The sequence below is a fragment of the Elaeis guineensis genome, chromosome 7 (genome assembly GCF_000442705.2).
Source record: "Elaeis guineensis isolate ETL-2024a chromosome 7, EG11, whole genome shotgun sequence".
In the NCBI taxonomy this organism is placed as follows: Eukaryota; Viridiplantae; Streptophyta; class Magnoliopsida; order Arecales; family Arecaceae; genus Elaeis; species Elaeis guineensis.
Window position 1 is genome coordinate 2,118,453 of NC_025999.2, and position 72,089 is coordinate 2,190,541.

Sequence of the window (72,089 nt, forward strand, 5' to 3'; positions counted from 1 at the left end):
GCTTACGCCACAGCAATTCAATATATTGAATTCATAATTAAAATCCTCTTCAAATATCCAAGTTTACCGAATTTACATTGAAATCTACTGATACAAACTAGAATGAGATTTTAAAAAGGCAAATTATGTAAAAGGTCGAAGTTGTAACGATGTTATCACCAGATATACAAGGTACTGAGGGATGGGAATGATGGTTTAAGAGATAAGGTAATGGATGAAAGCATGATTGTACAAATAGAGGTTCTGTCTAGGGATTTTGACATAAGGAATGTCTGGCGAATTGCTTCATCAAGGCACCTTGATTGACAGATGTGGCTAACTGAGCATGTTGACTGAAAAATGAAAGAAGGTTCATGACATATTTCATGAAATGTAGATTAAGATAGAAGGAATGAAGATATGAAACACTATTCCAAATAACTATTAATTTCTATCCTGCTCAAATTATAACAGCTGAACATCTCCCATAGCAGTGTAGTAGGACAGAAGCCTAGAACATGTTCCTTGGACCTTGATCCATTTTTGCACATGCTTAAACTACTTAAATGTGTCCACACACTAACCATACCAGTTGTTTCCAAGAATTTCTGTGACATTTGGCCTTGAACTTTAGTTCCACAACTGGAAGACATGAAGGAAGGAGTTACTATGGGGTACGTCTTCTCTGGAAATGTACCAGTTGGAGTATTTACTCTCTCCGACACCTGCCGGACAGGATCTGCAGAAGCTATCAAGGAGTTAAAGTTGCTAGGTATAAAAACTGCAATGCTTACTGGAGACAGCACTGCAGCAGCCATGCATGCCCAGAATCAGGTATGTCAACTGTATGTTTAGGTGGAAAAAATAGACATGTAACTACAGGTTGTATAGTTTACTCGTAGTATCTGCTAACCAGAAGACACAAGAATCTGAAGGAAGGTTCAAGCTATCATCCTCATATAAGTTGCTCATTTTTGGCATACGTCACATATAGATTTCTATGTACTTGCATAATGTTGCAGTCCTCCAGTCCTTGTCATAATATTGTTGCTGTTTGATAGCTAGGGCATGCCATAGAAGAGCTTCATGCGGAACTTCTACCAGAAGACAAAGTGCGTATCATCAATGAGCTCAAGAGCAGTGAAGGATACATAGCAATGGTTGGAGATGGGATGAATGATGCACCTGCATTGGCCATGGCTGATGTGGGGATCTCAATGGGCATATCGGGTTCTGCAGTTGCAATGGAGACCAGCCACATAACCCTCATGTCAAATGATATCAAGAAGATCCCAAAAGCCATCCGACTAGCAAGGAAGACACATTTCAAGATCATTGGGAACATTTTCTTCTCCATAATCACCAAAATCGCCATCCTTGCACTGGCTTTTGCTGGCCATCCACTTCTCTGGGCAGCTGTCCTCGCTGATGTTGGCACATGCCTACTTGTAATCTTGAACAGCATGATGTTGTTACCAACAAGAACCCCAAAGGAGAAGAAATGCTGTGGTTCTTCGCACAAATCGCTTGTGCAAAGGCCTACATGTGTAGACCACTGTGCCAAAGGTGCATGCAGATCCACAAGCACTTGTGGACAATTAAACAGTTCGAGTTGCCTAGATGAACATAGTTGCCATGACAGCAATGAGGCAGAGGAATTAAGGATGCACAGCAATTGCGAGAAAGAAGACTGTCACAAGGAATCACTAAGTCCTTATTGTTGTGAGGAATCAGTTAAACACACAATCAATGCAAGCCAAGAGCACCTGATTTCAATCACTCCAGCATTGGAGCATCAACATGATCACTTGCAGAAAAAGCACTGTAGGAGGCATGCTGCATGCAACCGCAAACCCAATATAAGAGAGGACTGTAGAAGCCATGTCACATGTGGGGATCGGCCATTGGACAACAACTCCTCAAGGGCATCAGCAAACATTTGCAGCAACACAAACAAGAATGACACAGGTAAGTGCTGCAAAAGTGATAGGGAAGAATGCAAGAGGAGAGATGGTTGCTTATCTTCACAAGAGATCGTGAGAGACACTGGTGGGTGTTGTAGGAGCTACATGAAGAAATGCGGAAAGAAAGACAGTTGCTGCAGTGGCAGCATGATACCGGAGATCATTACAGAGTAGCAGCCAAAGCATCAAGTAGTTACCTCAGTAGCCCAACAGAAGAAAGAAAACTAAGTGTTACATGCACCAAATAGCCACCAAACAATTTTGGGTATTTGTAAGCAATTAAATTAAGTACAGTCATTGACCAACACCTGCCCATGAAAATTAGAAGGTTGGTAACCTGTTGTTTCCTCTGGATATAAAAAGGATCACATGCTTAAAGGTAAAAATTGTGGGAGAGTTGGTTGGAAGTTTTTGATTGTTAACATGATGTATCAAACTCTAGTCTTCTACTTGCAATAAATGCAAGGAAACAAGTCATTGATTGGTGGTGATAGGTCAGATGGAGCACAAAACCACAAACTACAGCATGAATTTGCAGTATAATCATTCTGTTAAATAAAAGGACATAGGACATTTGAGGAAAGAAGAAAAGACCAGCTTTTCAGATGAAGATTTAATATGAGATAGTGTTGGGAAATTAAACAATGAAGAACTTATTTTTGAGAGAAACACCGAAGAACCATATTCACCCAATGAACAAAGAAAATGGTTGCATGAAATGAGGATCCGGTTAACAGGAAAATATACACTTAGGATGCTTTATGGGGCTTCAATTTGGGCTCTTAAAGCATGCTCTTATTGCTAACACATAATAAAAACCAAACCCAGTTTGAGAACTCAGAAAACACAAGCCAACCAATTGTAACTAAAAAGAAATATGGAGCTAAACTCTTGCATGTTTTAACAGATAGCATTGACCACCACATATTAATTGAAATAACCTTGTCTGTGTGGAGACTTATTTGGAATGTTTCTCTGAAATTCAACTTTTTGTCTGGGTTAATTGATAGTCTTTGTGCTGAAAAGGTCAAGAAAAATGTTTTCTACAGTATTCTGTAGAATATGAAAAGGTTCTCCACTGCTAACATCTCTCATAGAGCACCAAGAAATGCTCCTCCATCAAAAATCTATTTAGGAAGATGAACAATCATCACTCCATTAAAGCAAAAGGAATCACCAAAAAACTAACTATTTAAAACAATGGGAAGATGAAAAAGAAAAGAAAAATCTTTACATTTTGATCCTTGTTCCATTTTTCCCCACATCCCATGGGCGTACATGGATCAGATGTAGGCTGGGTTATACAAAAACCAATATTCAACTTGATAAGTCCTTCAGGTCCAAGATTTGGGCCTAGACCCAAAATTACTTGCAGAATGTGTTGCATTCAAGTTGGGTGAAGTTCTGTATACATCGAAATATGTTCATTACTTGTGCCAAATGTATTCTAGTCAGTTTCAGGGGAAGTCTTTTTTTTTTTTCTAGACTCTGACTAAAGTTGATGAAGGATTCACTTGTTCTATTAAACCTAAATCCAAAGCAGTCCAGAATCAGTAAGCATTTGGTGCAATTCAAGTCACTTTGTCTCTTACTTCCAATAACTTGGTGATCTTTAGCCTTCTTTGCAGCTGTCCTGAGTTCTCAAGAGCACCATCACTCTGGACATCCCTATCACCCATGACTTTCGACAATTTCATGAAGTCATAGCTTACTTCTAAATATGTCAGAGTCTCAGCCATTTTTCCTCTGCAGTTGTCATAGTGTCATTTTCACCTTCAACTATATTTGTCTCACAATACAGAATTTTCAAAAAGCTTTGCAACAAATGAGGCCATGAGCTCACATCAGAACTAGAAATATGTTTAACCTTTTTTTTCCACCAATTCTGATGTCCAAGCACAGTCTGTCTTCTAAAAATTTCACTTTGCATTGATATCCTGAATCCACAGTTGAAACATCGATATCTTAATATACTGTCATGTCTCAAATGATCCTGTAATTTATATAAAATTCAGAACTTCAGATATTAAAAATTAAAAACAGTTCATGTTAACAATTACACTGTGATATTTTCTCAAAAAAAATATATATTATAGGAAATTTCCTTTGTTTACATCAAGGGTAGAATATGGCTGTTTCAATTACCAAAAACAAGGAAAAGAAAACAAGAGATAAATTTTTCATTACATGGTTGCATGGAGAAGATTTAGAATATTAAAGGCTTTCAGAGATATCTTATCCAAAAAAATACAGAGAAAACATTCAATTAAACTTCCCAATAATTATTCATGAAAAGGTTTAAACTATAGAAAGGAGCAACTAAGGCTCCATTTTTCCACCAACACTGCTCAATCTTTCGCCAAGAATGCTAACATGATTACCATTATGATCATGGGAAAAATATGGATGGTTCCATGACCACCACTACCATCACAACATCACCAATTTTGCTGCTACATTTTGCCATTACTGTCATTGATAACTTTCCTGCATACTTCGATTGACGTTACCAAATGACTAAAATTCGATATTCTTCTTTGTTTTTTATCCCTTTACAAGTTCCTCCATTTTTTTATCAGAACAACCTAAAAGTTTTGTCAGATTTCTGGAACCCATAAACTAGCCCAGTATTTTAAAGAAGGAAATGCCTCATGTGCTTTGAGCCTTTTTTTTATTTCAACAAAACTTGTGGTCTAAACCATAAGGCTAATGGCTACCACCTATATGCAGAAAGGGATTGTTCGCACAAAAAGGGCATTCTAGAAATCACAACCAAATATGTACACAAATGCCATGCAAGTTGCAACCTTTTGTTAAGTAATCAGCGAACTTTTGGCTGTTTATCAATGTGCAAATGGTTAAAGATTGACCACTGGTTTTGAGATATGCAGTCAAGACTTCTTGGTAGCGGTCAAAATATTTTTTAAAGTTTATATATAAATACCATCCTGCCTTTATTCTTTTAAAATAGACAAACTCACGACCAGAACCACTTGACCAAAAGAAGACAATGTGACAAAAGCTGACCATTAGACATGACCCAAAGTTCTGAACTTGATCATACTTGAGCCTGCAGTAAAATTTTCTGGATAGAAGGCCAAGAACTAGGGCATTCTATTGATCTTGTCCATCATCAGAATCAGTTCATGACTTCAGCTAGGTGGCAGATTGGAGTGGGTGGCCACAGTTTCATCCAAAGTTTTAAATCCCGTGGGATGGTGCTGTCTTGGTTTTCCCATGGAACGGAGCATACAGCCATCCTAACATTTGGGATAAGGGATGTCTCAAGACATCCCGATCAGGATACTGGAACGCTGATGGGACAATCTTATCTCGACACATGGGCCAGGACCTGAATCCTTGGTTTCATCACAATAGTTTGAGATAGAAATCTTTCTACAATAATAAATGGAAAAAAAATGTTCTCTTAGGAAAGAAATAAGATTAATTCTTAGAAAACCAGTGATCTTCCATTATGACATTTCCTAGATTTGGTTGCCCATGGAAAAGGGGAAGGTGTAGCACACGTAGTGTGATCAGTTGCCAACTCTTTTTATGTGATAAGATACTCCACAATATAAGGGTGTAAATGCTTGACAAGTTCTATGGATATCATAAACAAAATGGATCAACTTGGGTTGATGGAGGTCAAAATGTCACATGAGACTGCTGGGTGCAACTTGGTTCGACAGAATCACATTCCTTCCTAAAAGGCTAAGGAATTCTGAGGCCACTGTGCCCACTATGTCTTTATGGAAAGAACTGCATCTTTCTTAAAAAAAGAAAGGATCTGTCTTCTCCATCTAGCTAACATGTCAAGCTCCATACAAAAGGTATGCATCTCACTGACCCTCCCAATGTCAAAGGCCACTAAATTTCCTCAAAAAAAAAAAATAAAAAAAAATGTCAAAGGCCACTAAGGCAAGATGGCATGGCAAATGGGTGGTAGATATTCCAGAAGTCCCATTAGTCCACCTAAACCCAAATGTCCAATGGCATTCAACAATTTGGGCAAGATCATCATCAATAACCCAAAGCTCATAATCACAGTGAGACAAAAGAATCACTTGGTCTGTTGGCCAAAAGCAGGTTCGCTGCCACCAAGATAGGAATGATGGCTAATTGTGACCTAAAGCATATTCAACCAGCAGAATGTCAACAGGAGTCACATTTGATTAGCCTTGATATGGGAAAATGTTGAACATTCCCATGACAACCATAGCATTCTGCCCCTTGGTTAAACCAATGAAACCATGGCAAGACATGAGTTAGTCCAGCAGAACCCCACCTGAGGCACTCAGAAGAGGATGAGCAACTGTGACTGCCTAAAGTTATAGGCACCACAGCCCAATCACCTGAGCTTACATGGCAAGAGAGGACAGCTAATCAGATCATGATGAAAAGGGAATCTCATAAATGCATTTAGGTGGAATATTAGGGATAGCAGCCACCCCTTTTTCTAGTTGGCTGGATGCATCTGGTAAGAGTCAAAAATTATATGGTGAGCTTATCCAAAGATCATTTAGCAAGCATGAACCCTATGCCTCAACCTACTAGGAGGATTACATTCCCACACCAGCATAATGAGCATCTCAATACCTGGGTACACCATAGAAGTTGCCAAGTGTAATAGATCTTCCCAGTGGTTTTCCACAGCCAACCAAAAAGGAGCAGAATAGAATATGATTACCAATACATCGACATATCAGTTAGCCCTGTATATATATATACCAAAACTAAACATCAAGGAAGACAAAGCCAAAACAAATGAGAGAACAAAGAAGAAGGAAGGGTAGTGTACTTGCTCAGAGTGCTCTTGCGAATGGGACTGCGAAGATCACTGAATGTTCATAGCCAGGGCCTTACTTGAAGAGGCAGAGAGTGGAATGCAGCCAAGGATGACTTGCCGACATGGGCCAGAGAGAAGAATATCTCAACAGCAAGCTGTCGGCAGGTTGTCCAAGGCTACATTTGGCTCTTTTCTTCTCATGCAAGGCTATTGCATGTCCCAAACAATGCTGGAAGCTGTCAACTGAGAATCCTATAAGATCAGCAGCAGAGAGAGTTTCCAAGAATGCATATCAAGGGGTATAAACATTTAGCTTTAAATTTCTATAACCAAAAGATACCGTTATTTTCTTGTAAATCTAGCAACAAAAAAGGATTTGCATTTAGCAAAAACCATTTTCATTAGGTATAACTTCTAACTTCATACTTGACCACATTGCCATTTCTTTCAGGTTTATTTAGTTATTCCATGCTAGTGATTATTCAGGTGATCTTTTTCATCTTTAGATACAAAAAAGCTTCTGTGCATCCACAATAATCTAAAAATTTTACAAAGGTTTTATAGAGAAAAGAAACAAATAGGAAACGAATGCTGAAAATAGGAGCAAAGCAGATTTAAAGTTATCACTGACAGCCATAGACTTCTGTGCAAGCACAAAAGTTGAAAGCTACTGAGCTGTGCCCAGTAACAAATGTTGAAAATGGCAATGAATACAAAAGGTGATGAAAAATAAACATGAAGCAGTACTAGGCTAGAAAAAATACAGCAGCCTGTCATAGTCTTAGTATTAAAATGATAATCAGATGCATAACATATTAGGCATATCAGGTTTTATCAGAGAATATATTTTGTCACGTCATGATGTATATTTAGATGGAAATTTCTTACTGGTTCAAATGAAATATTGTAATATTCATTCACTGATTTAAGAATGGTTTGTCAATGATGACTGTATGAAGTGAAAGACCCCACCTTTTAGCATTCCATTAGTTTGCTAACAACAATAAAGAGCAAAATGCAAAACTAAGATCAAATAGGTCATTTATATTCAAAGAGACAATAATTTGATGTGATGCAATAGGCATTAACACCAACCTAAAAAATATTAAGAAACCTACCAAACTAGAGTGCTATGTTCACAGAAAGCAGCCTGATGATGAGAGACTATCCATAGTGGACAGGCTTATTTCTAACAAAATCAACAGAGTAGAAAATGATAATAAAGTTTGTAAGACTATGAATTGTTAAATGCACTACTTCCAAGTAATGAGGTATTAAGATCACATTTAGAAAAATAATAGTAACGCAAGAGAATAATAGCAAGCATGGTAAGGTGTTGAACGGAATGGTACGATAAATAGTTCCATTATTTTTAAGTATTATTTTCACATCTTCCATGAGCTAACGATGTACATATATACATATGCATACACAGGAGTACAGGACTGCAGCACAACTGAGACAAAAATTAATTTTGGTGTGCATGCAGCACCATTTAACCTTACTACAGGCCATTAAACTAGATCGATGCTAGACCATTAAGAAACAAGCATAATTTTCTAACCCCAATGGCACTGCATGTAGATACTGGATGCTGGTGGAACAATGGAAGCTGTTCCTATAGCAGTTATGCTTATTGAAATGTTTACCATTAAAAAAAGGGGTGCAAAAAGGAAGATATATATATATATATATATATATATATATATATCAGCACATAGAAATCAGCATGTACTGAGGCCTTCCTGCTCATCATGCATTTTCAATCTAAATATTCACAAAATATTTGTTGATGTCAGGATCATGATGAACAAAGATGGAGCACAATGACTGCTAAAATGTTTGTATATGTCCTCCTCATTTGTACAATTTTCTTTTGCCTGTTTTGCCTTGCATAAAGATGCCAGCCTGCAACTTTAGATGTCATATGACCCCATTAATATGCACGATTCTAGGTAACCACCATAAAACTCAACAATGATAATTATAGTCTACCAAAGTTGGAATTGATTTCTACTGTCCCCAGAACAATTTAACAGAATAGTATCTAGAGTCTAGACTTGCTTTCTGCCTGGCTATAAGAGTATCAGGTTAGTAGAGATGCTCAACATGTGGGTGATGAGCAAATTTTCAACTTTTTTTTTTTTTAAAACTATTTTCTCAGGCATGAAGCTAGCACTCAGAGCCAAGAATGCAGCATTGTCAACTTCTACAAGTATAAAACTGGCAGTTCAGAAAAAGGAAAAGATATTGGGTTTTTGCAGCAGTTTTCATGCCTCAACTCATTTATGAAGTTAAATGTTCTCCATCCACAACATAGAAAGGCAAGATTTTACTGGTATTTTGGTTTTCACTGCATGTACTTTATTCAACAACCCTGAACAACAATAAGAGAAGGACCTCAAATTAAAGGCAAACTTTTACTGGTATGTTGGTTTTCACTTCATGTTCCTTATCCAACAACCCTGACCAACAATAAGAGAAGGACCTCAAATTCCTTTTTTTTTTCACACACTGATTTGCTCCTGTGTGCATCTCCATCCTTCAGCTGAAATGATATGCCAATAATATTTTTTTATTCATTTGAACAGAGCATAACTAACCAGTAATTTCTGTATCCATAAATTCAGATGATCAAAGTTCAGATACACCCCAAAAACAAAATTCAGTTGCTGGCCATTCTCTATCTACATTCTCATAAAGGAACATTGAACAAACTAGACATTGAGTACACTGTAAACGAAATCAGAAGTTACAGACACAAGGTCAAGTTGCTTATTCGAATAGCACTGGATATAAATTCTTCATTACATTTACTTCCACTATCTCTTTAAGCACTAAATCTTTTTCATATTACCAACCAGGTTATGTAAGAATTATGTTTTCAGATAGTTCCTTCCCTTGTGATGTTTGAGGGCCGAAAACCTAATCCTATTTCCAGCCAGCACTCTGAGCATTTGGAGAGAAGTTCCAACGGCAAGGTTAAGATGAATTAGTAACCCATTGAGAGAGGACTACATCTGGCTGCTTTTGTAATGATTTTTTTTAGGAATGGATATAAACATAAAGTTGTAGAAAAGGTACTTTTAAAATCTGAAATGGATATCAGCATAAAGCATCTAGGTCATTGCAGAAGAATTTGGCTCTAGCATGCATTAAATTTCATTTCCATGGAACAATATTAATTATATACAAATAAGCAAAAAATATATCATATAACTTCCAAGCTAATGGCTCTGTGACACATGCACTTCCACACAGGAAACCTTTTTATATAAAAAATCATTTTAACTATGATTTTGCAATCAAGACACAGTTGAGCAACAGGTTCTATCGACTTGATCTTCTTGAGTGCAAAGCTTTTAGCATGAGTCCCAGGTGAAGTATCTTTTAATTTTTTTTCTATGTCAAGATCAGACACTGTCTGCAGCTTCCTTTATTTGAGTCCATCCTTCTTGTTCTGTGACCAGATCCCAGAACTGGTTGATGCCATTCTCCAAACTTTAGATGCTACAACATTCAATTATTTATGTCCATCAGCTTAAGAAGTTGCCATTAATCTTCATGATGCTCAGTTACTTGCAACTGACATCGTACTCCCTTTTTACCAATCACCGAAGTAACAAAGTTGGAATTGAACATTAATTTGCCAATGGTGAACCTGTAATTCAATAAATAACTAAATAAAAACAATCAAAGGACCACATTTTTCGAGGTCAGAAAGTCTATCAGAGAAACTAATGATTTTTTGTTTTTGATGATGATGAAAGGGGATACTTGGCCACCCAAATTTATAGAAACTGAATTATTTACAATGACAAAGCCGAAAGGGGTGAGGAAGGGAAAATACAGGGATGTTGATAGGATTCCAAAACAAAAGAAAAGTAGGTATTTATGGAGCTGAAATAAAGATTTGAAAATATGGGAAACATGCTAAAATTTAGACAAGTCACAAGACATACATGTGATTAAAAAAAAAAAAAAAAGAAAAGAGTTGCCCAAATACCTTGTTAAATAAATATACAAATGAGCATTCTTCTTTCAAGTCAGGAAAAACTTGAGGAGAGAAAGCTTGACAGAATATGAGATAAATTGAAGATCTTTATGCAAGAACAACTGAAGATTTTCCAATTGTCAAGAGAGTTGTAATTTAGTGGATCCTTCCTTGCCTCCTCCTCATATTGGAACCTCCTTTTCCCCACGATGGCATCCTCTATCCCCATACTGCTTCTCGAATGCGATGAACTCTTTGTACAAGTCCTCAGCGCGGCTCCACCTCCTCGCACCTGGCTCAGATGAGGGCGGAAGAAAAACCAGCGGAGCAGGCTGAATCGCCGGACCGATCACGGGCAGCGAGGAGGAGGTGGAGAGGGCGAGGGGTGCTGTGCTTCTCAGGGGACCGTGGGGGAGATTAAATAGCCGGCGGAGGCTAGGTTTCCTCGCCCCCGTCGGTGATCGGGGAGGAGGAGTCGTCCGCACGCTGTGGATCGGGGTTGTATCTTTCGCGCGAAAGAAGGATTCACCTTCCTTCGCGCGAATCCACCGTTGGATCACCCATCACACATCTCTCAAAGCGATCTCAGGAGAAATCCCATAATTGGATTTGGGCACGGAGACTTAATTAGCTGATTAGAGCGAGGTTTCAGATTCCCATCTCGTGGGACATCTGGATGGCACATCATCCTATGCACCGAAGCAGGATCATCCCGTGATTATCCCAGCATTTTGATTAAAATATTTTAAAATATCTTTTATTTCAAATATCAAGATAAAGTAGGATGGTGATGCATCCAGTTCCATAAAAAAAATGGAACAGCCTCAAATTTAAATTTTTAAATTTAAATAAAAATTAAATATTTATATTTTATCGGATCACCGATCATATAGCTCTCAAAACAATCTCAAATTTGATTGGCTGATTTGGGCTCGAACCGGTATCTCGAAAATAATAATTTATTTTGATCAAATTTGATGTAACAATAAACAAAAGACTGCTGGATATAATTAGATCAAACAATAACAATTTTGTGTGCTATAATTACAGTTATTTGTATCAAATTAATCCAATTGATGAGCCTTGCTGCAACGATAATATTGCTCTACTGTAATTTGGACATTATGAATTTGAAACACAAAAATAGCATATCCATATGTGGAGATAAGACCGTACATATCTAATCCAACTAACAAGGTCCAACCCATAAGCACCCATAAAAAGGACTACTAGTTTCAACAGAGAATACATCACCATTCGTTTGTTCAAGCTCAGATCAGATAGCATTGTGTAAGGTGGGATTCAATTCCAATGTAACAGTGAGCATTTGAGAGGCAACCGCCCCACATAAATTCATATGCAAAAGAGCACCACCACATGGTCTCTTTTTCCAAGCCTAAACATTTTTAACAATAGAATAGCTCGCGCATTTATTATCTAAATCCATGAGAGACCCACGCTACAAGGAAAACTTGCAATTTGAAAACGACAATATACAATAGCGTACTGTCAAACCACTGTGGCACCAAAGTCCAACAAAGTCTAGAGAACATCTAATTTACTCCCCCTAGCCAAAGAATCATATTTAGAATAATATAGCTAATTTAATAACTAGCTTGATCTATAGTTATGAACTATAATCAAATGAGACATCACAAAAAAAAAAAAAAAACTATGGGAATATAAAGTGATAGGGTGAGAGAGGTGTACATCTAAATGTTCTGATATCATCTTTCATAGGGCCATACATGAAGAGGCAGAAAGTGAGGTGTAGCCAAGGATGATTTGCTGGCATTAATCTAAAAGAAGAGACCTTTTCTGCTAATTGCTAGCAGGTTGTCCTTGGCTACATTTGGCTTTCTTCTTCTCATGCAGGGATCTCACATGATTCATAGTATACTATAATATGAGCTTAAAAAATCAAAGTAACAAGGTTCCACTAAGTGCATGATGATGCTACACATATGAAGAATGAGCCTACCAAAAGGATCGGCAAGAAACTTGATTTCAATAATTAGTTCTGTTTTGTATTGTCCACGTACATATTCTTCAACTTCCCTGAGATGGTGGAGGAGTTGGATCAACTATTTGTCATAACAATAATCAACTTTGCTGATGTTATCATATATATGACATTGATGAGATAATTCACTTTCCCATCTTTCTAAATATTTGAAGATAAAATTCAACAAGAATTTCACAAGCTTGGTGCAAGACACCTACCACCAAAAAGGAAAAAAATTGAAATCATTTTTAGCACAAAGTACAGTTGTTTTGTCATGCACCACCATAAATTAACGATGAATTTAAATAGGGGTAATGGCTGGATATCCAGTATTTTGCTAAGAAAAAAAAAGAAAGGAAAATGAATATGAGCAATTGTGTTTGTTACAAGAGGGATTTTATTTATTTATTTCTTTTGGGAACAGGAGCATATGCAAATGTAGGATCATGGTGATGTGATAAGGATAGATTCTAACCTATAGATTACATCTACTAAAAAAAATTGCTGCTTATGATGCACAAATGGATTCAAAATCTTCTACATTATTTGACAAGTATTTTGTCCAGTCATCATAGAGAAAAGCCATCTCAATCGAAAGGGGAGCATTGAGTGAATGGTTGGAATATAAATTTGATTTGGGCCTATAGCTTCCTCCATTTTAAATTTTCATTATAATTAAGATATATTATTTATGTGACTTAACAAATAATCTTTTTTTATTTTTGCAATGTACGCTTTCTTTGAAGCAAGAAACAAATTAATCGAAATATATTCATCAAAAGCTAAAATTAATTGTAGACGTAGGAGAGCGGGGATGTTTCATGAATAAAAAATTATTTTTTAAATTTTACCAAAAAATAATAATCGTTGGAGGGTCTTCCAAATTATAACATACAATATATATCAAAAAAGATATAACTAATTTTTTTTATAGAGTCAACCCCCAAAATGGCATGAATACATGATAGGAAGATGGACACCAACCCTTCTTAATCTTAAAAAAGTATTATAAATAATAATTACCTCTTAGTGCTCTCCATCACATGTTTTCCATTTATATCTTATATTTATCAAATAGAATAGGTAAAGAATAATGGTTAAGTTGATTTTGGGAAGGAAAAAAAAAAAAAAGGCAGCTTGGTTGTCCCACGTCACAAGGATCATTCTTTGTACCACAATTTTGCCATGTATGGCATTGATTAGTCAACTGCTCGCAACTTTGCTTATGTCAATTTGTAGCCAAGCATTGTTGAATTTTTATTTTTATTTTTTAAATTTAATAGCCATACCAAGAGGACTAGTAGGTCCAAAATCTGCCGGTTGGAAATTGTACCATTACTCACATTTCCTAAAAGATAGTAAAAAAAAAAAAAGGGGGTGGGGGAGAACAAGTGGTGCAGTAGGTGAGCCGAGTCAAATTTGGAAGCCGAGTGCCGGTGTACTTCAGGATGCCGATTTCCACCAACCACAACTACCACGAGGGTCAACAAGAAGGACAGCATTTATTGGCCGTTCATCAAACCTGAAGGAATCCAACATACCCTCCAACTGTCGTTCCGAAGTCCATCCGGAATCCGTGGTTGGGGTAGCTCACCGTAAGGTCACCAGATCCACCCCGCTGGGTCGCTGGTTATCCTCCTGCGCGGTATTTTGCCCTTCCTCTCCTGCGCCACGGTTCCCGCGAGTCCTGTCGGCTCTCACCGTCCAGCTACCAAACCCCATCGCGGCTGTTATTTCCCTGACGGTAACCCGATCTCGGCATCGATCTTAACTGATCGGCCGACCATAACCAGCCATTCCAGCGGGCCCATGAGAGTCGCTGATACCAACGGCCAGCAGGGCCTATCATCTGTTAAATGGTCGCATAAGAATATCCAAGCGGAACACTATTTGCCGTCCACAGCGCACACGAGGCTAGGTTCGACGGCCGATCATAAGCCATCAGTTGCTTTTGCGACGAATCAGAGGGTTTGTCGCGCGGTGACCGGAGCTTCCGGTTCGGGAAGGCAACCGGCCGGTCCCCGAAGGCGGTTCCTCGCCACGTGTCGGTTCCCCAGCGGGACAATTTTCTGGCTTTCGGCTGAAACGTGGCGGTCACAGCGAATCACAACTGGATAATAAAAATCTAATCAAACGGAGCCGTCCTGTCTTTAAAGCCCTACTCTCCCTGTCACCGGCTCGCCGCTTTGCCTTGCCCACACGTTGTGAGAGGCATGTACTGAGGAAAAGAAGGAAAAGATTAGGAAAAGAAAGAAAGAAGGGGAAGAGAAAGGGAGGTTTTTTGGGTAGAAGTTTTTTGATGGGGGCCGCGAAACTTGTGATATCTTTGATTATTTTCTCGTTTGTGGTAGTGGGAGTGTTGGCAGACGTGGGGATCGAGGACGAGATCGCCGGAACCGAGGCCTCGCATGCGGCGCTGAGGCTGGAATTGGAGCAGCTGAGGACCAAGATCTCGGCCCTAGGTCAGTCCCGATTCGATCTTTAGACGGTTTCTCGTCTGTCTAGGGTTTACGATTCGGTTGTCTTGTTATTCGGGTCACAGAGATTAAGGAGAGAGATCCGCTGTTGTTAGTCTTATCTCAAATGTCGAAGACATTACGACCACTTAATTTTCTGGTTTGTCAGGGCTTGCAATCTTGCTTCGATGTTTTTGTTCTTTTTTTGATTCCTATTTCTCGTTGTCTTTAATGCAAATCCTATATCAAAAAACGCTTCTTGGCTTATTGGTTGCCATTTTTGACCAAGAAACATGTTTTTTCTTAAAAAAAAGGTTGAATAAATACAAAAGCAATCACGGGATGTTTAATTGCCAATTCCTGCTGGTCTTTATGGGTTTATTCAGAAACTTTAGATGAAGATAGGTTGTCAAGTCAACCTGTATAAACAAACTGCGATTCCTGGAAATCATCAAGGACTTGTAGCCAAGTAATTTTGTCTGGATAGCTATAAATTTTAATATTAGTTTTGGTTTTATTAACCCAAGAAATTCTGACGTTGCAAGTTTTTCCTCTTTAAGTGTATGACGTTCGTTGCATTGTTTTTGTCTTGATTGTAGAATCTAGTATTTCAGATAGGACCCAGGAACTGAAAAGCAAAGATGAGATCATTGCGCAGGTGGAAAAGACTGTTCAAGAAAAGTCAGCAAGAATTGCCTCATTGAAGAGTGAGATAGAATCACTTCAGGTGAGCCTATATCAACACAATCTTTGCTTTGAAAAAAATAAAGACTGCAGTTAAAATATCATGTTTTGTTTTTGCTTGTCTAGAAAAAGGGCTCTGTTGATGCGGAGGAGCTAGTGGGGAAGGCCTCTGCTCGAGCTGTTGAACTTGAGAAGCAGGTATGCAAAGCAAGAACTTTATTAATACTTCTAATGACTCAGTATGATTGTGATGTATGTTCTCTGCACAGGTTGAGAAACTTAGAAATGAGATTGAATTGCAAACTAGCAAGAGAAATGCATTAGAGGCTCAGGCTAGTGGAGCAGAGAAGAAGGTTCAAGAATTGAATTTGAAACTGGAAAGCGTGAGTGTATATATTTTTCTGACTAAATTACTGCATCTTGTGAATAGCATTATCTATTTTTATCTAGCTTGTAGGGTTTGTGCTGTGAGTGGATCTTTTAACATCTTTATATGTTTGTTTGCCATCCTAACATATCTTTCATTGTTTTTGCCAGCCTTTCTCAGAATTTGCTGGAAAATATGAGTTCTTTGTTGCTTTTATTTGGTTGATGCTGGTGTCAGTGATCAGCTCTTAGTATGAAGATGCTGTCACCATTAAGGACCCTAAAGAATTTCAATTGTCGCATTATTAGGGCAGTGTTAATGTTATTAAAATTTTGTGCAGCTATAACTTTGTTGAGTTTATGTTGATTGTTATTTATTACTTTTGTTTGGAAAACTGTTTGTATAATTCTAGTTCTATAAAACAAATAGCAAAAATACTTCATGCATATCTTATTCCACACTCAAGTAACTAATGCATCGGGATTACATTTGCTGTACAGACTCGCCTTTGTAATCTTGGAGATGGTTGAATTGCATTGAGTTTACATGAGATTTGTAATTGGGCCTCCAGTAAGGAATTTGTATTGAGTTTGTAGCTAGGTGCATAAAGGATTTCCTGATATCAAGTATTCCTATAAAGAACAATTAGCGTCTGGATTGACCTGCAGGTTTCTTATTTATGGACCTGGTAGTTGAGTTGGGGTTTATTTAGGGATTTTCTTCAAATATTGGTAGATCTCCAAATGTTGAAGGAATTCTAGGAATCAAGAATCCAATAGAATCAATGAGTGCAGACTCACGAGTAAAACTTGAAGCAGGGGATCGAAAGATAGTAAAGGATTTCAGGTGCAGATAGTTTGGATGTTCTTGTTGCTTTGATCCCTTGAAACTTTGATGCATTTGAACATCAATGTAAGGTTATATTGAGTGTGGAAGATTGTAAGTGAATTTTTTTTTTCTAGGTACAGGTTAAATTGTCAGCTCTTTATAACCATGTCTTATCTTAGTAGTCATAGTTCTTGAAGTTGATTCTGGCTTGTTTTCCATAAATTTGTTGTTACTATAAATTGTTTTCTGTAAATTTGTTGTTATTATAATCTCTCTCAAATGATGGGTGCTAGGTAGTTTGCATTGTTAATGGAGTTCTCTAATTTCATCACAAATTTGATGTCAGGGACCTTGCTGGCCGTGAAGCAATATTGGACCATGTGAAGCATTTAGCAGGAGAGCAAAAACTTGAATATATAAAGATATTTATGAGGAGACTTCAAAATATTATAGAACCCCTTACTCTCCATGTCTATATCCTGCTTTTTTTGAATTAACTTTTTCTTTTACATACCAAAAGAAATTATCTCTTTTTTTTTTTTCCTTTTGAATTGTCGTCACTCGTCAGTTTATTTTATTCTGGTAGTTCCTGTTGGACACCTGTAGCAACTTGATTTCTTATCTTCCCTTACATATATTGTAAAACTGTAACTCTGTTGAGTAATATGCTAACCTAGTAATTTGTTTCCAATCATTCATATGAAGTTATCCAAGTATTTAATCACACCAAAGAAAAATGATCTGATTAAGAAGTTTTGCTCTCACAAAAAAATTGATGCTTTCCAAAATGTAATGACTAGAAGAGTGATTCATAATAATGATCCACATAAAAGATTTGTGTCAGTCATTTTCCATGGGTCAAATTCATTGCCTTCATCTTGATGCATAAACTTATGCTTTAATGCCCTTGTTGATTTGCAAGTCTGATGACTCAATAAGAAATAAAATTCTTACATCCAAAGTTTGCACCAGCTTAATGGTTATCTTCTCCTGGGCAACCTACTCTGTATAATATGACTGCATAATTTAATACAGTTATCTAGAGTTTTGCATGGTTGACATCACAATCTTTCCTTCTTGTTTCTTATAGCTTCAAAAGGCCAATGATGAGCAAAAACACAGAATTCAGAAAACTGAACGTGCTCTTCAAGTGGCGGAGGTGTGTGGCAGCTACCATAATTTTCACATTATGTCCATTCATGATAAGTCGCTCGTGTTTATTTCTTAAAAAAATTATTGCTAGGAAGAGTTGCTGAGGGCACAGTTAGAAGCAACAGCAAAATCAAAACAGCTGACAGAGGTGAGAATATGAAATTTTGCTGCTTTTAGCTGAATATCACTTCCTTTCATGTACCAGTTGTAGTATTTAGCTTTAAACTTTCAAGATAAAACCTTGTACTTAGTCACTAACATCTTAAATTTTTGCCCTAATAATTAATTTTGGATATTGTGCAATTAGAAAGGTCAACAAAAGTGTTGAATGTGATCCAACAACTTTATTGAAGGAGTTGTTTTAAGTAGTTCAAGCCGGCTGCAAATAGTTGGGAGATGGCTAGATGATTATGTTTATGATTAGTTATGAGTAGTTTGGATTATGGGGGGGACATCAATTCTAGAGCAATGTTTTAAAGACCTGGCCAGGTCGAGTAGGATGACCCACCCAACTTGCGACTCGCAACCTTCCATGGGTTGGGTCAATCCCAGACCCTAGTTTTCAAAAAACTGGAGCAACCTGCTGATTCTGGCTATTGACGTACTCAATCTATACAGTTCAACCCGGTGGTCGATCTGTCTGGGCCAACTCACGAAAGGGGCAGTGGGAACAAGGGCATGTTGGAGGATGAAGGTGAGGGCGGGGAGGCCGAGGGGAGACATTAATATGGTTTTGGGGGTGCAGTTGATCTCAATCTAAAGCACTGGTGGTCTTCAAGGAGGGATGGGATGTGGATGGAGGGGAGGAGCCACCACCTTTGGGTTGATCTCGACCTAAAGTGTGGGTGCTCATTGAGGAGGAAAAGTACGTGGATGGAGGCAAGGACCCACCACCAGAGGGTAGATCTCTTTCCAAAGTGCTGGTGGTTGTCGCGGAGGAAAGGGATATGGATGGAGGCAAGGAAGCCACCTCTAGAGGGTACATGCGCCCGACTTCTTGCAGCGGTGGCCATGGTGCCTTCAATCTCTAGTGTGTGTGTGAGAGAGAGAGAGAGAGAGCCTTTTTTTTTTCCCCGGTTTTGTTGGGGCGGGGGGGGGGGTGTGTGGGTGGGGCAAGGATGTTTCTAGGGTTGCAAGGTTCTTCACCAAAAGAAGGGGCATGAGGGGTCGTGAAGTTTCTATAAGGGTCGGCCCATGGTTGACCTGGGTCAGCCCATTAACCCAAACACCGAAATGGGTTGGCGTTCGGTCCGGGTTTCCGGACACGATTTTGGAATGGGATTTCAAAGAGAAATAAAGCAATCAAATCAGGACCGTGTCTGATTTCCTATATGTTATTAAAGTGTAGTTGTAAGTTCTTTAATGGGTTTGTGTCTTTGTGATCCAAGCTTGTGCTTATAACCAGTGTTATTGTATCCCTGCATTTGGAATCTTATTCATTGGTGTACTTGCAATTCTATACATGTAATATCTCATTGCCCCCTTTATGTCGCAATGCTTTAAAATAGCTCATCCTTACTTTAGGGTAGCAATGGTTGAATCAGAGATGAGACAAGTACCACTATTGTTTCAGGTCCATGGAGCATGGCTGCCACCTTGGCTTGCATACCATATAAGTCATTTTCAGGTACATGTCTTGTTTGACATGGTAAGTGTACACATGCATATGTAGTATATGCTTCTAATGGTAGTTCTGATGGTCCATATTTAGGAGCTTGCTGCAACTCATTGGAACGAGCATGCGAAACCAGCACTGGATGTTTTCCTGCAAAAGGTACTTGTTCATGGCATATGTGAAGCAAAAATAGCAGTTTTAAGAGACTTTTTATCTTGTATGATGGTTGTCATTATCTCTAACATTCTTGGTCAAACTGATGTTTTTGATCTATTTATGGATTTCATTCTTGGATTTCAAAATCATTTCAGGCATCAGAGAAATCAGCACAAGCACAGAAATGGGCTGAACCCCACCTGGAAACAGCTAAGACAGTAAGTTGCTGCTATATGTTATATGAAATTCAGGATGTTTCTGATAAATTGGTTATACTAGCATTCGGGCATGTGTAATGCACAATTGAAGAAGAAAGAAAAGAGAGAAAGTGATAGAGTCCAATCTGATAGTTAACATAGAGTACATTGAGTCCAAATTGTTCGAGAGTTTTATAAAGGGTTTCGATTTGGTTGAGGAAGAGGAGAGCGAGTGCATATGATAGTTAACATAGGCAAGAAAGTTACTAAAGTAATTTATGTATTTTTAAGATAAACAAGAGGGCTATCTTCAATAAAAAATGATAGACAGAATCAATAGAGAATATTCCCTAATTTAAAACTGCCATTTTTATATATGGTGTAAACTAGATGGCTGTCTTTCTTGTTGGACTATCATGCATGGTCTAGAGATTTTCCTGAATAAAAAATATATGCATTTTTAATGGCTAATATTGAACTGTGATCCCAAGTGATCTTATATGATAATTGTCATGTTAAATGCTAGAGTTTCTATGGCATATCCATCATATCAGTTTCATCTCTGATATAGAAAATATTATTGTGGTTGGCAAAGCCTGCCCTAGTTTTTGATATAAAGCTCCATGTATTCTTGAGTTTTATATGTTCTATATGGCAAATTGATTAACTTGATTGGTTGAGTTTCAACTAATTTTGTTGTTCTATCCCTTGAAGAAATGGATCCCTGCCATTAAAGAACGGTGGATGATCTTTCTAACCCATGCTGAACCCTACATGCGAACGGTATCTACTAAAACAGTTGAGGTTTATGAGGCATCCAAGACTACCATTACGCTGTATATTGTCAAAGTACAAGAGCTGGCAGATCCCTATTATCAGGTAAATTTGGATGATGTTACTTCATAGAGATTATGGGCAAGATGGCTTCATGGAGGTCCTTGTGTATTTTCTACCATCTTATTGTTGTTGTCGTTGTTGTTGCTATTGTTAATTTTACCATCATGATACGCTGTACCAGTTGGTACTGGTGCGTATCGGGTGTATCATACTGTACTAGTACCAAAACTTTATATAGTATGAGGGGGGCGTATTGAGCATCTGTATGCCGAACCAACCTCTCATACAGGGTATATACTGACATTATACTAGGATGGTATTAGTTGGGGTCCGGCATGGAGACAGTAGCCTTGGTTACAGTTATTAGTAGTTCTGCTACTGCTGTTGCTGCTACTACTACTACACTACTATTTGTGTGTGGACTTGCAACTTCACTCTTATAATCTGGTACCAGGAAGTTACTGTTATTAGTACTTCTGGTACTGCTGTTGCTACTACTATTGCATTACTATTTGTGTGTGGACTTGCAAATTCACTCTTTTAAACTGGTACCAGGAAGCCAAGAAGTTCTCTAAACCCTACATTGATCAAGTTGCTACTGTCACCAAACCACATGTTGAAAAGGTGCGAGTTGCTCTGAGTCCCCATACAGAGCGTGTTGTTCGCGCATATGGAAAATTTCTTAAATCAGCAACAACATATCACCGCCAGGTAGTTCTTGTCCTTTTCTTTTTCCATTGTTTCCTGCTGTTCTTTCATTATGATCTGCTTCCCCATTCTGTACATCCTTATATTTTATATTGAGTGTTGATCATCTCTTCCTCGCTTCTCATATATCTACAATGGTTAAGAAACTCTAAAAAAGGAAACAAAATGTGGATATTCCTTATTGTTTTTATCAAAGTTAGTAGTCTCCAAGAAAGTCCAACAAACCACATTTTTATATGCAGAGTAAGGAGAGTCAAATAGTAATTTCCAAGCATGAGAATCACAAAGAATTGCCATAGAAATTATGGTTATAGAACATTTTCAGATGATTTCCTTATCAGGTTATGAATTATACCTGTCCTTCCATTCTTTCAAAACTGTTTTTCGTAATGCCTTGTCATCAACATATTTGTCATCATGTACTCTAAAGGTCACAGTCATCTACGCTTCGTGCCTTCAATTATACATTGCAATTTTTTGTATAAGATGTCGAATCCCACCAATCAACAATCCCTTTGTAGAGATCTATAATGTTTTTATAAAGGAAAAAGGACCTCCTTACCCATCAGCTATCCAAAACTGAAAATGGTATTGAGTTATCAAGCGTTCTAGCAAGCCTGGAGGTTGACCATATAAACATTCAGCAACAGCAACCAAACCTTATGCCAGGGAATAGATATGGAAAAAACATTTTCAAGTTATTGAATGAATACTAATTTGATGTAATTAAGTCGAAGGAATATCTGTTATAACACCTTTCTAGGTTTTGCCGCATTTCCAAGGATGGTTCATGCCCTGCTGCTGGGACTATGTTTTAGTGATTTAGTTCTATATATTACACATGGACCTTTGAGATATCCAAATCTAGCTCTATGACAAGTACCTTACAGATATATTGTTAATTTTTTTCTTTTCTATTTTTTACCTCTCCCTGTAGAAGTACTGTCTTGATTTCTTCACTGGAATGCCATTCATCGATGCTTTTACCCAGTATCCTTGATGAATTTACCACTGGTTACCACTCCTTGAATTTGTTTGATTCTTTGGTAGGCTCAAGCTGCTGTCCATGAACATCTTAAGAAGCATGAATTAACAAAACCTCTTGCAACTAAGGAGTTGGTGTGGTTTATGGTATTTATCATTAAAACTTTATCCTGAACCAACTTCAATCATACATTTTATTTAAAAATTGTTAATTGCTGCTGTTATTACTCATTTGTTTCTACAGGCTTCTGCTTTGCTGGCATTGCCAATCTTCTTCTTATACAGACTGTTATCAGATATTTTCAGGTATGCTGTGTCCATGATCATATAATCCATTTTACTTGTCCACACATTCTATCACTCCCCCACCTTTCCTTTTCATGGTTATTATATTGTTTTTTGTTAACTGGAGCCGTGTTTCATCATGTATGGCAGTAAGAAGACAAGGAAGCCTGCACGAAAGGCCCATGCAAACCCTTCTCACCGCAGGCCTAAGCGCAGACATGATGACAAGAAAGTAGCAGAAAATCTATAAAAAATATAACATGGAGCTTTCTGATGTTTATACACAAGGTGTGATTCTGGCCTCTATTTTTATCCATAATATATCAGTTGCGAAGAAATACAAAATTTGTCCAATAGCATCATAATTATTTCTAAATTTCTTGATATCAAACTTTCTGGATTTATTATCTGAAATTAAGAATAAATTGGGAATATTTTCATAGTTTTAGAGTGTTCCAGTGCATTTCTGTGAATCTTTGTGCAGTTGATATGCCGTATATGCCCATTTCTTTATGAAAAAGTTCGATGTTATAAGCCTTGTTGCTAGGCAGTTGCTCATATAAGTATGACTCATGTTGCTCTAATCCTGTCCTAATGGTGCAAAACTTGATAAGCTTAGTGCATGTTTTCTGCATAAAAAATGAATCGAGAGAGGACAATATGATAAAAGATTTTCAATTTTTTTAAGGCTATGACTTAAATAAAGCTTTTCAAAATGGTAATAGAATTATGCTTATGTGTTGTGCTTGGGGGATATTACTATTTATGTTTCCTTTTAGTTGTTTACTGTAACCTGCGTTGGAAGAATTTCATTTTTAATCATGTTCATTATATCAATGTGCGAATTGCAAAAATTGTCTTGTGCATGTCTGACTTAAAATCTTCAGCACACTGTGCACGGTCCACAAAATGTAGTTCATGGGCTGCTTTGTCGGAGGAAAGCTAAGCATTGGCAATGACGACATTTTTCTTTCATAGCAATAATGATGAATAGACCACTGGTTTCTAAGCATTTGCAGTACAATTGTACTACTAGAACAAGTCATCACAAGTGTTGTCAGGTGAACATGCTCTTGCTATAAATTTTACTATGATCACCATATGTGCAAAAAATGAACCTTATGTAATAGCCGTATGTCCACCGAAATACTGCTTGGCTAATTTAATTGATGGAGAAGATATCCGTAGAAGTTCAAAAAGTGAATAGGTCATCACCATGCATTTCGATCTTTGTCTTAGTTGTTGTATGTTGGTGACATGCGCAGCACCTTGCTCAGCAAACTGTCTGACCTAGTTACAATGCCTTCATGTAATTCCTGACCTGAGGCCTTTGTTGCCCTGACTGCTTCATACAGAGCCTGAAGTTTGCAAGTCTGATTTTTCTTGAATTGATCCTAGCTGAATCCTTGCTTGGGCAGGGCCAAGCCCAGTGTGGTCTCATTCCATTCTGTGCTCAAAGTTGCAGTCTCACGTGTTCATGTACATATATGTATATAGTTTGAAGTACATATATCATATTATTTGGGATCACAAAAAGCTCACTTGAGTCCTCCCAAATTTAAGTTGGCTGAAGGAGGTCGGAAATATTAGCCCTTCAACACATGCAGAAGCGAGGGAGAACACTTGTTGACTTGAATGCTGTTTATGTGCATTCCTGGGCTCACCAAATTTATCATTGAATCTAAGGTCCCTCATGAACCAAAATGAAGATCCATAAACTAAATACTTGGGCAAGTATGATTCCAGGTTGTATGCCTCTTCTCTCTGTGTGAAAAGAAAAAGCTTTCATAGGGTTGGTGCAGAAATAAAACAAGTTAGACCCTGACTAGGAAGTTGCTTAAATTGGGCAGTGATGAAGACGGCCTATGGGAAATGGTGATGAGAAATAGATATTTTAGAGGAAGGGTGGTGAGAAGAGGCTGTGATTAGGTCTGTGTGTAATGGTTCAAAGGAAAATTTTGATTTGCTTATTTCATGGCTGGTGTCAGCTAATGGTGCTATGGAATTGGAAGGGTGGTAGAGTGTGTTTGGATAAGTGATGCAAAGAGAGCATGGTGAGAGATTATCTGAGAGGAAAGTCATCAACATGATTTCAGAAAATGAAATTTGGATGTGCAAATTGTGGAATAGAAAAACTCTTAAGACATGCTTACCATGTTGAAAATTTCAAGCACGTTTTTGCACAATTTTTGCCTTGGGGGGTTTCAGATGGAGGAGGCAGTTGTGGAATCCTATAAGTACCTTTTCTGATTTAATAATTCCTCTGTGCAGTAGTTTACATACATCTTTAATATCAAAATTATTGGGGTGAGTGATATTCATGTCGAAAGAAATGGCGATAAATGTTATAAGGAATGAATCGTAGTTCATCTTCTTGTGCATTCTGATTTTTGGCAGAGTTTATGACTCCCTTTCCGATGCTAGCTCAATTATCATACCCTTGAGGAAGGCTCTGTATCATGGCCATTTGTGTTGTTGGAGGCCACTGCTTCATGTATTATGTTGAATGTTTGGGGGAAAAATATTGCTTGGACTTGGATGGTTGCTGGAGGAGAAACCTCTTGAATCGGGTTTTGAATTTATCCTTCCATGTAAGGATTAAGATTTGTGTTTGCCTCATTTTGATTTTCCCTTCTTTTGTGTTCTTGTTTTCAGTTCTCATCATCTTGTGGCTATAATTATCTTCCTTTATTCAAGAACATGTTGCTTCACCCCTTAAGTAGGGATTTCACAGGAGGGAGATGAGATTTGCCTTGTCAGCTTTTTCAGAATGTGACTTTGCTTAGCTTGCCATCAATTTGATTAAAAAACTGCTGCTTTTGTAGAAGATAAGAAGGGAAACAGGTCCTTTTCTTGGAAAGGGCTTTGGTTTTAGGGGGCTCATTTTTCTCTTTTCCTTTCTCTTTTTTTTTTTTTTCCCTTCTCAATTTGGTGGGGTGGGGGGTGCAAGCTTATGAGGGAGGGAGACGGTAAAGCATTTTCTGATGGTGTCTTAGTCGAAGCATCACTTTGGTATACTTGTTTTATGATGTTTGCTTGCAAGTCATCCCTGTACTGGCAAGAAATCCAGGCTAAATTGTTTGATTGCGTGGCATGGTTGAGCAATAGAACAGCTGGTGTCCCATCCTTTTGGAAGTCTTTATAAAGAACAAATTTGGTATTACGCTGCTCCTTTTTTCTACAAAAAAAATAATTGAAGCTTTCAATAACATTAGTGTTAGCACTAAATATTAGTAATTGGTAAATGGGGTTTGTAAAGCTTATCCCTAGTAGTTGGGACAAACAAGTGTTGGTGATTATTGCAACAGCCTAGTCTTATGATAATGTCAAATCCAATACTGTAAAGAAATGATACTTTGTGGTTTGTTATTCTCGGATATGAACCAAAGGGACTTTTATGATCATATCAATTCTTGCTTGATTACAGCTGTCCAAAGTCCATATTCTTTTGGATGTTTTACACAAAAAAAAAAAGAAAAAAAGAAAAAGAAAACCAAGATTCCCTGCTCTGTTCCTGTCTGTGAAGGCACTAGCTAGGACTTGATTAAATGAATCAACTGTTTCCAGAGTAGCTTCTGAATCATTGTTTCACTTTTTAGATTTGCTACTCCTTTTTCATGGGATGCAGGGATAGTTGAGCGGATCTGGTTTTAGGTGTAAGAACTTACATAATGATCCGTATCACTTAAATAATGATTCAGATATGGATCTTTTAGGATTGCTTTTATGTGGAGGCTTTTGCATGGAAGGCCATAAAAAATCTGTTGACGATGAAGATGATAAAATGGTAAAGAACTAAAGATGGAAGCGAGATAAAACGTTGTTTTCTAGCACAAGGAGTTTTTCATATCCATGTTGGAGATAAAGATGCTGACAAGCAGTGTATCTGCAGCCATTTGCTCTATAGATGTCTTTGTTCTTGCCAATCAAAGGCTCTTTGGCATTCTGGAAGCCTATCCTGTTTAATATGATTCTTTGATTTCCTCTGTACTATTGCAGAGTTATACATCTAATTTATCACTTTTCACCGATTGATAGGTTATTGGAGTCTGATAAACTTAGTTGAAGTCATGCCAGACTTCCTCACAAAATCTATGCTGGTGCACAGTTGGACAATTTTGTTTTCGAGAAAGGGTGGGAACCTGGTATACAGATATTTGGGTTTAAACTTGGGGATGCACCGCCTAAGATTGACATATGGAAACTCTTCTTAGGAGGGTGTGACTATTGAAGCAAAAGATAGTTAAATGTGGTTGTCTTCTGAATAAAACATTAGCGATTATTCTGCAGTGAGCGTGAGGATTCTGTTGCTTTTTCAAGTAACAATGTTTGATGCTGGCCTTCTTGCTGGAACCTTTGATGCTCAGTTCAATAATTTATTCCATCCATTAAACTACAAGTTATAAAAGTATTGCTTCTGGGATCCAGTGTCTCTTGAGCTCATATCCTTTGAGGGGAAAGAATATTAAGCTGACTCATGGACGAGTTTATTCACCAACTGCTTGAACATCTAAAGCAAGGAGTTTGTAATTCTTGTTATTGCTGTCTAAGCATTCTTGCTTCATTCCAATTGTTATACAAGTTATTACTGTTTTATTTCTTCCTACATGCAGATGATTATACGTGCATGCATATGTACAAATAAACAAACAAAGTTAGGTTGGATGCTTCAGAGAGTATGAAACCAAAAATCTAGAGACGAAAAGTTGTTTCCTTGCCAAAAACAAGAGTCTTCTCAAAACGGAAATCAGCACCATTGACCATCATCAATGACATTTAACTGGGCTAAAAACTAAAAATCTAATCTTTTGGAGGTTTTTTACTCATGCAGGAAATACAAAAATAAATTGACCATTTCAACAATATGCTATCATCTTTTACTTTGATCTATAATTTAGACATACCCAATTTAGCTGAAATTTGACATGCATTTGTTTTAAAATATTTAGATCAAGATCCATGGTGTAGAATCGCAAGTTGTATGGTTTATGCTATATTTTTGTTCACTAGCTATATTGTTATTGTACATTTGTTGTCGTCTTGATGCATAGGCGAGGGACCTCCAAATGTGTGATTTTTGAATTTTAGACAATTTAAATATCATAGTTCAGGATCAGTGGTTCTGATTTTTATCTTGAGAGCTCCCTCATTGTTTTTGACTAGAAAGTATTTGGAGCCAAATGTTCTCAGAAGCATCCCCGCCTCTCTCTCTCTCTCTCTCTCTCTCTATATATATATATATATATATATATATATATGTATGTATGTATACACACACACATACATACACATCTGCATGTATGTGTAGAGAATGAACATTACATTTATGCGTAACCAAAACCATGTTGGATTATTTTTTTAAAAAAATAATTGACAACTTCAGACATCAGTGATAATTGAGGGAACAGAAGAGTGGCTTTATAAAATTGTGCACAAGTCATTCGGTCATAAGGGTGATATATGTTGATATACAGTTTGCTTTCTTATAATGATTGTCTTGGTGGCAATCCTTTTGACATGTTTCTTTTCTTTAATAGTGGTGCAGATATGTCGATTCTCTTTTTAATATTAGTACTGTATTCTGAGTTCATAAAATAAATTTATGTAATAAATTCTAAAGATTCATTCATTTGATCGCAAATTCAGAATTACAAAGCATATCCATTTTAGTAACCTAATAAACTTTCAGAAGTAATATCTTGACATGCATTAGTCTCATAGGAGTTTGGTTGTTTGCAGGCTTCATCGGTGTTTGTGACCTCCTGGAGCTCCAGAGCGTTGCTGTCAGTGGAAGATAGTTTGGGGGTTTGAAGGACCCTTATATGAAATTTTTAGAACAACCTACACGAACAATACGTTTCTTTGTTGTAGAATGGCGTCTGCATTTCTTCTGGCAGCACTTGTTTATGTTTGTAAAGATGTATTCTTTCTTCTCACGCTGATTCTTGTGTTTGGATCTGTCTAACGTACTGTCAAAAGCTATGTTGCTTCTGGAGGATTGATTGCTGCCGAATGCTGCCTCGAGTTGAATTGTCTATTTATGCTTGGAAAGACACTACATGGATCCTTTATATTATTGTTGTTGTTGGAATGTATGTTGATCTGCATTACCATTTGCAACTGAGTCTGACGGCCTGTGTTCCTGTTATCATATTTGAGCGGACTTGGCATGCAGCAGAGATATTGGGTATAAGATATCATTTGACAGCATCTATCGTGATATGGTCGAATCACAGAGAACATTGCGGTTTGGTGTTTTATAGGAAGCATCTGAAAGCAAATTGAAAAACATTTGGCCTTTGGTGACTGGCTCTGTTCAGCAGAACCAGGTTCTATGGTAGAACTGCTTCGGAGACTGGAGGTTATCTTTGGTGGGGGGTGCAGAGTGCAAATCGGGCGTCGCAAAGGATCCAAAAGTGAATCACATCCCTAACCATTTTCTTTATGGAACTGCAGAACTCTCCGTGAGGCAATAACCTACCATCAGAAAAAAAAGGGGGAAAAAACTTTAAGTTATTCATTTCTCCTCTAGACAACCAAAAGCCAGAGGCATTGTCCTGATTTATTCTACGCTAAATATGAAATTGGTCGGATTGACCACGCTCCAAACTCTTAACAATCTTTATTCCGCCTCGGTGCGGTTCTGTCAATAAAAAAATGTTGCAATCTTCTATGACTTACTAATCCCCGAAAGATCTATAGGAAATGAGCTACAATAGAAGCAACCAGGACCCAAATTCTGGCCCTCGACGCATTCGCGAGTTTTGCCAACAGCCTCAGTAGGTCCTCCTATGCCAATCATCTTTTTGCTACTATTTTGCTTTAGACGAAAAAAAAAGGAAAGGGTTTGCTCTGGTGCATGAAACTCCCGTCGCTGTAGGGTCTGAGACGGGTTAGATATTTGCAATCCTATGCTACATTCTGTAAAACTGCTTCCATGTTTCAAACCTATATACCCAAATCACAATGGAACAATCTTACTTTTGCTTCTATTTCACATGTCAGGTGGCCTCATTTTCGCTTTAATCATCTTTCTAATCTCTCCATCTTATACATGGCTCCTTGACCCGAATCATTTTCTTTGCCGAAGACTGAAATTGATGTACACAAGAAGGAACCCATAAGCGTATTTTAACTTAGATCAGCCATGGACAACCATATCGATCACTGAACCGAACAGAAAGGTTTCCATTCAACACAATAAGCCATCATACTTGCAAGAAACTAAATGTATAAGAGCAAGAAAGAAAATAACATAAAGCAAAGGCTCCAGTACTGCGACCAACGATCATGCAAACCAGAAAAGAAGCTTACATTAAGAAGTACAACTTATGTATCAGAAGAGGCTTCGATCCTCGCACTAATAAAATTATTCAGTAAGGGGGCCAGTAGACTTGATCGAACACGACGGAGGGGTCCATTTGCTGGTGATAGCTTCCGCCGGCCCCGGTACAACTCACCACCACGTCCGCATTAAACCCCCCGTCCGTGGCCATGACGCAGTTGCTGTTATTGGTCAGCAGCGAGGAGAGCGGCAGGGACTGGTGGGATAGAGCTGGGACGGGTGAGGGGCCGCCAAGGTTGAGGTTGAGGCCCGAGAGCGTGAAGGGGGGGCAGCTCGGGGGCTGGGGTTGGATGGGGAGGAGGTTGGGTCCGGGTCCCGAGCCCGGGGCGGTGCCCCTCGCGAACCTGGAGAGCTCCGCGAGGTCGGCGCCCGCCATGAGGTAGCTCCGGGCATGCGCCCCGTAGTCGGGCGGGACCGTCATCATGTCCAGGTGGTGGTGGTGATGGTGGTGGTGGTAAGGGTTGACGCGGGGTTGGCTCGAGGGATACTTCTTCCCGCCGGGGCTCTTCGCGAACACGCGGCAGACCACCCACTCGTCCTGCTGCTGTCAACGTTCCAAATATCAAATATCATACATGCTCGGATACCATCATCATCATCATCATCAAGTGCATCTCGAACTCAGAACATGATAACATGAAGCATGAGTTTTTTTTTTTTTTTTTGCTTCTATTTCTTTCTGACAGTGATACTTCTGATGAAGACTATCATTTTGTTCCAATTTATCTGTATGTTCTTCAGCTATCAACTATTATCAGCTGTTAAAACAAGGACTAATTCCTCATGGTGAAATAACAATGTTTCATTGTGTAATATTTAGATAGAATTAATTGTTTAATAATATAATTATTGCAAATAGTAGTGACATATATATATATATATATATGGGAAACTATATGCTGGCCCTTGTAAGCATTGCTTTGGATACCTCTAAATGTCATCTAATATTAAAAATAAAGCAATATTATTTGGCTACTGAACATACGTTGCAAAGTTGGGTTTTATAATAGCAAATAATGGACGATCGCAGAAAAATAACAATTCTATCAGACAACCACTAATTGTGGAATGTAAGAAAATAGCAATATGTTTATAAAATATTAGCTAGTTAATGTATCAATATATATTTTTCCTCTTGGAAGAGATACCATCATCATCATCAAGTGCATCTGGAACTCAGAACATGATAACATGAAGCATGAGTTTTTTTTCTTCTATTTCTTTCCGACACTTCTGGTAATTAAAGACTATCATTTTGTTGCAACTTATCTGTATACATGTTCTTCAGCTATTAACTATTATATCTCGGCCATACTTAGCTTGTTAAAACAAGGAGTAATACCTCATGGTGAAGTAACAATGTTTGATTATGTGATATTTAGATAGAATTGTTTAATAATATAATTATTGCAAATAGGAGTGACACACACACACATATATATATAGGAAACTCTATGCTGGCCCTTGTAAGCATTACTCTGAATACCTCTACATGTTGTGTAATATTAAAAATAAAGTAATATCGGTTGGCTACTGTATACGTTGCGAAGTTGAGTTTTATTGTAGCAAATAATGGCCAATCACAGCAAAATAACAATTCTGTCAAACAACCACTAATTGTGGAATGTAATAAAAGAGCAATATGTTTATAAAATATTAGTTAATATATTAATGTATATTTTCCCTCTTGGAAGAGATCTGGTTGAACAAATGACTACTAATGGTTGTTATACATATATATACTGCTATGGTTGTTCTGTATATATCATCAAAATTATAAAAGTATTTATAATGACCATCATCTGATTTGGCTATTATAGCTATTACAACATTTTCGCAAGGTGCCTCAAAACTGAAAAAATGATTATCCAAAGATACGATGGCAGTTATAGCATATAATGGCTGTAATTCGAATTCATGCAAAACTATAATTAGGAAATCTGAACTAATAAGAAGCGCAGCCAACTTCAATAATCCTATGTGTTTCTATAGTTTGTTTTCCCATAATTTTCCTTGATTGTATGAGTTTGAGAAGACTCTTTCAATAAAAGTGAGTTACCTTGTTGGCTTTGACGGCAGATTTGGATTGCAGGCGGTACTCATGCATAACCCAGTTGGTCTTCTCCCCTCTAGGAGCTCTCCCTTTGTAGAAGACCAGCGTCTTCTTCATCCCTAGGAGCTCTGAGGTCTGGCTGCTAAAGATCTCCTTGTCTTTGCCAGTTGTCTTCCAGTAGCCAGCATTCGTAGCTCGGTTCGTCCGGACTCCGGTTGGGTACTTGCGGTCTCGGAGGCTGAAGAAATACCATTCCTTTTCTCCCATCTTCGCTTTAGCTAATAACAAAAGTTAAGTGTTTAATTTATTATGGGATGTTCAATCGTGAGTACAAACTAGCGTAGGCTATTTTCTGGTAAGAAAATACTTCAAGGAGAGGAGAAAACAAGAAAGAAGAAAGGAAAACAATTTGGAAAAACTTGCGAGGTTGGAGAGACATAGCATATGTGCTTCCTTAATTAAACTAACATAGCTTGTGATCATGTTATTTTCCGGTCACCAACTTCATAGAAGATAAGAGACCAATCTTTGGACAAACGTAGAACAAAACAAAACATCAAGAAATCTCTCCGTCATATTAACCTTAGAACAAAACAAGACGCCAAGATCTCTCTCTCTCTCTCTCTCTGCGTGTGCGCGCGCAGAAACGGGGCAAGGAAAAACAAAAAAAAACCTAAATCAAGAAATCTCTCCGTCATATTAACCTTAGAACAAAACGAGACACCAAGATCTCTCTCCCTCTGTGTGTGTGCGCGCGCGCGCGCGCAGAAACGGGGCAAGGAAAAAAAAAAAAAAACTTGAGATGGCATAAGATCATGTTTTATGATTTACAATTGAGGTCTTATGTCCATTTAGTTTAGAATGTAAAAATGACTCATCTTTTGCATTACATCAAATTGGCTATGAAATTCTTTCAAGATATAAAGGGACACCAAGACAGAATGTTTAGAAATTGAGTTCAAAATAGTCATGTATACGATCCAGCGGCAAATTGGTGTTTGATTTATATAGATCCAAATAGACGATCTAGTATTCGTTGGTACACGGAATCAAACTAAAATATAACCAGGCCATCAGATTATTAAGGAGATGAAGTGTTTGACTACCAGGCCAAGCCTTATTTTAACTATCCCTTTATTTCTTCTAAAGATCTAGCGATATTCAGAATTCAACATGGCTCGTAATTTTATGAAACATATAATGTTTTCAAAATATTGTCTAACCATGCTCAGTAGCAGTTCACATGGAGCGCATCGTGCATGCTATACCCAATATATACATCTAGGCGCTGTTCTCAGGTTAAAAGAAAAAAAAAAAAAAGAAGAGATGAAATCATGACATCGGTGGAGCAGCTAGCCAAAATACCCGTTCAGTATTAATCATATGTATATCCCAAAAGAAGAGGGGGAGAAGGAGTCCCTGGTGCAAGCTAAGGACTATAAAACCATGTATTCAGAATTCTACCTGGGAGATCCCATGGCTCACACTTGTTGAGGTCGACCTCAGTGATTGCTCTTGCACTGAAATTGGCCTCAGATATCTTCTGGGTCAGGTAGTAGGCGATGAGCTCTTCATCTGTGGGGTGAAACCTAAATCCGGGAGGCAACTGCTCCTCCTTAGCCCCTCCTTCCATATCTTGTCCCCCTCTGTCGTCAGGAAACCTAAAACCTTACACAAAATTATCAAGACACTCAACGTGCAAAAATTGTATGCTACTCAAAACTTTGAATCTCGTATGAACAAGCTCAAGCTGTGAATAAAAGAAACATTAACTCTTGAGCTGGTTGAGGACAGAGTCCTTGACCTACTTGAGGACTATCTCTGAGTGCAGATAGAGAATTAGGATTTGGAAGAGAAACCAACATCAAAACCAGAGCCTAATTTCGGAAAATAGTGTTGTTATTGGCTTGTCTGCGCAACAAAAGGACGGAAGAAAAGAAGGGAAAGGGGAGTGGAGGTTTCTGGTCAAGGAAAAACACATGGCAGCTCTATCCTTTAGCCCTTTGTCTCTTGGATTATTCTTCAGCGAAGCCACAACCCTATCTTCTCACCATGCCAAGAAGTGTAAGATTTAAAATTTTGGTATGGAGAGTGTGTTGAAGAAGCTCTTACCAACTAAGGGTCTTCACTCTCAAGATGATGAATGGATTAATATCCTCCAATTAATATGTCATTAAAACTAGGTAAGCGTGTGGTCGCCTGTTCTCCCCCATTGCTACTGCAATTTTACTATTTTACCCACGCCCGATGAGCATAGTAATGAACTTGTGATCACACTAGCATATTTCATTTCTATCACTAATACAAAAGAATGATTATTATAAGGTTTATTTCATGGATGCTTTCTTAATAGCTTTTGCAATGCGCAGACACCAAGCTTATGTCTATTCTAATTTTGAGTACTAAACTATTTCTAGAATTTTATGTGATAGGACACAAAGCTTTGATGTCTGTGAAACTTTTCACTCAATCTTGATTATATTAGGCCACAAGATAAGTTATTCTTAGTGAATCAAATATTTAAAATGATTTTTGCAGTTTTTTGTGAAATAAATGTAAGTAATCAATGTATAACCAAAAAATTAGTGATTATTTAGCTAAATCTACACAGCAAGTTATTCTTAATTGACTATGCCCGAAGTAATAAATTATTTGCAATGTTAGAAAATTATACACATCCTTGAGCAATTGATGCAAATGATCATTACCTTCCAATAATTGTGGTTTTCTTCTTAAAATATTATTTATTAATTGTCTAACTTTATTTTTCCAGAACTCTGATCATGATATATATGATGTTTGATTATACAAGTTCCCAATATCTTCCCTAAATATCCAATTTTGTCCCACCCCTTGATTAAATTAGTAATCAATATTCTATCATGCAACAGTTTTGTTTTAGTAGCTTTTTTTTTTTTTTTTTTTGAGGATAGTATTAATAGCTAATCTATAGCATTGTAAGCATTTTGAAGGTATACTAGAAACTCTAGAAACGCATTATTGTAAGCTTATGTAATCTTATTCAACACCAACTTTTTCTTCTAAAAAAAATAGAAAGATAAACTCATTAATGCTTATTCATGTTATGAGTCTCTTACATGTCAAATTAGAAAATAATAATAAAAATAATATGTTTAAATTTAGAAAATCTATCTTTCATGGGAGTTCTTCATGAGTACTTGAAATAATAGTTCGGGATAAAATTGGCATAAAATGCCAAGTAAGACAATAGAAGACGAATACGACGCTGACCGCGTCACGTAACATATCGCGCTCTCCTCCTTAGATTCCGAGTTTCTGACCAAACGCCCAAGCGGTCGGCAATACGCCACGTGCGGGTGGGTCCCACTCTCGCAGCGGATCCTGGCCATTCGATCCCTCCACGTCACCCTTGGCCCCACATGTCGTCCCAATCAACCCCTTTGACCCGGGGAGCAGTCGGTCAGGCGAGCCGGGTCCGGGTCCCCTCACGAGCAAACCACCCCCCAATTAAATATTCAAAGAAAAAGCATATATCAAAGAGATCTCCATTTGGATTCTCTGCTGCTTAAAACTAGGGTTTTGTGGGGTACGCTTAGGTATTCCCTTTGTTGCTTCATTCCTTTCAAAGGTTTTTATGTGATGAAGCCCTTTTGTGCTTGTATGGCAAATTCCAGTTAGTGGGAATGCTTGGAATTGACTAGTACTTTTATTGGGGTACTGGAAGACATTGATAGTTGGATGCTTTTGTGTTTTAGCTCACAAATTTATAAGAGATCTCTTAAGGAATAAAAAGTAGAGTTCTCATTATTCACAAAATTAAATCATTGTTTCACTGGATTCTTGCATAATTTTTTTTTTTCCCCCTTTCGAGAGTGGGTAGGAAACATGGTCTCCCTCTGTCTCTCTTCTACACAACGCAACAAGATCTAGCTATAATTTGTCTATCGGGAAAGCAAGACTAGGGTTTCTATTGTATTGGATCTGATATGTTTAAAATAATCCTTTATGTGGTTTAGCCTAGTTGCACTCCAGTCTCAATTGTAGAAGAGCATGTTTTGGAGTTTTATGTTAAGCAGTGGTGTACGAGTGATATCTCTTATCCGGTTCCTATGTTAATAAGATGAACGGGTGACCAATCTGGCACTGAATACATGGATAGTTATATGGCATGGTACCAGATGCGTATATTTATCTATCTATATGTACACACACTTTAGTCTACTCATCAATTATCTCTATATGGTTTTGTTTTCGAGAATCTCTCATGCACGTATCTACTATCTACTAGACGCTATATATCATGGTTGGGGATTATTCTTCTGTGCTTGATCTTAATCTATCTCCTATTCTTCTGATCTGAAGACCTCGTGGGGAGTATCAAACAATTGATCTCGTTCGCTTATTTGAAGTTTCATATCTGTGGTTTTGTACCATGGTCCGCCAAAATTATTGTACCTGAACAGGGCATTCCAGGAAAGATTTAGATAAAAGTAAGAAGTTTTGTCTTGAAGTTTGATATTGCATGTCATTAGTAGAAATGCAAAACCAATTACTCATTCACTCTAGCTTCTTATTTAACTAGATCAGTACAGAAGCTAACTATGTTCAGTGCCAGTTTCGCCCTCTGCCAGCATCTTTCAATGCTTCCTTGGTGATGGCTATGGGAAGACTCACGGATGGTACCTTTGTATATAGTGATGAACAAGCTTTTCTAAAGTCTGCTGGCTTTACTTATCAAACACTTAATTACCTGGAAAGAAGTAAATTTTGAACTCATTCTCCTGTTCTCCACCCACCATCTGGCCTCTTTCTATGAATCACATCTTAGAAAAATATGTGGGCAGTGTCTCTATCAACCCCTCAACCATATATAACTGTGTGTTTAGCAATTGCATACCTAGAAGATATTAAGATGATATATTTAAGTTTGACTAACATCATTAACAGATATCTTTTTAAAGCTGTTTCAAAATAATGCGAGCTTAGAATTAATATTTTTACGTTGTTAGGTTGTTTGCATCTGTCAATGCATCTAACCATCATAAATGTTTGGAATAAACTTCAACATTAATATCTTTAATGATGATATACAGGATCATGCTGGCATGGTGACAGACATCAAGCAAGAAATATCCTTCTTCCCCTTAGTGGTTAGGCTTATGGTTGGTACTTTCGGAGTGGTATGACCATCAGATAATAAAATGTTCAATTTATGGTGTTACATAAACCGTATTTATAGGGAATTCCATCATAATAAAAAAGGTCACGATTCAGGCTTGCTTCCGAATAATTCAAAATCCTTTTTCATGATATTTTTTCCTCTTTTTGTGCAGTGAATGCACGCAAAATTCTGCAATAACTTGCCCTCCCTTTCCTAATTGTATATTTAGGTTGAAAATGGAATTCATCCTCTATATTCCTTCTAATAAAAGATACATGTACATGCCCTCTGCAAGCAGCAAAAAAATGCAAGAAACATTAATAAGAAAACTTTCAGACATAAAATGGTTTCATGAACTGAAAATGAACACTTTGATTTTACTTCAAAATTTCCTGATAGTTACACAGACATGTGTTAGAGATCACTTCATCCAGGCATATCATGTGGATTTACATGCGATCATGCTTACATCCTGCTTCTGTAATTCAGTTGAATGACCGATGGTGGCCTGGTAGATTCATGGGGTATGGCAATGAGGATTCTCTAGAAGCAAATTAACAACTGACTGCGAAATCTTAGATTTTTGTTTGTCATTTGCTTGTCAAATACTTCAACATAAAAAACTTTGTTGCGGCTTCGACCTCGTCAACATTGCGTTCTCGAGTGGGACTCTCAGCTTGATACACTGAATCTATGAAGGCAAGAATTTTTTTTGGTACCGTTACAAAGTTGTTTAAAGCTTTAAAAAGTGGAATGCATTGATATATTTCTTCATTGGGGGTTGGAAGTTATTAGTGGTTGAATGCAAGAAAGAAATTATAACTAATCAAGTATTGTTGAACTGATAACTAGGGTCTCATAAAAATGAGTTACATCATAAAAGTGACTCACCAGAAAGCAAAAGTAAATTAAAGAGTTGTGAATGCCTGATTGATGGTTTTCACTTATAATTTAGAAATTTTCTGTGTTTCTGATTTTTTGTAGACTTCAACTAAATTGTTCACACTGATATAGCATTTCAGATTCTTATTCTTTAAGAGCCATTTTCTTGCAACCGTTCTTCCTTTTAAAACAAGATGTTCAAACACGCATACATAATTAACATGATATTAACGTCACAAGAGAGTGAACGCTATAACATTTTATTGGCATGTATAATTCAATTGTCATGGTTTTCAATTTCTATGTGCTCTTCCTTTTACTGGGAAGATTCTCATCTAACCTCTATGCGTTGTTACAATCTTCGTGACAAGAACTATATATTCAGGAATGTTAAGTGTTTTTTGGTGATAGGAAAGAAATCATGCAATTAACTTTATGGATGGCATCAAAATTCTAAAACATGTGATCATGAGCCGAGACCAACTTGTTTTGGGATTAAATTACAGATGAGTTGAATTGAGTTAGAAGGATGATAGCTGCACTAGTGAAGGAAGGCTTTGTAAACTTGTATATTACAGTCTCATCCATTCAGCAGTCTCTGATGATTAACCAATCATGCAGAAATATAATATGCTCTTGCTCCCTTAAAAACCTAAATAACAGATAAAAGCTCTATATATGTTAATACCATTCTAAGAATTCTTATCAAATATCAACAAATTCACAGATAACAAAGCTTGATCGAGACCACTGATATAGACATTACTTATAATTTTTATGTATATATGTTAACAGAAATAAGCTCTTATAGTTGAATTATCTTTAAATAATTCTATGTCATGTTGCAAGGAATTCATAGTAGTCAGTTTATATAGAAAATTAACTTAAATGGTCATGTTGAGATTCACACGGTGGAAAGCACTTTTTACAATAATGTCAGCAAAGAAATGGAAGACTAGAACATGGTTCTCTTGAATTACTTGTCAAGCACTTCAAAATAGGAAATTTCGTGTGAGTTTTGATCAATATCATGACATTATCAGATAGAACAAATGGGTGGATTAAATAATTCATCGCTGATCAGTGGATTAGTTTTGTTACCTTTTTATGACTACTGCATATAAAAGCAAGATTATAGTTGTTGGGATTGAGATAGAACCAAGATTGACCTCTGAAAATTTTGATGAGTTACTGAACCATTTTCAGAGGGCATCAATTAATTATAAGAGTGGTTATATGACATGCTGATAGCTTTTTCAAAGCTGCTCAAATCATGACTGTAAACAACGACTGGCTTCAAGATTTTCGTTCACATCAAAGTTGTTTGTTGGAAAGATAAACACGCTACCGTTTGTCGCAGACATCTCAACACCATTGCTGCAATTTGTCTACTAAGCATTCTTTATATCAAGATTGAAACATTCAGCAGACGCGTGTAGCATTATTAAACTGAAAGTCTATGTAATATCCATCAACTTAATTAAACGCTGAGCTATAGCATGACCTCAAATCTTCAAGCGCAATGTGATTCTGATATTCAACAAGAATTAATTATTTTTCGATGATTTATTGATGAAGACAGGTTCATACATTTGTATCTGAATCTTCTATTTGAAGCTCTCTATCTCTCTCTCTCTATCACACACGCACACACCACGCTTGCTGCTGGATTCAGTCAGAAATTTTGATAATACTGGTAGCTCAATAATGATATCTTCCACTCAAGGTGTACTCCAAACTTTCGAGTATAAAGTTTGATAACTTTCTTGAAATTGTTAATCTTCACCCATAATACGGCAATGAAAAAGTTTCGGACACCACCAAACCAATTTGCAATGAAAAAGTTTCGTACACCACCAAATTGTCCTTCGGCGTGACAAAACTACTTGTGAGGGGAGTGAGTGATAGGTAGTTCACAGAGAGAGGCATAACGTGGAGAATGCTCTAAGGTCGTTTCCCCACTTCACTATTTTTTGGGTTAAAATGGTCGGCCAAAACGTCAGTAGAGTGATCAGTAAGACTAGGTAGGAATGTTGCTTTCAGCCATCCCTGTCAGTAGATTTACTTATCAAACACTACAATAATTTTATATTGATCTCATATCTGGATAACGTCCATTACACTAAGTGGTTGCTCACCCCACCCCTGGCAATTTAATCATTCATGAGACATCAAGTAGCAACACGAAAGATTAAAGCTGTTTGTTAAAATCATAAGCGTTGTTCTGAATTCAGATGTCCATCCATGAGATTTTCATTGGTGAGGAACGCATTAAATGAACCTTTTAAGCTGCTAGTTTCAAGTATTTTTAGTCCTTCAGCAAAATCTAACCCTTCTGGGTGTCGCATTTATTTGAGCCATGTAGAATTCAGAATATGACCCTTATTTTTTTGATAGGATCCCTTTGTTTTGGTTTTAGTATTAATTTGTAATCCACCATCCAGCCTTCTCACATGTGATATCAGTTTTGCTCTCTCTCTCTCTCTATCCTTGTGAAGATCTATCAACCTAGCCTTAAAAGAAAACAAATGAGGGACTTCCGGCAATATATGGAATTAGACAGTCCTAGTATCTTTTCCCCACTCGTAGTTTTTTTTTTTTGGAAGAAAATTATGCTCATCCCCACTCGCAGCTTTGGACTGTTCCTCTCATACCAGTTCTCTCTCTCTCTCTCTCTCTCTCTCTCTCGGGATAATGCCTCAGACGCTAAATCTCATTAACTGGTAAGCTCTAAGATGCTTGTGAACTGTTGCTTTGATTCTGATATGGAAACAAATAAATGGCATACATGCGAAAGCACAATAATATTTGTAAGCTTTTATTGACGCAAATGACTAATTACCGTACTAGTGTCCGAGTTTTCTTTGGGTTGGATTTAGACAAAACTTACGAGGCTCTTCAGGTTAGGGCCTTGTGCAACCAGTGTTTTGTGGATGATGGACTTGGCGGAGCTGATCTGGGGAGCATAGCATTGTAATTCATAGAGATGACGCAAAGAGGCTCTAGAATTGCAACACAAGAAGATAAGAAATACATGCTGTCTGCAATAAAATCTGATCAATTTTTGAAATAATATCTAACTTAGATGTTTTGATAATGAAATAATGTTTAGTGATTGAATCCTGTTGGAGCTAAATAAATGCTAATAGTATGTAAATGGCATCACATAAATAATAGAAGATAAAGCCAATTAATGGAATACAAGTTGGGCTCAAATCCACTTCAAAAAATCTTCATTTCAACTACCAAAAATCTAAAAACATCACTTACAAAATATGCAGAAAATCAACAATTAGGAAATAAATTTTCTTGTTGTAATCTTTCTTCTTTTTGCATTAAAAAATATGCACTTTGGGGCTTCTCCTACCAATCTTTCACCATGCTCTTCTTCTTTTCAGAAAAAATCAAAAGACACCCTCTTCTCGTTATAACCCATGGGTTGATTTTTCTATCCTCTTTTACATAAAATGGGAGCCAACTAAAAGACTATTAAGTACATAGACAAAATAGAAATTACATAAAATGCCATAAATAAAAGGGCAAAAGAGGAACCTTTTAAATCATGTTTATATTTCCAATATCCCCCTTAACCCAATATTCAAAAGTTTTCATACCCAACATGCCCTTCAATCTTCTAAACACACCATGCTTTAATGGCTTGGCAAAAATTTACGCTACTAAAGACTTGTAATATATTAATTTTACTATTTTCTCCTTTATATGCTCCTAGATAAAATGACAACAAGTGACAATATACTTCTCTCATGAAACACTAAATTTTTAGCCAAACCAATTACCGATCGATTATCAACAAAAATCTCCATGGTACTTTTTTGAGTAAAATTCAAATATTTCAATAATTTTTTTAACCAAATAACATGACAAATGGTAGAATTTGCCACCATGTACTCTACCTCATAAATTTACAAGGTCACAATTAGTTGCTTTTTGGAGGACCAAGTGAATGCATTGTTTCCCATAAAGAAAACATAACTGGAGATGCTCTTTCTTTCATCCAAATCTCTATCCTAATCACTATCGGAGTAACTAGAAGGCTATAATCATATGAATGAGAGTAAAGTAAGCCATCATTGAGTATACTTTTGATATAGCATAGGATCCACTTAGTGGTTATTAAGATGTGAATGATCCAATGCTTCCATATATGATGCAGGATTTTTTTATATATGGAAGATGTTTGATGCAGAATCTTTTACATATAAAAAGATGTTAATTAGGGATTGACTAAATTATTTGATCAATATTTAATTTTTATACATAGATTTTTTTTCTTTAAGTAAAAGCAAGCTAAGAATTTCTTTATTTGTTGTTTCTTTTTTCTACTGATATAAGTCATTGTGCTTATAAATTGTAACTCCTTGAGTGTCCTTGGCATCAATGAATTGAATTTCTTTTTTTACTCTCAATTATCTTGAAGGTTTTCATGGCTTCTACATTCACTTTTTTTCTTCTCGAGTTATTCGAGAATCCTAAATGGTGCTTCGGATTTATCTTTTCCGTACTTTGAGCTATGTCAATATATCTACTAATCAATCCAACACTGCATAAAGAATATTCCATCTTATGCAAGTGAGATATCTATGACTTCCAATTAAGCTTTTGAAGTAAGTAGGATCAACATTACCACTTCCAATACTCTTTCTCAACTCCAAACCACTTTCAAGGGGGATATATATTAACCAGATTGCAAGACTTCATTCTAAACCTCTTGAGAATCTCTTTTATATAGCCACTTGAGAAGAGAAAATCTCATCTTATATTTGCACCACTCCAATACCAAGAAAGTGAGCCATCAAGCCAATTTCCATCATTTCAAGTTCTTGGATCATGCTTTTGTTGAATTCATCAAACAAAGTTGGATTTTGTCTGTGAAGATCAAGTCATTAACATAAAGATATACAATCAATACATGTCCATTAGTAGTTACAGCATATATATATAAAGCATGCTCACAAGGATATTTCTAAAAGCCATTGTTATTAAAATACTTATCAATCCTTATATTCCATGCTCTTGGTGCTTGCTATAATCCATAAAGGATCTTCTTCAACTTATATACTTCATCTTTGTGATCTACTCTAGCATACCTCAAAGGTCACATAAATCCCTTCTTCAAAAAGACCATTTAAAAAAGCTGATTTTACATTAAATTGATAGATCTTCCACTTGTGTTGAGCCACTAAAAAAAAGACTAATCTAATTATTTTTAATCGAGTAACAGGATCAAATATTTCATCAAAATGAACTCCAGATTGTTGCTTATAACCCTTTCTACCAACCTTGCTTTATATCTTTGAACTTCTTTCTCTATATCTTTCCTTATCTTATATACCCACTTCACACCAATAGCCTTTTAGCCTTATGGTAAGCATGTCAAAGTCTAAGTGTCATTCTTCTCCATTGCTTTGATCTCTTCATGCATTACTTTATTCCACTTGTCTTCTTGCATAACCTCTTCAAAGTATATAGGATCATAATCTATGAAGAAATAATATAAATTTAAATTGTCATCTTAATTCTCCATAGTTTCATAGACGTCTTCAAGCTTCTTATTTTAAGTGATCTTTCATTAGAATTTTCTCCTGATGATGAGGAAGGAGATCCTTGAGGAGGTGAATGTGGCTCATCCTCAACTTATGTTGGCAATTTCTTTTGTTCAAGTTGTAGCTTAACTAGAGTAGTGTCAGTTTGGTTCCAATCTCACATGCCTTATTCTTCAAATACAATATCTCTACTCATGATGAACATCTTTTTGATAATTGGATTGTACAACTTGTAGCCATTACTTTGTTAGATGTATACTTTAGAAGTCAATCGAACTGACACATTAATTATTTTTAGGATATAATTTCATACTTGATTTAATTATTTAGGATAATTAGTTTTCATTCATATAGTGCATATGTCCATGAATCATCCAGAAAATTAATTAGATGATGGCATATATTCTCAAAAGTTAAAAATTTAAGGCATGTGTCATTGATAGTTAATTTTTAAATTAATCCTGATCGATGGATCATTATAGAAACGGTGATTGATCTGGTTAGATTGATGCATGAATCGCTTTTCTTAGAATAGACGAGTCTTGAGTCTACAGTGTGTAGATATTAGAACAAGAGTGCAGATATTTGTTAGAAAATAAAAGTATCGAATATGACCAATATGAGAAACCACTTGGATGTCTACTCACTCGTCAGTATTGAAAAATATGTCTCAAAGTCAATTGTCAGCCTGTTGACGATCGTGCTCATACTTGTAAATGCATATGAATTTTTATTAATAAAATTATTTGGCTTTTTTATCATAAATTTTATCCATTTTATTTGAACTCCTATATTGTGATGAAGTTCTTACGACTATATTTAATTGACAAAGGAGGATTTATCGTTTAGTCCTTAAAAGTATTCATGATTGAATGATATGCTGTTAATAGGATGATAGCAATATCAAGTATAACTTGTTGTATGCTATATGAGTTAGTTGTCCTCTTAACCAAAAATTGGAGATACTGGTATGGCATATAAGTGGAATGTAAGAATACATTCACATCGAACGTGATCAATTGTCCAGCACTCTGCTGTCAAGAGTAGCTCGTGAAGGGTATGGATATAAGTATCCCTTAGACCTGAGATCACCATGGTGACTTGTAAGCAACTCACCATACTTTAATGTCGAACCATTTGAGTTTCTAATTTAGTAATGAAAAGATACTGGATGCAGTCAAGTACTTATCAAGTCGGTGTGTGAGTCAAGATGAAATTAATCTCTCTAAATTAGTAGGAGATATGCATCAGTATATTTCAAATTAGTAAAATCTTGATCAGGATAATTCATGTGATAGATTTAAAAAGTTGAAATACAATGTGGTCGACTATATAAGGGCTGATAGTCAAACCCTAGGTCACCTTGAGCATTCACTACAATAAAACAGGTTATTAGTGACAAAAAAATTTATCGCTAATAAACGATTTTTATCTCTAATAATATTAATGATAAAACTTTGGTCGCTAATATTTCATCGAAAATAATCTCGTCATTGATAATATTTTATGATGAAAAAAAATATCGTCGCTAATAGAAGATGTTTGCGATGAATATTTTTCATCGTAAAAAAAATTGATGAAAAAATTTAATCTAAAAAAATATATTTATGATGAAAATTTTTCATCACTGTTATTTGTTAAACTTTTAGCGATGAAAATTTTCATTGCAAAAAACTATTTTTGCAAAGAAAATAATTCATCATTATTAATTTAATAAAATAATTATTTTAAAAAAAATAAATAATATTAACAGTGAAATAAATTCATCATAAATAAAATTATTTACGATGAATATTTTTTCATCACTGTTATTTATATATTTATTGATAAATTAAATTATGTTAGTAAAATATTTTTAGCGATGAATATTTTATCGAAAATAATTTCATCATTAATAATTTAGTCATATTTTTTAAAAAAAATTATGAATATATATTTTAAATTTATAAGTATAATATTTTTTATAAATAAAAAAAATAAAATAAAAAATTTACATAATAAACCGATAAATAAATTTTATTATTTTATTATATTAAATTAAAATTATAAGATATTTAAAATAAAAAAAATACATCAGTAAGCCATCAAATATCGACATCTGGAGAATGAACTGGAGATAGGGAGCGCTCAACGGAGCTCAGACCGACGATAGAGCTTGGATCGACCTACTGCTGCCTCATCAGCTGTATTGTTTGCTCCATCTGTGCCATCCGCTCGATTATCTAGATCTGAAAGTACTGATAGTTGTCGACGCGTGCAGGCAACTCTTGAGCTCACTGTCGATCCTCGACAGCCTGCTGTCGATCCTCGACAGTCTGTCTCTGTACCTCCGTCAGCCGAGCCTCACATGCAGAATGGATGTCCGTCATAGATGTGTGTGAGGATGTGAGAGCAGTGATCCCATACCTTAGATCTCTAACATAATAGAGTCTCGTACCGAGCATCCGATCACAGATCTCATCATCTGTGGGTGCGGTCTAGCCCTTAGGGATAGACTGGGATCTAATCTCGATCATACGATCTTGAAAATTAAAATTATAGTTATTTTAATTTTATAATAAAAATCAGATTGTGAATAAAAAATAATTAAAAAAACTTACAAAGAACTCCTGACTCTCCATCATCCACTCCCCCGATCATCGCTGGTGGGTCTGCTGGTAGATCACTACAAGAGAAGATATTTTTAGCGATGAAATTATTTACGACGGATATAATTTCTGTCACAAATAACAATGTCAACGATGGTAAAAATTTTTTATCGATAATAAAAAAATATTTATGATGAATAAATTTTTTTATCATAAATAAAAATAATTAGTGATGAAAACATTGCTTGCATCGTAATAAATAGAATATTTATGATGAAAATTTTCATCGTAAATAAAAAAATATTTTTTAAATAAAAATATAGACATATTATCGATGAAATTATTTTCATCAAAAATACTAAATTTTTTTTTGATGAAATCAGGTTTTGCGTCATCAATAATATTATTTACGATAATTTTTTTTCATCACTAATAAGTCAAAAAAAATTAAAAATTAGATATTTTTAATTATTTATGATGTAAATTTTAGTCGTAAATAATTTAACTATTTACAACCAATAAAGATTTTTTATCACAAATTAAAAATATTAATGATGAATAATTTTATCGTTAATAGTTTAAAAAGTTAGATAAATTAAAAATTTAAAATAGAATAATTAGTTGCGACAAAAATATAACATCGTAGATCACAAAATATTTGCGATAGAAAAAAAATTTCATTAGAAAATATGAAACATTTACGATGAAATATTTCATCGTTAATAATTTAAAAATAAAAAAATATAAAATTTTAAAAAGTAAGTTATTTAGGATGCTAATAGTCTTTTTTTCGTGATAAATTTTTAGACAAAAATATTTTTTAAATGAAAAACTAGTCATTTTCATAACGATGAAAATATTTTCATCGTTAATATGAATATTAGCGATGAAAAAATATTTTTCATCATAAATATTCAAATTTTAAAAATTTAAAAATAAAAGATAATTTACGATGGAATATTTTTATCATAAATAATGAACTATTTACGATGATAAATCATATTATCATCGTAAATTTTTATTATTAATAATAAATTATTTTCATCACTAATATTTAAAAAAATAATTTTAAATTAAAAAAAAACTAAACTATTAGCAATGCCATAAGCTTTTTCTGTCGTTAAAATGAGTTTTAACGATGGAATATTTCATCGTTAATGGTTAAAAAATTTTAAAAATTAAAAAAAAATATATATTGAAGGATATATATTATAATAAATATTACTATATTTATAAAAATTATAAGATAATTTTAAAAAATAATATGTATAAAATAAAGTTATGTAGAATATCAAAATATGTGTATATAAAAGGCACGTGAAAAGTCATGGCCTACGAAAATTATGTTGTCATAAATGTTGGGATATGAGAGGGTCGAAGTGGATGGGGTTGATGGAAGCATGCTCGAGATGATTACTTTTATTTTATTCCTACTTTTTATCATGATATTTTTTCTTGTGATTTTTGTCATTCTAATATGCCTTTCTTGAGTCTTTAATTGTTTACATTCAAAAGTTATATTTTTAACCTTTAGTTTTGATTCAAAAATAAGATAGATAAATATCAATTTGTTTAGTGCAAGAAATAAAATATTATTCTATTCATATTATATAAAGTAACATATAATTTTGTATATATAAATTAATATATAATATTATTTGGAGTAAAATGAGTATGTCGATTAAAATCTTTTTCTATCTTTGTTTGATTAGTCCATCTTATGTTTTGAGGTTGCCCTCTCCAAAATACTCTGAGACCCCCAAAAGTGGAGGTAAGATTTGATCCCATTTCAGTTGATACAACAATCAAAGACTTTACCAACTTAATATGTGTATATATATACATATATACATACACACACATATATATATATATAGACACACACATATACATATACATGTACACACACATACATACATACATATATATATATATATATATATATATATATATATATATATATATATATATATATATATATATATATATATATATATATATATATATATGATACAATGCCGGCGTGCCGGGGATGGCCGCCTGGGTTGGGATGGTGGCCCGCGGCCACGTGGGGCCTATGGGCCGCGGCCACACAGTGGTGGCATTCTACGGTCGGTGTGCCGGGGACGGCCGCCTGGGCCAGGATGGCGGGCCTGCATGCCGGGGCCTACGTGCCAGGACTGACATGTCAGGCACGGTGCCAGCATGCCGCGGCTGGCGTGCGTGCCGGGGCTTGGGGCTGGGGCGGGGCGGGGCGGGTCAGGTTGGATCGGGTCAAGTCGGGCTGGGGCTAGTCGGGTGGAGTCGGGTCGGGTCGGGTTGGGCCGAGTCGGGCCAGGATGGGGCAGGTTGGGTCGAGTCGGGTCGGACTAGGGCGAGTTGGGTGGAGTCGAGTCCGATCGGGTCAGGCTGGGGCGAGTCGGGTGGAGTCGAGTCGGGTCGGACTGGGATGGGTCGGGTGGAGCTAGGGGGGTTGGGTCGGGTCCGGTCGGTTCCGATCCGTGCCAAGTCGGGGATGGTAGGATCTGGGCCAGGTCGGTTCCGGGCAGGGCCGGGATAAGGCGGGTTGGGCCGGGTAGAGTCGGACTGGGGCGAGTCGGGTGGAACCGGGTCGAATCGGGCTGGGGTGTTTCGGTGGAGCTAGGACGGGTCGGGTCGGGTCCGGTCCGTGCTGGGTCGGGGATGGTAGGGTTTGGGCCGAATTGATTTCAAGTCGGGCCGGGATGAGGCGGGTCAGGTCGGGTCGAGTCGGGCTGGGGCGAGTCGGGTGGAGCTGGGTCGGGGCGGGTCAAGTGGAGCCGGGGCAGGTCGGGTCGGGCTAGGGTGAGTCGGGTGGAGCTGGGTCGGGTCGGGTTGGGGCGGCTCGGGTGGAGCTAGGGCGGGTCGAGTCAGGTCAGGTTCGGTCCAGTCTGTGCCGGGTCGGGGATGGTAGGGTCCGGGTCGGGTCGGGATGAGGTGGGTTGGGCCAGGTCGGGTCGGCCAGGGGCGAGTCGGGTGGAGTCGGGTCGGGTCGGGTTCGGGGTGGATCGGGTGGAGCCGGGGCAGGTCGGGTCCGATCCGGTCCGTGCCATGCCGGGTCGGGTCCGGGGAGTGCCGGGCCGTGCTAGCGCACCCGAATTATAATAATTGTTGTATATTATTATAATTATTATATATTATTATAATTGTTGCATATTATTTTTTAGTGTTACTAGTGAAGTTAATTATTTGATTGATTATTTTTTCACTAACATAATGCACATTGCTGTTACTTGTTACAATTAAATTATTTTATATGCTATTTTGTATGCTGCTAAAATTATAAATAAAAAAGATATTTTTATTTAAAAAAAATTTATTAAAATTTTTTATCAAAAAATTTCAATACAAAGTTATTCTTTTTTGATAAATTAGAAATCCATCTTCGAATGCACGTTCAAAGATGGTACTTAAATTATATTGAGCCGTAGATTTCCGTTCAAATTTCGATCTTCATCGAGATAGAAATTTGGATGTCCCATATTCATATTTTTTTAAAAAATAATAATATTATTGTTGTTAATGGTTGATATTTTATTTCATTATGCTATTTGATTATTATTATTATTATTATATAATATTATATTTATTTACATCTCAATTGTTACAGATATGACACCAAGAGATAGACGACGACGGTCGCATTCACAGTTACCTGCAGACAGCTCAGAGGTTGAGGTGCCTTCACCGATCTCCATGGCCTCACCGGCTCCAGTGTCAGAGGGTCCTGCACTGGCAGGTCCCAGTGAGCCGACTACGACTGAGTCGGATCCCAATGAGGCGGGTCCCAGTGAGGCTGGTCCTAGTGGTATTAATCATTACATTTTATATATAATCAAATTTGATTCTTTTATTTGGATCATACTAATGATTTATTTATTATTATTTTAGATCAGTCTACATCGATGGTCAGACGAGGGCGAGGTCCATCGAAGAACCTCACTTTAGAGCGTTGGGGACGTGAGCATCCGAGACAGCATCTTCGGATAGAGATACCAACCGGCTACACCAAACCCATTAGGGGATGGTGTGAGCCATGGTAGATCGAGCTGGGCATCATATGCCGCAGCTATGTCCTGGTGATGCTCTTCAATTGGCGTCATGTTGTCCCAGCTCAGAGACAGATTTGCTACACCTACTTATAGGTAAAATAAATTATACTACGAATATTTAATTTGCATAGTATTCTTCTAATATTTGTTATTGACAGGATGTATTTGACATCGTCGATTTCGAGGATGATCGTGTGAGGCTAGCGATTGATACCCATCTATCCTTGTGCTTCAAGGATTATCGTGGTCACATGCATCAGCATTGGTATCGGATGGTGCAGGCTGATGGACAGGAGGCAGCACGGCTGCAGCCCTACGATAGCATCACCATCAACGATTGGACTACCATATGCCGGCATTACGAGGATCCGACATATCAGGTTACACATCTATTTTTTTTTAGATTTTAATGACTTAATCATTTATTTTAAATTATATTTATTATCTACTAATTTTACTGCTAATTTTACAGAGATAATGTGCCCAGAATACGGTGAACCGGATGAGACAGATCGTGCCACATTGTGGAGGTTCAAGATCATTTGCTCGCCATATAGAGCACATGGTACATATTTTTTAAATTTTTAATTATGATATATTTATCTAATTATTTAATTTCTTTTAAATAATTCTCAAATTGCAAAGAGATGCTGAGAGTGGTGAGCTTCCTGGTAGGATCGATATCTACCAGTGGACCCACCAGCAACGATCGGGGGAGTGGACGACGGGGAGCCAGGAGCTCTTTGTAAATTTTTTTAATTAATTTTTTATTCATAATTTGATCTTTATTAAAAAATTAAAATAACTTTAATTTTTATTTTCAAGATCGTATGACCAACATGAGATCCCGTCTACCCCTGAGGGCTCGACCGCATCCACAGATGATGAGATCTGTGATCAGGTGCTCGGTATGAGACCCTGTTATGTTAGGGGTCTAGAATATGGGATCACTGCTTCTTCATCTTCACGATCATCTAGGGCTGAGATCCATTCTACATGCCAGACTCGGTTGATGGAGGTGCAGAGATAGGCTGTCGAGGATCGACAGCAGGCTGAGAAGCGAGCTCAGGAGTTGACTGAATGTATCGACCAGTATCAGTAGTTCCAGATCCAGATGATGGATTGGATGGTGCAGATGGAGCAGACGATCCAGATGCTGAGGTAGCAGCAGACCGGTTCGATAAAAAATATTAGAAGATAAAAAATATTTTGGACACATCGTCTCTATAAAATTACTAGTAAAATTAGTAGATAAAAAATTTAATTTAAGAATAAATGATTAAGTCATTAAACTATAAAAAAAAAGTTTAGATATGTAACCTGATATGTCGGATCCTCGTACTGTCGGCATATAGTAGTCCAATCATCTATGGTGATGCTGTCATAGGGCTGCTGCCATGCTGCCTCCTCTCCATGATCCTGCACCACCCGATATCAATGCTGATGCGTGTGATGGCGATAGTCCTTCAAATGCAACGATAACTGAATGTAGATGGCTCACCTCACACGATCCTCCTCAAAATCAGCGATATCAAATACACCCTACCAATAACAAATATTAGAAGAATACTATGTAAATTAAATATTCATAATATAATTTATTTTACCTATAAATGGGTGTAGAAAATCTCTCTCTGAGCCGGTAGAACATGACGACAATCGAAGAGCATCATGGGGGCATAACTGCGATATATGATGCCTAGCTCAGTCTGCTATGGGTTACACCATCCCCTAATGGGTCTTGTGTAGCCGATCGGTATCTCGATTCAAGGATGCTATCCCGGGTACTCACATCTCCAACATTTCAGAGTGAGGTTCTTCGATGGACCTCGCCCTCGCCTCACCATTGATGAGGACTCACCTGAAACAACAATAAATAAATCATTAGTATGATCCAAATAAAAGAATCAAATTTTATTATATATAAAGTATAATAGTTAATACCACTGGAACCTGTCTCACTAGGACCTGTCGGTGCAGGACCCTCGACAGTGAAGCCGGTGCGACAACGAAGATCGGTGGAGGTGCCTTAACCTCTGAGGCATCTGTAGGGAGCTGTGAACGCGAACGTCGTCGTCTGTCTTCTGGTGCCATATCTGCAGGAATTGAGATATAAATAAATATAATGTTGAATAATAATAGTAAAAATTAAATAATATTCTAATGAATACAATTATATCGCATACCATTATTGGAAGATAAAATTGAATGAAGAATATAGATCTACTCATCAACATTCATTTCTTCCTCGATATGTAGATCCTCATCTGAATCACAGTAATCGATATATGTATCGTCTTCTATCTCATCATCATTTATGAACTGATCGTCACCCTCCGACTCATCAAGATTAAATACAAAATCAGCTTCAACTTCATTGGATGGAAGATCAGCCCTATTCAAAGGTGTCGTTACAAGTTCTTCATCAACCAAAAGCTCAACTAATGTTTGTTCTTCTTGCTGAAAAGCTTCCTCTTCATGTAAATTCAAATTTTCATCCATCTCTAATCGAGTTGGTATGTCATATACATCTCTAGGTATTATTTTTTGTATAATATGCCAATTATCTTAATACTTTAGATCTTTCAAATATATTACTTGTTTCGCTTGAGTTGCTAATATATACGATTCATTTTAGTACCATATTCGTGCAAGATTTACACTGATAAATTGTGAATCGATATAAATATCGATCTTTTTATTACCAATATCCCACCATTCACACTAAAATAAAAATACAGAATTACTGGACCCACACTTCAGTTCTATGATATCTACCAGTATACCATAATAATCAATCTCTTCTTCTCCTTCATATCCTGTTGTAGCAATTTCATTATTCTGGATCTGTCGTTGCATCATAAGCTCTCTTGTGTGAAATCTCATTCCTTTTGTGATACAGGATGTGTAATGATTAATCCTTCGATCGAGATCACATGCTAAATCGTATAACTCATCGGTCGCACCCACTTCTTTATTGAAATACTTATGTTTCATCTATGTCATAAAATAAAAAATTATGTTGGTTTAAATAATATTATTTATAAATAAATAAATAACGTATCACTAATACAACTTACAAGATCACCAAATTATTTTATAAATTCTCTCCAATATCGATCATCGGCATCCATATTATTCTCTCTACATAGTATACTTTTGTACTCACTATAAGAAGTTACGATTTTTAATTTTATATCAACATAAAATTTTTTTTAAAATTAAATAGTATGGTAAGATGATATTTACTGAATAAAATCTTTAATTTTTTTATAATTATTTAAAACGTAAAAGTATACTTTGGATAGCTCGTTCACATCCATAAATTCATATCTCCTTGCACCAGTAGGTCGAACCGTTTGTTTAAATATATACAACGTCGGTTCATTATCACCCCATTCATGGTTTGCGTTACGATCTACACGATTGAATCTTATTTCGATATCATCAAGATACATCGAACAGAACGTGGCACACTCAGTAGCTACATATGCTTCCGCTATAGACCCTTCAGGCCTTACTTTATTGCGCTTATATTTTTTTAAGGTGCACAAAAATCTGTAAATAAAAATAAATTAAAATTTTAGAAATATATTTATATCTTATAATTGATATGATAAAGTACGTATAATTTTTTTACCTTGCAATAGGATAGGTCCATCGATAATATATCGGTCCGACCAAAAGAGCTTCCTTTGAAAGATGAACGGCCAGATGCACCACAACATTAAAAAATGATGGTGCAAAAATTTTTTTTAACTTACAAAGAATGAGTACAATATCTTTCTCTAATCTCTCAAATAAGTTAATCTTTAATTTTCGACAACACAATTCTCGGAAGAACACTCCTAGCTCAATCATTGCAGTTTGACCATCACCACCCAAATAACCATGCATGATCATAGGAAGCAAACATTGCATCATCACATGGGAGTCATGACTTTTCATATCGAAAATATTGCCGTTATTGTTTCCAACACACCACGATACATTTGAAGCGTATGCATCAGAAAACTTTACGATTTTGAACCATCCACAGAAATTCTTCTTTTTCTCTCCAAACAGTGAATAACATGCGAGGGGTATAAAAAATCTCTCACCTCGATAAACTAAATGCAGCTCCGATCGAATTCTCATTTTTTAAAAATTAAGATGAGCTTTTGTACCATCTTTTATTTTTTTTAAAATATTCAATACAGTACCCATGATATTATCACAAATATTTTTTTCAATGTGCATTACATCTAGATTATGATAAAATAGTAGCTACTTCCAATACGGTAGTTCAAAAAAGATGCTTTGCTTCGTCCAATTCAGCTCAGCTTCAGTACATTTTTACTTGCGAGTACCCGATATTTTTTCAAATTGGATGTTTTCAATGACTTCAAGTTATTCTAAAATTTTTGCTCCACTTAACTCCTTAGGCGGCGGACGTCGATCGGACTTACCATCAAAATATTGATTATAATGGATCTTTCAAGAATGATTAGCAAGAAGAAACCACTGATGACCCATGAAACATATTTTCTATTCGTACTTTAAATGTAAAGAGGATGTATCCCTATTGCATATTGGACATGCAAGATATCTTTTGGTGCTCCATCCAGATAAATTTTTATATGTCAGAAAATCATTTATGGTCCATAGAATCGAAGCATGCAACTTAAAATTACTTCGACTCACAAAATCATATGTCTGTACCTCATTTTTCTATAACTCCTTCAGATCATCAATTAAAGGTCATAGATATATATCAATTTCATTATCTGATGCTTTCGGACCCGGAATCAACAGTGACGTAAAAATAAATAGTTCTTTCGTGCACGTCCAAGGTGACACATAATATACAACTAGCATCATAGGCCACATGCCATAAGAGGTACTCAATTACCAAAGGAATTAAATCCATCTGTCACTAGACCAAGCCAGATATTACGCGGGTCACTCGCAAAGTGTGGATGCTTTGCATCGAAGTCTTTCCACACTAAAAAGTCGATCGGATGGCTAAGTATGTTCTCCTTCAAAATTTGCTGCTTATAATGTCATCTCATTTCTTCAGCTATCTTTGTGGACATATACAATCTTTGAAGTCTTGGAATCAATAAAAAATATCTTAAAATTTTTTGAGGTATCTTCTTTGCTTTCCTATTATCGATTTTGTATCTAGGCTCACCGTATTTCGAACATTCAGTTGCTTGTTTGTTATCCTTATAAAATAATATGCAGTCATTTTTGCAGGCATGTATAAAACTATAGCCAAGTCTTATTTTTCGCATGTATATTTTTGCTTTAGAATATGATTTCGAAAGTCTCTCTCCATCGGGCAGAGCTACTTTAATCAATGTTAAAATTTGGTCAAATGACTTCTGACTCCAATGGTTCAAGATTTTAATATGAAGCAATTTTATCAAAAATTCTAACTTAAAAAATTTTGTACAATTTAGATAGAGTGGCTCTCGTGAATCCCTTACAAGCTTTGTAAACTATTCAGAAGTCCCTTCTACCTCAAGCCGGATATTATGCTCATGATCAGAATTGCTTTCAGATGCAGCAGTATTCATGCATACATTTGAACAAGTATCTTAATGTAAATCATCTAACAATTCTTCAATACCACTATGTTCGATAGATCCAGCACCATCAGTACTATCATCTTCAGTATCGTCATTGTCGCGCACCACTTCATTCGGATCACCCTCCCCATGCCATATCCAACAGATATACTTCTTATCCATACCATATTGTAGTAGATGCTCCTCAACAAGTGTTATGTGATGATATATCAAATTGACACATCTTTTGCATGGACACTTTATTCGACTAGCACTGTCAGCCTTATGCCGTGCAAAGTCAATGAAATCTCGAACTCTTTTTCGATATTCAGGCAAAAAATACCTCTAGTATTCATCCAACTTTTGTTGATATTCATCTAACAACAAACACAAAATCATTAATAACCACAATAAAGTTTAGTGATATTCTTGATCTCGATCTGAATTTCGGACTGAATCACGTTTCGAATTCCAGCTAAAATCTCGATCCGGATCCAGATCCGGATCACTTGATACAAAATGCATGATCCTATCCTTTTCAAATCATTACTAACAGGTGCTTGATACAAAATGCATGATCCTATCCTTTTCAAATCATTACTAACAGGTGTGCTCCTATCCCTTTCAGAAAAATAATAATCTCATTATTGTTATTAGTGAATATTTTGTCTCATTTTCATGAAAATTTCGACAGCATCTCCCCATGGTTCTCCAAGTATACGATGTAGATATGGTGCCTATGCACCCTATCCACCATATATCCGGAGAACAATGGACAGATAACTACTGAATACCATATAATAAAATAAAATATCAACTATTAACAACAATAATATAATTACTTTTTCAAAAAGTTCGAATACGGGACATCCAAGTTTAGATCTCGATAAAGATCGAAACTTGAACGGGAATCTGTGGCTCAATATAATTTAAGTACCATCTTGGAACGTGCATTCGAAGATGAATTTCTAATTTATCAAAAAAGAATAACTTCATATTAAAATTTTTTCATTAAAAATTACAATAAAATTTTCTTTAAAATAAGAATATTTTTTTATTTATAATTTCAGTAGCATACAAAACAACACGTAAAATAATTTAATTATAACAAGTAACAACAATGTGCATTGTGTTAGTGAAAAAATAATTAGTCAAATAATTAAATAATTTTAGCAGTAATACTAAAAAATAATATGCAACAATTATAATAATTTCAGCATCATATTTCATCCTCATAAAGACCTGACCTGACCCGCCCCATCCCAACCCCACCTGCCCTAGCCCAGCTCGGTGCAGATCGAACCAGGCCCGACCCGACCCGACCTGCCCCGACTCCACCAGACCCACCCCAGCCCGACCCGACCCGGCCCGACCCACCCCATCCCGACCCGAACCGGAACCGACCCAGCCCGGACCCTACCATCCCCGACCCACCCCATCCCAGCCCGACCCGCCCCAGCTCGACCGGACCCAACCCGTCTCCACCCGACCAGCCCCAGCCTGACCCAACCCTGACCTGACCCGCCCTGCCCCAGCTTCGCCATCCCCAACCCCAACCCCAGCCTGACCCGACACGGCTCCACCCAACCCACGCCAGCCCGACCCAGCCCGACCCGCCCCATCCTAGCCCGAACCAAAACTGACCCGGCCCGGACCCTACCATCCTCGACCTGCCCCATCCCGATCTGACCCGCCCTAGCCCGATCAGACCCGACCCGGCTCCACCCGACCAGCCCCAGCCTGACCTGACCCTGCACGACCCACCCCGCCCTAGCTCTACCATCCCCGGCCCCAGCCCGAACCGACCTGGCTCCACTCGACCCATGCCAGCCCGACCAGACCCGGCCCGATCGGCCCCATCTAGGCCCGACACACCCCAACCCAGGCCTGACCCATCCGAACCCATATGTGCCAGGCCAGCAAGCCACACGTGCCCGGCCCATCTCCCGGCACAGCCGCGCCCCGACTTACCGTTGCTGACTCTAGCTCTGGCTCACCGGCCCCTCCCTAGCTCGTCGTCGCTGGCCCGGCCCACAGGCCCTAGCACAGTCGCGACCCGACCCCATCCTGACTCACCGTAGTCGGTGTCGGCTCGGCGGCGCCAACCCCTCCCCGGCCTGCCATCGCTGGCCCCGATACGCCCCGACATGCATGCCCCGGCACGCCCCGGCACACAGGCCCCACATGGAGACGGCCCGCAGGCCGCATGTGGCCGCGGCCAGCCGTCCCGACCCAAGCGTGCCATCCCTGGCACGTCAGCCGCGGCACGTCGGCCCTGTGCCGTTCCCCATCCCCGGCCCGAACCCACCCCAAAAATAAAAAAAAGAAGAGTCGACGTCGCCGGCTTCGGCTCGTCGACCTCGGCCCATCGTCGTCCCCAACCCGCCATCGCCATCGCCATCGCGGCCTGCAGGCCCCATGTGGCTGCGGCCCGCCATCGCCGTCGCGGTCCGCAGGCCCCATGTGGCCGTCGCCTGCCGTCCCTGGCACACCGTCCCCAGCACGTTCCCCGTCCCCATCCTCGGTCGAAACCCACCCCCCAAAAAAATAGAGATGAAGTCGACTCACCTCGACGGCAACAGTAGCGACGGAGGAAATCGAGATGGCAGAGGAAATCGGAGGCATGCGGGACGTCGGGGGGAGAGAAATCTCGCAAGAGGAGGAGGAAGCTGGACTGCTGGGGGGAACGAGGAAGAAAAATGGATTTTCGATGGGAGTTGATGGGATGTGGGTATTAGCGACGTAAATTTTCGTTGCTAATAATCAATTTTCATCACAAATAATTTGAAAAAAAAATATTTACGATGAAAAATTAATTTCGTCGCTAATAATTTCTGCCAAAAAAAAAATTATTGAAAAAATTCAGCCTCGAAAAAATATTATTGACAACAAAAATTTTCTATTTCATCTCTAATTAAATAATTAGCGATGAAATTTTTTTTCATCACTAATAATTAATAAAAAATAATTTTTTATTTAAAAAAGAATTTCTCCCGACCAAGTCTTGTTCCCCGTATTATTTTCTTCCATTCATTTTTCATTCATCTCTTAGCCATAATAATGCAATAATATATATATATATATGTGTCTGTGTGTATATATATATAGCTGATGTAGTAAATATATCAACTTTCCAGAATATTTTAGTAATGAAATGGATGAACTATGGTAAGAATAAAAACTTGCAACAATTCTGCCGCTTCTGATCGACGATCATCTCGACGAAGTATGGGTGATGCAGTGCAAGCATCCACTCCTCAAGGGCCTATACCACCACCTATTATAGAGGACCCGTAGCGATTCAATGACCTGACTCGACAGGTCCAAGCATTGACCAACACCGTCCAGTATTTACAGCAAACCACAGAGCAATGACAACCCCTGCAACATGCTCCTCAAACTGTGCCCTCTCTGTGTAGCCAGCAAAATTGCTTCCAGAGAATTTCCCTCGAGGTGCGCGTCGTTCTGTCATGGTCGATCGACAATCACCATTCCATCAAGATCCAGGCATGAAGAATAATGCCAATATTCTTCGATCTCCTCTAATGGAGATTCGACCTTGGGCTACTCTCCATGCCTCACAAAATTTCATCGGGAGGAGGACCTCGAGCAAAAGGTCCGAAAGATCGAACGTCATCTGGATGAGATTCAAATAGACAGCCAAAGGAATGACGACATCCTCAGTTTCAATTTCCAACCATCTTTCTCTTGATCCATCCTCCAAGAATTGATTTTGGATTGGTTCAAGATGCCACAGATAGAGCCTTATAAAGAATGAGGATTAGGGATATCTTAATATTTTACATACTTTTCTTGTGCACATATTATTTTTTAAAAACTATCTAATATTTATTTTTATAAATATAAAAAAAATTACTATAATATATCAAACATCTTTCAATAAAAAATTTACATCACTTATAATCTGTAATTTATAAATTTATAAATCTTTTTATTTTTTTAAAATATTAGTGATAGAAATTTTTATCATAAATAGTGATTATTTAAGATGAAAATATATTTTTTATCACAAATACATATTATTTACAATAGAAATAGAGTTTTCATCATAAATAATTTATAATTTTTGAATCTTTAATTTTTTTATTTTTTCTCATTTATTAGCAAGAAAAATTTTTCATCATAAATATAGAGTATTTGTGATGAAATTTAAGTTTTTGTCATCAATATTCGATTATTGATGATGTTAAATTTTTATCGTAATTAATTTATAATTTTTTAATTTTTTTTCATGTATTAGTGATGAAAATATTACGTCAAAAATATTAGAATATTTACAATGAAAAATTTACTATTCATCATAAATAATCATTATTTATGATGTATCATTTTTATCATAAATATTCTATAATTTTTAAATTTTTTAAATTTTTTATTTTCTTTCAATATTAGTGACAAAAATTTTCAGCATAAATACTAGAGTATTTATGATAAAAAATTAATTTTTATCATAAAGATATAAGTATTTGTGATGTAATATTTTCATCATAACTTATCTGTAATTTTTAAATTTTTAAATTTTTTATTTTTTTCAAATATTAACGATAAAATTTTTTTATCATAAATACTTAAGTATTTATGATAGAAAATAAGTTTACGTTGGAAATAAGCCTGTATTTATGATATAATATGTTCATCACAAATAATCTATAAGTTTTAAATTTTTTAAATTTTTTATTTTTTTATATATTAATGATGAAAAATTTTTGTTGTAAATAATATTAATTTATGATGAAAATTTATGTTTCATCACTAATACTCTATTATTTATGACGTAATATTTCCATCACAATTAATCTTTAATTATTAAATTTTTAAAATTTTTTATTTTTTTAAAATATTAGTGATGAAAATTTTTCATCATAAATAACAAGTAGTTATGATGAAATTTTAATTTTTATTGTAAATACTTCAATTATTTATGATAAAAAATTTTGTTGCTAATATTTAAAAATTTAAAATTAAAATAAATATTTTATTATTTATGATGATTAATTTTATTATAAATAATATATATTTATAATAAAATTTTATTTTCATCATAAATATGAAGATATTTGTGATGAAAAATTATTTTCATCATAAATAAATAATTATTAATGATGAATTTTTTTTCATCGTAAATATCTTTATTTGTGATGAAATATATTTTTGTTGTAAATAAATTCATCATAAAAAGTAGCATTTCTTGTAGCGATTAGGGTCAAAGAGATGAATTATACGGTAACCATATGCCAATAGATTCTAGAATATTGCTTTACAATCTTTCGACCTATCCAGACTTCAAGTCTCATTGCTAGATGGTTACATCGATTAGTATAGAAAATTATTTCTATGCTATCGATTTAGGTTCAAACTTATGGGATCATACACATTAGAAGATTCGATCAGATCTGATGGCTGAAAAGTCTAATTGGATTGTGACTCTGGTGAGGAGTCCAACTGAGACTGAAATTCTGGAGAAGAGTCCCACTGGACTGAGACTTTACTATAAATAGAGAATTAACTAGTAATTAAATTATTAATTGACTTAATTTGATTGAGTAAAGAGCTTTAAATCAAGTCTAATTGAATTAGATTCAGTTTGACTTATATCGAATTTGATTTGATCAAGCCTAATTACAAGAGATATTTGATCTGGATTGATCAGGACTTGAGCTCTGCTAATTCCTAATTGGATTAAAAATTTATTGAGATAATTGAGCTCCTAATTTGATTAAGTTTATTTCTACCATTGGGTTCAAATAAAATTTAATTTGGTTTAGAATTAATTTAGAAATGAAGAGTCTAAGTCGGTAGGGACTCTATCTCTTTATCCTCGTGCCACCCTGGACCCATCCACTGGATCTCAATGCCAAATTGAATTTGACTTGAGATTTTTGGCATAAGAGAGTGGGCTCAATAAGAGTGGGTGGCAAAGCATGATGAGTTATGATCCTATCTCCTGTCTAATTTGAATGCAATCCAAATTAGAGATAAGGAGAAAGGAAGAAAAGAGATTTTTCAAATTAGGAAAGAAGGGAGATGCCAATTAAATTTTTTCAAATTTTCTTTGAAGAGTTTTTAGGCATGTGAGATACCTAATCTCCTTCATCATGCCATCAGCCATTCCTAAAAATTTTTGGACACCAAAATTGATGGTTGGCATGGAGATATTGGCTCCCTCCCTTTTGACCAAAATCCTAGCCCCTTGTTATATAAAGGGGGCTCCAATAGTGGATGCCCCAGATGTTCTCTTTGCTATTTTTTATTTTTCTGTAGAGCTCCTTCTCTTCTCCTCTTCCTCTTCCAGATATTCTCTTTCTTTGGAGCATCCAAGGTTTTTGAAAAAGAAGAAAGAAATCAGCCTCAATGATCCTTGAAGCTAGTACTTTCAAGGAGCTTGATCTACACCGATCTTCATGTGAACATTTTGTAAAGATCGGAGGACTTTGTGTGGCTATGAGCAACTTGAAAGTGCACCTATCCAAGTGTTGGACTAGTAGACATCAAGAGTTTTCAGTTCAGTAATGATTTCTGAACTTATTTGATCATTTTTGTTAGATCTAACGGTTAGATCTAGAATTGCAACATCGATCAGATCAGTGCAAGTTTTATTTTTAGATCTCATGTGCATATTAAATTATATTATTTATCTTGATATAGTAGTCTAGATTAGATCTTATGTATGTAATTTAGATTAAATTATTTAATCTTATAGTTCTGCTGCATAAAATTTTAAAATTGCATACGTAGTGCTACCTATATTTTCTTCAATTGATATCAGAGCCATGTTCATTGTGATATGATTTAATATGCTATTAGATATGATAATATATCTTTAGATCTAATCATTTGCTATTTAGATTAGATCTAAATATGTTTTATTTTCAGATCTGATTACTTATGTGATAGATTAGATGATCTGAGTAGTAAAGTACTCAAATTGGATAATCATCAGGTCGTTCGGTCATAGGAGCAAGTAGGGTTACATGACCCTCTCTTCTCATTCAATGAGATATTCTGATGACATGTAGGGATACCACTGTAAGGTAAGTTTGGTATTTTGATTAGTAATTTTTAATTGGGAGCGGCTTACCTGACCATTTTGATGGTGTCTAAGGCAAGCTTAGCAGACTCTTCCACTGATCTCACTTATCTAGCCAATTTGATAAATTATGTTTTGTTTAGATCACTAAGTGATTCAAGTTAACCCATCCCATTAAAATTGATCAATGTGACTGATTTAGGTACCATTTCAATCAGCATGACCCTAATCTAATTTAATAACTTGATGAAGTCAGTAGGAGGATTATGGTTTACTGATTGATCTCTTCTCTTCTTCTCTTAATTCATAAATCAAATCTTCTAAATTATTAGGTTATAAAATGAGCTGGTTATAGTGATAACTAGATCATAGCCTTCCATTAAGGTGAATGATAATGGATCCATTAATTCTGATTAACATTGCAGGCACCATCTGTCTGATATTTCTCTGAATGATAAAATTATCATTCATCATATGATGACTCTGATGTACTATCTGATGAATGGTTGGATTGATCGAGCCATACTCGAATCTGATCATTTGTTAGTTAGAATTACTGAGTAGGTTCATGTTAATGATTTGGCCTAATCGAAACTTTCAATGGAGGCCCATCACCAACTGAAATGAAATCTAGAATGAAATTAATTATTAATAATTATTTAAAAAAATAATTGATTAAAAATCTATCTATAGATGTATATGGGTTGGTCGAGCCATACTCGGATCTGTATACAATCTGTGTGGATTCTAGTACTTGCTAAAAAATTAAGATAATTCTTCGAATTGAAGGTAAAAGCTACCAATTCGTATAAAATAGTGGAAGAATCTTTAGACTAAAGTCCATATCTTTAGGTTTGATTAATTCATATACTAATTAGGTCTGTATTTTTCTTTCTTTTCAGAAATGACTAGTAATTTATCACTCCACTCACTGTTTAACAGTGATGAGCTTATTGGACCTAACTTCGATAGCCAGTATCAGAAGTTGAATATTGGTTTTGAGCCCATTCTAGCTAAAAAGTTTAAGGTTGAATCGAGTCAAATAGACTGTGACCCAAATAAGCTTAAGAGAAATGAGCAATTAGTTGCTGGTCAAAATTTTTATATGATAACATCTTGTAATTTCTTTATATGTGATACTACTACTTGGGTATTAGATATCGAAAGTCCAGTTCACATATGCAATTCATTGCAAAGACTTCAAGTTAGTAGAAAATTTGAGAACCACGAAAGATTCCTAAATATGGGAGATGGAAGCTAAGTTCCAATCCTGACTTTAGGAGTCGTCGAGCTTATTTTCGAGTCTAATAGTATCATTTTAAGTAATTGTCACTATTGTCCATCTTTCTTGATGAATATAATCTCTGTTGGTTTTTTGGCCAAAGATGGTTATAGTTTATCAATAAAGAATAATTATTGTGATATCATTATGAATAATGTTACAATAATGCGAGAATAATTAAGAAATGGCATCTACATTTTGTCACAGCCTGTGAGTATAATATACACTCCAAATAAACATCCAAAGTTAGATAATGTCACAGATGCCTACCTTTGACATTGCAGGCTCGATCATATTAACAAGAGCAGGATAAACAGATTAGCATAAGAGGATATTCTTAATATCAATAATTATAAATCATTACCGATCTGTGAGTCTTATCTTCTTGGAAAGATGACTAAGTCACCTTTTACTGAAAAAGGTGAGCGAGCTAGTAAAGTTCTGGGTCTAACACATACTGATGTATGTGGATCTATGATCATCAATGCTAGAGAAGGGTATAGCTATTTCATTACATTCACAAACGACCTATCTAGGTATGGGTATGTCTACTTGATGAAACATAAGTCCGAATCCTTTGAAATGTTCAAACGATTTCGTAATGAAGTAGAGAAATAAACTAAAAAAGATATTAAAACTCTCCGATCTAATCGAAGGGGTGAATACATTTTTAATAAATTTCTAACATATCTAGGGGAGAATATAATTCTCTCACAATGGTCCCCTCCAGGGACTCCATAGCATAGGCCTGCAAATGGATCGGGTTGGATCGGATCCTGAGTGATCTCGACCTAACTCGATTTCTTGATCGGGTCTTGATATTAGATCCATACCAATTCTGATAAAAAATTGGATCGGATCGGGTCGGATCTATGATCGAATTTATTGACCCATTGGATCATTCAGGTCAGGTCAGATCCATATATAATCCGACCCCATTCTATAAAATGCGAATCCGATTTGGATCCAGTTCAGATCGGATCGGATCGAGTCACGAATTTAATTTATTTGAAATCTACCATCAATGAATACTAATGCTGGATGACAACTAAGAAAGATATCTTTTTCTTTTTTTTCTCCAATCTTCTAACTGTAACTTCTAATAATTAATTGTATTGGATAGCAGAGAAAAATAAATGATTTTTTAGAAGAGTCAAGATTTCAGAAGTCCACACAAAAAAAAGTAAAAAAAATATAAATTTTATATAATGATATAATTATCTCAATCTAAAATATCATACAAGAGAAATATTTGTACATGATTAAAAATGAGACTGCATATACTATGGATGACACAACATCTATGCATATTAGAGTATGCTCTGAAATTTTTTAAAGTCAACAAAATGAATTGAAATTCAAGAAGTTCTCTTGCCTTTATACCTCATGGCACAGTAAACATAAACCAGAAGGTTTAGAAAACTGAGCCAAGCAAGAAGCCAGAAGAAATAATTGAGATGTCCTTCATTTAAATTATCAGGAATCCATCCAATCTTTTCTCCTTGAGTTGTTATAAATATTACAACAGTCAGAATAAAAGAACTGAAGGGTTTAAAAAATTTTTAGTTTTGGAGATTTTTAGTTTGGAAATCAAATGGAAAAAGATCGAATGGTTTGAAAAATTTTGGCCCAAACCCAAACTTCTATTTAGGTGAGTCACTCTAACTGGATTCGGGTCCTATGTTTAGTTTGGATTGGATCGAGTCGAGTCGGGTCATATATCTTAAGATCCAAATTAACCCAAAATCTCTACGGGTTAGGTCGGATCGGATTCAAATTCAAAAAAATTCAGACCCGATCTGAAAAAGGGAATGGGTCCAATTTTTGAACCTAACATGACTCCATGGGTCTTTTAAATGGGTCTGGGTCGGGTCCAATCGGATCGGGTCGGATCGGATTACGGATCAACCCGACCCATTTGCAGTCTTACCATAGCATAATGGCATCTCAGAAAGGAGAAATCAAATTTTGTTGGATATGATTCGGTCCATGATAAAATTTACAAGTCTGTCGATCTTCTTTTGAAAATATATACTTGAAACAGCCAATTTTGTACTCAATAATATTTCGAACAAGTCATTTAGTAAAATACCATATGAGATATAGTCAGGACGTAGGCCAAACTTCACTTACTTTAAGGTCTGAGGGTGTCCGGCTTATATTAAATGATTACAAACCGACAAGCTTAGATCTAGGTCTGATAAGTATAATTTCATAGGGTACCCCAAAAAAATGAGGAGATATTATTTTTACCTCCTTGCTGAACAAAAGATATTTGTCAGTAGTAAGGCATACATTTTGAAAAAGGAGTTCCTTAGTGAAAGAATAAGTATCTCTAAAATCGAGCTTGACGAAGTTTGACAGGTAGAAGAATCGACATCAGTTATTGAATCTGCACCAAATTTGATAAGATCAAATCTGAAACCCAATATACAAATATCCTTAAGACGATCTGATAGAGTACCGCGTTAGTCGGATAGATATTTAGGTTTCTTGATCTAGGATGGAGATCTTGTTGTGCTCGATGAGAACAATGAGGATTCAATCATCTACATGGATGTGATGCAGAGATCCGACTCTAAAAAATAGCTTGAAGCCATGAAATCCAAAATAGAGTCCATGAAGATCAATGATGTATGGACATTAGTTGATCCACTTGAAGGGATAAAATCTATAGGATGTAAATGGATCTTCAAAAAAAAAAGGACACGGACAGAAAGGTGAAAATCTATAAAGTCTGTCTGATTGTAAAGGAGTATCGTCAGCATTATGGTATTGACTATGACAAGACGTTTGCTCCTGCAGCAATGCTCAAGTTCATTCAAATCATGCTTGCGATAGCAGCATATCTGGACTATAAAGTCTGGCAAATGAATGTAAAGAAAGCTTTCTAAATGGAGAGCTGAACGAAGAGATGTATATGATATAATCTAAATGGTTCACATCTACAGATGAGTCCAAGGTGTGCAAGCTTCAAAGATCCATTTATGGATTGAAGCAAGCATCTCGGAGTTGAAACATTCATTTTGATAAGGTGATCAGAACATATAGCTTCGTTAAGAATGGAGAGGAACTTTGCATATATAAGTGGGCTAATGATTCAGTAATTGTATTTCTTATTTTATATGTGGACGACATTCTCTTAATCAAAAATAATATCCCTGCATTACAGAGAATAAAAATATGGCTATCATCATAATTCTCCATGAAGGATATGGGAGAAGCAACCTACATCACAGGGACAAAGATCTATAGGGATAAATCTAAGAGGCTGCTCAAGCTCTCCCAACCTATGTACATAGATACGGTGCATAAGCAGTTTAACATGAAGAATTTCAAGAAAGGCTATCTCCCAATAGGCCATGAAATCTTGAAGAGAGATTATCCGACAACTCCTCAAGAAAGAGAGTGTATAAATAGAGTTTCATATATTTCGATGGTAGATTCTATGATGTACACCATGACATGTATAAGACCAAACGTGGCATACTCACTAGGGATAGTGAGTAGATACCAGTCTGATTCAGAGGAGAATCACTGAAAGGTCGTAAAGATCATCATTAAGTATTTGAGAAATACTAAGGATCAGTGGCTTATTTATGGTGAAACTGACTTGAAACTAGTGGGATTCACTGACTCCAGCTTTCAGTCAGATCACGATGACAGTAAAAGTATGTCGAATTATATTTTTACCCTAAACGATGGAGCAATCTGCTGAAAAAATTTTAAGTAGCACATCATGATAGACTCTGTTTGCGAGGTGGAGTATATCGTGGCATCCGATGCTATGAAAGAAGCTGTATGGTTGTGAAAGTTTATCAACGAGCTCAGAGTGGCACCCTCAGTCGATGGCCCTATCCTGTTATACTGCGATAGTATTGGAGTCATTGCTCAAGCCAAAGAGCTGAAGTCCCATCAGCGTACCAAACATATTCTACACCACTATCATCTTATCTGAAAGATCGTGGATCGAGGTGACGTCTACCTTCAGAAGATTGATGGAGAGGAGAAACTAGCTGACCTATTTACTAGAGCTCTCGAAATCAAGGAATTCGATGATCACAAGTCGAAGATAGATATACGATATCGTACCGATTGGCTTTAGTCCAAGTGAGAGTTGTTGAAAAATATATCTCAAAGTCAATCGTCAGCCTGTTGACGATCGTGCTCATACTTGTAAATACATATAATTTTTTATTAATAAAAATTATTTGATTTTTTTCATAAATTTTGTCCATGTTGTTTGAACTCTTATATTGTGATGAAGTCCTTAGGACTATATTTAATCGACAAAGAAGAATTTATCGTTTAGTCCTTAAAAATGTTCGCGACTGAATGATATGCTGTTAATAGGATGATAGCAATATCAAATATAGATCGTTGTGTGCCATATGAGTTGGTTGTTCTCTTAACCAAAGAGTGTGGAGACATTGATATGGCATGCAAGTAAAATGTAGGAGTATATTCGAATCGAATATGATTAATTATCGAGTACTCTGCTGTTAAGAGTAGCTCGTGAAGGGTATGGGTATAAATATCCCTCAAATCTGAGATCACCACAGTGACTTGTAAGCAACTCACTGTACTTTAGTGTCGGACCATCTGAGTTTCTAATTCAATGATAAAAGGATACAGGATGCAGTCAAGTACTTATCAAGTCGGTGTGTGAGTCAAGATGGAATTGACCTCTCTAAATTAATAGGAGATATGCACCAGTATATTTCAATTTAGTAAAATTTTGATCAGGATAATTCATGTGATAAATTTGAAAGGTTGAAATACAATGTGATCGACTATATTAGGGTTGACAGTCAAATCCTAGGTCACCTTGAGCATTAAGATCAAAAAAATAAATTATACGATAACCATACACCAATAGATTCTAGAATGTTGCTTTGCAATCTTTCGATCTATCCAGACATTGGATCCCATTGCTAGATGGTTACATCGATTAGTATAAAAAATTATTCTTATGCTATCGATGTAGGTTCGAACCTATGAGGTCAATGCATTAGAAGATTTGGTCAGATCTGATAACTGAAGAGTCTAATTGAATTGTGACTCTGGTGAGGAGTCCCATTGGGACTGAAATTCTGGAGGAGAGTCCCACTGAACTAAGACTCTACTATTAATAGAAAATTAATTAGTAATTATATTACTAATTGACTCAATTTAATTGAGTAAAGAGCTTTGGATCAAGTCTAATTGAATTAGATTCAGTTTGACTTAAATCGGGTTTGATTTGATCAAGTCTGATTGCAAGAAAAATTTGATCCTGATTTGATTAAGATTTGGGCTCAGTTAATTCCTAATTGGGTTTAAAATTTATTGAGATAGTTGAGCTTCTAATTTGATTAGGTTCATTTCTATTATTAGATTCAAACCAGATTTGATTTGGTTTAGAATTAATTTGAAAATGAAGAGTCTAAGTCGGCAAGGACTCTATCTCTTTATCCTTGCGCCACCCTGGACCCATCCACTGGATCTCAATGCCAAATTGGATTTGACTTGAGATTTTTGGCATCAAGAGAGTAGGCTCAATAAGAGTGGACGGCAAAGCATGATGAGTTATGATCTTATCTCTTGCCTAATTTGAATGCGATCCAAATTAGAGATAAGGAGAAAGGAAGAAAAGAGATTTTTCAAACTAGAAAAGAAGGGAGGCATCAATTAATTTTTTTCTAATTTTTTTTTGAAGAGTTTTTGGATATGTGAGACACGTGTTCTCCTTCATCATACCATCAGCCATTCCTAAAAATTTTTGGATGCCAAAATTGATGGTTGGCGTGGAGATATCAGTGCCCTCCCCTTTGACCAAAACCCTAGCCCCTTGTTATATAAAAGGGGCTCCAATAGTGGATACCCTAGATGCTCCCCTTGCTATTTTTTATTTTTCTCCAAAGCTCCTTCTCTTCTCATCTTCCTCCTCCAGATATTCTCTTCTTTTGGAGCATCCAAGGTTCTTAAAGAAGAAGAAAAAAATCAGCCTCAAAGATCCTTGCAAGCTAGCACTTCCAAGGAGCTTAATCTGTGTCGATCTTTATGTGGATGTTCTGTAAAGATTGAACGACTTCATGTAGCTGTGAGCAATCTGAAGGAGTACCTATCTAAGTATTGGACTAGTAAAGATCAAGAGTTTTCAGTTCGGTAATGATTTCTAAACTTATTTGATCGTTTTTGTTAGATCTAATGGTTAGATCTAGAATTGTAGCATCGACTAGATTGATGTAAGTTTTATTTTCAGATCTCATGTACATATTAAATTATATTATTTATCTTGACATGATAGTCTAGATCAGATCTTATGCATATAATTTAGATTAAATTATTTAATCTTATAGTTCTGCTGCATAAAATTTTAAAATTGCATGCGTAGTACTACATATGTTTTCTTCAGTTAGTGATTTTTTTGATGCTGTAGTAGTGTGAGTAATTCTTTAACCTACAAGATCTTGGTTATTCATAATAAGGTTGCTGTAGTTTGGCTATATCATAACTCGATCTTCTAGCTATGTGAAATCTTGAGGTGTATATTGGCTGCAGTAAGTTCATTGTATGAATAAGATGTGCACCTAGATAGGATCTATCGATCTTAATAGAAAAGGAGAAATCCTATGTGATTTATGAGATTGAGTTCTGGAGACCTTGGTTAGGACAGAGAAAATGATGAAAAAATATTTTCATAGATTTTGCATACGAACTCAAGTCGAATAAATTTTACATATGATAGATGATGGGGTTTGATGAATTTTCATATCCTCCATCTTATCGAAAATCATGATAGAAGAACTGATTCATACAGTAACTACACCTAGGGATTCATTACTTGTATTCTGCTGGATTACCACTACATATTATTAGGTATCGCTGATAGATTATGAAATCAACAAAAATTATTTTAATGATCAATAATTCTCAGTTAGTGAGTTGAAATTATTTCAATCTATTAAAAAAATTTTAATATTATTTTGATAGATATCAAAATATATCTTATTATCAAACAGAATTAAACTTATGAAATCACACATAAAAGAGATCCTGATTGATCGGATTGTTGAATTATGATTTTGAATCATAAAAAAAAATTTAATTATTAATTTGATTGATGATTGGACTAATTTATAAAAGTTGCATGGAAGACTTGCTAAGAGTTGTAAGTTATAGGATGATTTTTTTATAATTATTGCTATATTATTTGATTTAATCAAATAATAAGATTGAGTCCTAATCAAATTTAATCAGATTTAATTTGATTAGACTTGGTCTGAGTTTGACTCAGATTGGATTTCATAAGTCTAAAAGATTTAAACTCGATCAAATTTTATTTTAAAAAAAAATCCAAATCACCTTGGACTCTATCTGTAAAAGATGTTTTACTAATAGAAGGACTCTTCTTATAAAGTGCCACACCACTCTCCCTCACGCCCAAGATCTCATGCTAAAAGAATTTTGGCATGGAGATTATGGTGTATAAAATATGGTATGAAAAGGGTGGGGCGGCACAAGAGTCCAAGAAGTCTTGGACTCTTAACAAACTCCTAACAGACCCTAACAACCTAAGT

The 72,089-nt window shown here is 36.3% G+C and overlaps 3 protein-coding genes and 2 long non-coding RNA genes across 8 annotated transcripts in view; 2 read left to right on the forward strand and 3 right to left on the reverse strand.

The window, feature by feature from the left end:
* The window catches only part of LOC140859142 (uncharacterized), a 1,970-nt gene extending 1,268 nt beyond the window's left edge, over window positions 1-702 (reverse strand). The window contains exon 1 of the long non-coding RNA XR_012142610.1: window positions 569-702. This is a non-coding gene — a long non-coding RNA (uncharacterized lncRNA). The remainder of the gene's footprint in view (window positions 1-568) is intronic.
* LOC105049304 (putative inactive cadmium/zinc-transporting ATPase HMA3) overlaps window positions 1-2,339 on the forward strand; it is a 9,609-nt gene extending 7,270 nt beyond the window's left edge. Inside the window, 2 exon segments of the mRNA XM_073260684.1 lie at window positions 614-813; window positions 1,041-2,339. Coding sequence (XP_073116785.1) covers window positions 614-813; window positions 1,041-2,117 — 1,277 coding nt within the window. The 3' untranslated portion in view covers window positions 2,118-2,339.
* A 7,539-nt stretch (window positions 2,340-9,878) lies between these two features.
* On the reverse strand, window positions 9,879-11,472 carry LOC105049305 (uncharacterized). The gene is made up of 2 exons (XR_832781.3): window positions 10,739-11,472; window positions 9,879-10,393 (listed from the first exon to the last, which is right to left on the reverse strand). It is a non-coding gene; the product is annotated as an uncharacterized lncRNA (long non-coding RNA).
* Window positions 11,473-14,897: 3,425 nt separating this feature from the next.
* Window positions 14,898-29,095, forward strand: LOC105049306 (uncharacterized). The gene is made up of 15 exons (XM_010928913.3): window positions 14,898-15,193; window positions 15,787-15,914; window positions 15,998-16,069; window positions 16,141-16,254; window positions 18,157-18,225; window positions 18,310-18,366; window positions 19,792-19,845; window positions 19,930-19,992; window positions 20,145-20,207; window positions 20,901-21,065; window positions 21,579-21,734; window positions 22,782-22,862; window positions 22,960-23,021; window positions 23,151-23,288; window positions 28,740-29,095. The coding sequence occupies exons 1-14, from the start codon at window positions 15,031-15,033 to the stop codon at window positions 23,248-23,250; spliced, it is 1,347 nt and encodes a 448-aa protein (XP_010927215.1). The 5' UTR covers window positions 14,898-15,030; the 3' UTR covers window positions 23,251-23,288; window positions 28,740-29,095.
* Window positions 29,096-30,233: 1,138 nt separating this feature from the next.
* Window positions 30,234-34,479, reverse strand: LOC105049308 (NAC domain-containing protein 92). 4 transcript variants are annotated; one of them, XM_019851724.3, is made up of 4 exons: window positions 34,172-34,479; window positions 33,863-34,059; window positions 32,405-32,676; window positions 30,234-30,889 (listed from the first exon to the last, which is right to left on the reverse strand). In XM_019851724.3, the coding sequence occupies exons 1-4, from the start codon at window positions 34,261-34,263 to the stop codon at window positions 30,374-30,376; spliced, it is 1,077 nt and encodes a 358-aa protein (XP_019707283.2). In that variant the 5' UTR covers window positions 34,264-34,479; the 3' UTR covers window positions 30,234-30,373. The 4 variants fall into 4 exon arrangements, with proteins under 4 accessions (XP_019707283.2, XP_029121619.2, XP_019707284.2 ...); XM_029265786.2 differs by having other exon boundaries at window positions 33,863-34,066; window positions 34,207-34,471; XM_019851725.3 differs by having other exon boundaries at window positions 34,207-34,470.
* Window positions 34,480-72,089: the final 37,610 nt, after the last annotated feature.

Coding starts and splice junctions, on each gene's coding strand:
- LOC105049306 (XM_010928913.3), top strand. CDS start 15,031: ATGGGGGCCGCGAAACTTGTGATATCTTTGATTATTTTCTCGTTTGTG. Junction 21,066..21,578: donor TGGCAGATCCCTATTATCAG/GTAAATTTGGAT, acceptor AACTGGTACCAG/GAAGCCAAGAAGTTCTCTAA. Junction 22,863..22,959: donor AGGAGTTGGTGTGGTTTATG/GTATTTATCATT, acceptor TTGTTTCTACAG/GCTTCTGCTTTGCTGGCATT.
- LOC105049308 (XM_019851724.3), bottom strand. CDS start 34,263: ATGTTGGTTTCTCTTCCAAATCCTAATTCTCTATCTGCACTCAGAGAT. Junction 34,060..34,171: donor TGTCCTCAACCAGCTCAAGA/GTTAATGTTTCT, acceptor GTAAGGTTTTAG/GTTTCCTGACGACAGAGGGG. Junction 32,677..33,862: donor TGAGCCATGGGATCTCCCAG/GTAGAATTCTGA, acceptor TTTTGTTATTAG/CTAAAGCGAAGATGGGAGAA.